We start from the raw sequence: 72,089 nt of genomic DNA, 5'->3' as shown, positions 1-72,089 counted from the left end.
GTAAAGACTAGTCCTAATCTAGTGTGGACAGAAATCGACAACTCCAAGTGCCAAGAGCTCACCAAATCTCCGAATCAGAAGCTGCTCTGCACCAATCCAAATTAACCGCACTAACCCGTACTATGATCTGTAGGGGACAGAAGTGTAGTGTGAGTAACAAATGAATGGTACTCAGTAGGTATAGGCCGAATGAGCTCCACAAATAAATCAATTATAAAAAACATCTAATCAAGTAAATACTGCACAAGTAACTAAACAGGAATTATCACAATAATGACAGAAATAAGACAAAAAGACTGGAGACATAGATAAAGGAGCAGAGTCAAAGAATGCACCTGAAATACAATCCAACCACCTACTAACACGAAAAATGTATCATAGGAGTCTACTTATAAAAATATAGTGCTAACTGGCAAATCTAACCACATAATCACCTAGGAACTATTCTGACTGAGCCTAGCAGGAAAGACCAACCACCATCCAACTTAAATTACACATATACCAACTACTAATACAAACGAAGGTATCAACTACAAGTACAACAAGAGATAAGAGTAAGCATAATCAGGCAATAATCGACCGCATGCCCATACCCCCCGAAAGGTGAAAACAATGACAAATATACCCCCGGTCCCTATAAAATCGAGGGACCACAGCATACAAGTATGCTGGTGATAGGAGATGCTAATGAATGCAAGTTTTTAGTAAAAACAAGTGACATCATCGATGGCTCTCAGAGATCAACAATAATAAATGTATAGACCCACCCTAGGCCCCGGTCTGCCAGGTGGCACCCACACATCTCCCTCATCTAGTTCTATGGTGCTCTGGCCAAAAGGTCCTATAGGGGATGCAGGAAGTCCACATACACTGCTTGGAATCGAACAAGGTCTTATATAGATATAAACAATCTCTACAGTGGTACCGGAGAATGAGCAACCAAGCCGATGTAGAAAGGGTGTCGCCGCGCCGGATAATCAAGTACAGGCTAAGGCATCTCGGATGCAGGAAAGGTATAAAAGGGCAACGACATGCTAGATAATCAACAAAACTGAGCGTATCCTCGATGCCTCTAAAACTGTCAGTATAAAGAAGCACGTCCTCGATGCCTCATAGATCTCAAAACTAGTATCCAATATTCCAGGTGGTACTACCCCCTTTAAAACCAGTTTAAAAGTAGTAAAATTGTGGGGAATCCTTCTTAAAAAAAAGTATTTAAAAACCAATGAAATGCTAGAATCGTATCACAAAACAAGTGAATATGCTCAACCAATGCAAGCATGCCATCTCACCAGTATTCAAACAAGAAACACACAATACAAATAGTAACATTGAGTAAACCACACTGTTAGGACAAAAAAGGGACTAACCTGGGATCTAGTCGCTCCTCGAGAACGGCCTCAGTCCCAATCAAAAGGGAATAGAAAATGAAGCATCCTAGCCCTACCGCTAAATAAAAAACAACAATTGAGACATGGCTCAAAATCAGCTAGGGGGAAATATCTCTAGGATCAGCATCTTACCCTAAAATATGCCAACTCAGCTCCAAGAGCACAGCTAAGCCAAACCAATGGCTACAACGAGACCCAAAGGTCTCAGGCACTAGCATAAAGGGTATCTTATTAATAATAAGCCCTACCAAAAGCTACATCTAGATAAAAGGGTAATAAACACCTGATAAAGCACCTAAGGCTCAAACCTAGCATAAGTCCATCAATATCAAACATAAATAGAATAGTAAGACTAAGTCATCACCACAACCAAGGCCCACAACCTAATCTAAGGATTTCACGAGACTATTCTAGCCTAAAGCTCACTCGGGAACAAGAAAACAAAATCGGATGAGGAAATTGCTAATCTCTGAAATTACTCACCTAAGTCACACATAAAATATAGTACATGATATCTAATAGAATTCAGTCAAAAATGGGGAGACCGTAGCCTACTTGTAGGCTGAACACGTGCGCTCCAAATTAGTGTATCAGAGCTTTTCCCTTCTGAATGGTCTGGAAAAGCTACCATACTGTCAAAAAAAATCACAACGTCATTATGGTCATTTAGACACTAATTTTATAATTTTTGAACACGAACCAATTTTAGGGTCTAAAACGGAAAATATGGGACCCAAGTCTGAAATTTTGGAATCGACCCCAAAAATAGGTTCTAAATAGCACCCAAAGATCAAGGATCAAATTAAACTAAAATTTGGGGTGGAAAAACAACGCAAGACAATCATGCAACAAATTTCCACATTTTTAAGCTAAGAGGACAATTAAGGCAGCATATTTAATCAGTGATTACTCAAAAATGAATCTCTCCCGCTCAAAATAAATTATACCATGATGTTCCTTGCATAAATCCCCACATATTAGCTTCAAAAATCATTAAAAAGGAAGCTCAAATGATCAAGATACAATTCTCCAAAGTTTACTAAAATTCTGATCCAAAAATACCAAAAATAGTAGCTAAATTTGTAAATTTATCTCACACAAAGCCTACCCTCAATATTTAAACCTCACCAATGGATTCCCCACCAAAATCCTCTTGAATTTAGACCCTTAAATATTCAAATTTAGTTGAGGAATGAAGGAGAAATTGAGGTTTAATGTCAAGACCTATGGCTGAGTTTCGTCCTTGGTCTTTTATTAAAAGATCATGGTCTTGGCCTTTGCGAACGCGTAGGTCACTAAGTTTGGCCTTCGCAAACGCATCTAGAGGCCCGCGAATGCCGCCAAGGTCCCGCGAATGCAGAGGCAAAACACACATACCTCCATGAATGCGGAGAAAAAGGATGTGGGTCTCCGCGAACGGGGCCAAAGGCCTGCAATCGTGGAGAACAAACTCTCCTGCACCAGATATCAGCTAAAAAGTTAATTTTTGTCAAGTTCAAATATTTTGACAGGGTACTCAAAATTCATTTGGAATCCCATGTGTGCAAATGAGATATGCTACCCTACCTAATTCGATATTACAGACTCAATGATGCAGTTGACATTTCCATATGAGATCATTACGACAGAAAGTGAGTCCCACATCCAAGGTCTATTTTAAGTCAAATTCCATAATGGACCTTGGATTAGACCGAAATCCTCGGGAAGTGAACGAAGGGTCGTTCTAAACCAAAATTGATATTTTGGAGCTAACCGCGCTGTCAGAATTTTCATCCAAGTGCGTTCTCCAAGAATGATTACCAAAGTTAACCATGGGCCAAATTTCAAAGGTAAAAGCGCCAACTAGCCTCAAACTTGTACCAGTTGCCTGGAGATTCATACTAACCATACTACTAGCCTACATTGTACATTTTAAAGTTGATGGAACCGTTAGAATTCCTTCCTGAGGTAGTTTACCTGAAGTAAAGAAAATGACCTGGAGGATCATTACAACATCCACTACTAAATGAACTTTTATCCACAAAAGTAAAAGGGTAATCGCATCCTGGAGGCACGAAAGGACGAGGGTACCGAGTCTGCATGCTCTGCCAGACCCTTGGATACCCTTTCAGACAGAGCAACGCCGACACAGAACTCGAGCTAAGAGGAAAATCCTCAAATTCACTTCCAACTCCAAAAACTCCTTCAATTCCTTCTTGGGATCCAACTCTCGCTCACTTAGCCCGAACTTGACCAAAAACACTAAGTTTAAACTGAGGTCGACCAGACTAAACCAAATCCACCGATATGAGCAATACAGGGCCATGGAAGATACATCTCACTCAAAATTCCAAATGCTTGTCTTATGCTTTCAAATCCATTCCTCCAAACCACCAAGGGTGTTCTGCCAGTCCCCAACTATCCTAAAAAACCTCCAACGCCATCTGACACTCACTTATCGAATACATCGTACAAAGCTCAAGGAAGCCACATATTTCTACTGAACCTCCAGGAATGACAACAACCAAAACAAGGAAACTGAACTGGGTAAAGCCCAAAATTCTAATCTCAACTTCAAAATCCAAAAACCCATTTAAGACTCACCTTCTGAAACTGAACACTCCACTCCAAAAGACCAGTTTATTCTGTGAAAGATAATACTGCACTGAGTCCAGCTCCTCCGGCTTATTCTTATCATAGGAACTTCCAAAACACCGGCAATAGGTGCCCACAACCCACTCTGCCACCCCAAGGGATACCAAAAGAACACACGTGAACCTCACACTCTGAACAAGAAACCAAGAGATGATTCCACAAATTACTTTGACTACATCCTGAAGTAGAGTCATTTGAGAAATTCCATTTGCCCATGGAAGCAAGGTTCAGAATTAGTCAAAGCACACCAGAACAGAAGACCCAATTCAATAATCTGACTCCTTGAACAATCGAGACACTCGCTATAGCTTACTGGTAGAACCAAGGCATGACACGAAATCACCAAAACTGAAGGTAGTCCTAGTTGTAAGGTAAAATAAGCCTATGACAGAGATTTTCAAAATGTATTGACTAATCACCTAAAAGTCCAATAATCACAAGAGTACAATAAGGCAATTCTGATATACCACATCTCATCAATATGAACACTTTCGCTCTACAATCATCCTTTCTCCCTAATTATTGGTCGGTCACAAGCATAAGAAAACCACCATTTCCATGAACCCAATAGAACCCTCGTTTAATGATGTTTCAATATAAAACATCACCATACTTGGAATAACCAGAGACAATTCATTCTAGTTTTCTCAACTCAAACATAGCCATCTAACATGTCATCACATAACCAACTAGCTGAACCGATGATTAAACCATCAACTTACCCTGAAGAGACAACCCAACCAATCCAAAGGGAACACCTTAGATTTACTACCTTAGAAACTAAAAATAGGAAATCAAACAAAGAAAGAATCAACGCACAAGATCTACAGTAGACCACAAAGGCCACAATTATAAACACACCCTCCTCTCGGCAGCAACCTCACACCAGCTAAGAACACTAGGGGGGAAGCTAAGAAGGGAAAGAACAAAGCCCACCAGAGAAATCATGTCACGACTCAACTCCGTCGGCTATGACTAGTGCCCGAGTTAGGCACCCATACGTACCCTTAGCCCCACTTAGCGTGTTAGCAGAATAGACAAAAGTAAGAGTGAAAAAGGGGTCGCTAGAGAGCGCATAAGAATAGATATAACACAAAATGGTCGTTAAGGCCATCACGAAACACAAAGCCCAAAATACATATACATAACCCACATCACAAGTCTACAGACCTCTACAGAATAATAGCCTAGTCATATAACGGGATAGGTCCTCGTCATACCCTTAACCAATATGTACAAATGTACAACAGAAAAGTTCATACCAAAATAGGGCTTCGGACAAAGGAGCACTACCAACCTATAAGCGACCGAGCATCTATACCTGCAGGCATGTAACACAGCCCCCAAAGAAAGGGGGTCAGTACGGATAATGTAGCGAGTATGTAAAGCATGGACTATAATAAGTAAAGCCATTACTAGAATAGAAGGTGAAAAAATAAGAAAAATATCCAAAATATCAAAATGCTTTCCATAACCAAAGATAATACATGCAGAAAAACATATGCCATATACGGCCCCATTATGAGACTCGATGAATAAATAGTGGTCGTCACCCCGTCACTGGCGCCACAGCACATCATAACTCTAGAGTAGGGAATATCTTTGTAACAGATCATATCATATCAGATAGTCATATCAGATCATATCATATAATATGTACACATGGCACATCATATCTCTACAAATCAAACCCATGTACAGGGCGTACCTGCCCCCTTACATCGGGGCATGGCGAACAATGCAAAGAAGTATGCACGATAACAAATCCTAGCTCGGGCTCAATGAAAGAAGCATTGAGGCATCCATGAGTGGAGTAGTGAAAAACTAAATCCAATATAAAATACAAAACATTTCCAAAGACTCGATAGCATAACTCCGATGACAAGTCATATAAGAGAAATTAAGTGATAATCATAGTGCATGTCTTTCAGATGTCATAATGGTCTATGTTAAAATAGTCTTTCTGAAATCGTTCCCATATTTCAAAATATATTATGGGGCTCAATGGAATAATTAAAATAAGCTATCATTCAAAATCAAGACAAGAGTCATATCAAGTACCTTTTGAAAGTCACTATGGATTACATCAAAATGGAACTTCTAGAATTATATACTCATTTCAAAGCATAATAAAATGTCCTTAGCAAATCAAGAAATTAGCCATCCTAGTGGCTCTAGGAATAGGAACTTCCTTGTAACCATAAAAAAAATTCATATATTTGTTTTCATAATGACCATGCCAAAAGAAAGATTAAGCTTTACATACTTATGCCAAAAACATGTCAAAAGAAGGAAACATTAGCTTTACATACCTGCTATGGGTTAATCACATCCAGACTCGCTTTGCTACTCCCTTAACCTATTTAACATGAAAGTAATTCTAAGGTTAGTGACCTTCGACTTTCCAGCTTGTAATTCTACCACCAATTACCCATAGGAACCAATCCCTTATCCATTTCCTTAGACTAGTTCATTACTAGTTCCGAAGTTAGCAAAAATCAGGCAGTATCTCCCCTATAACTTGCCTTATCCAAACTTCCATTTTAACCTCCAAACCTTAGAAACCACATTAACAATAACAACCCACATATATACAACATTGAATTACAACAATACGATGCAATACAAGTTCCCAACGACTCGCCCAAAATCATGATACCAAAATAGAGTTTTTAGTCTTTATTTCATAAAATCTTAACCACACCAAACGAAGGGTTACATGGCTGCAACCAGCAGCCTATACAGTCATTTTCAACCATGCTCTATTCATGCAACATTACAAAACAACGCCGAATACAACACCATAATAACAACGACTCTAGCAAAACTTTAACCTGTTAGAATAGCATCAAATCAGCCCCTACATGACCTGCAATGTTCTTTGGTCGCAACCTGTATATTGTTATGTTTCCAACTCATATTTATACACCCATAACATGCTTAAACACTTTCCCAAATATGGGAGGAGAGAATCAAACCTTATCTTGCTGAAAATTTCTCTTGAAAGCTCCTTAATGCTATTAAACACCATTATGTAATCGTAGGATACCTTAAATAATTAAATCACAGAACAAAATTAGAGGGCTTACCTTCTTTCTCCCTTGGCCACCACTACTTTCTCTAGTTCCTAGGATTTTCTTTTCTTTTCTCTTAAGTTTAAGATGCTGAAAAGTGATGTTGATCAGCAATACACATGAATATGTATGTGTCCTTAAGAGGGGACACATGGCATCCCCCTAGGGCGCCACCTCGTGTCCATGCTCCCACTCATATACTTCCATCTGGCAGTGTGGGGTCCACTCCAAGCAGGTGAGTCACCTACTTAACCTAAGTAGGTGGGTCACGTACTTGCCACCTGCTTGCTTCAGTTCCATGGGTTCGTAATCTCGTCTTACTTTAAGTGCCTATGTATTCCTTACTACTTAAGCTCGACGTGTACTTAAGTATCTTAATTACATAGGACATCCAAGTTGGTAGCTTACGCAAGTAAGTCGAGTTCCATGACTTGTTATTTGGCCTCCAAGTCCTTCTGGATTCTTACAACCCTACTTCCAATATTTTTTATTATGGGGTATCTCATTCTCCTTTCCTTAGAGTCATTTGGTAGCGTTGTAGCTAATCTGGGTCATGTGGCAACCTTTAAGAAGTTTAATAAGGCCTTTCGAAGTACAAAAGTATAGGGCATAACATTTTCCCCCCTTTAGAACATTTGTCCTCGAATGTTAACTAGTCTCATAAGGTCTTGTGAGGACTTTAGGAATTCTTCGTAATAGTTGTCCTCCATAATCTTTTTATTCATCAACTCAACTAATCTAGGAGTTTAGACTTCCTGTAGACACAGAGAATACATACGAATATCTCTTCTCTATCTCTTTTTTGGCTTTCCAGGTCATTTCTTCTTTATTCTTATTTTGTCATAAGACTTTGACGGAAGCCACGTCCCTAGTTCGCAACCTTCTAATTTGCCGATTCATGATAGAGATAGGTTGCTCCTCGTAAGGTAACTCCTAGTTACGTAGATCTCCTCCACAGAAACTATTCTGGAAGGGTCACTTATACCTTTGCGAACCCTTGACACATGAGGGACTGGGTGTACCGCTTCTAAATCCGATGGTAGGTCCAACTCATAGGCATCTCTACCTATCCTATAAATGATCTGATAGAGACCCACATATCCCGGGCCAAGTTTCCCTTTCTTATCAGATTTTGTTACACCTATCTACCATAACCCATATGAACTCATACTTCCATCGAATGCGAGTTCAGTCTGTACTATAGTTCATATTAACTGCTTTTTATTTCCCAGTCGGGATTTCCATCTCCTATAATAGGCTATCAAGCTTCTATCCGCCCATTGCTGGCTTTTAGATCTTGCTAACTCATTCTATGATGGGGTCTCACTTATCGTTTAAGTGTTGACATTAATACATTGTAGTGCCAGTAGATTTCACCTCACGCTTGTATTTCTCATATCCACTTTCCCCCTTTAGGGCGTACCTATGTCATTGTCTATTTAGTTTCAACCTTTCAAATGCCTATGATTCTTTTCCAACACATTTGGTACACTACATCATATCCCTATCTTTCTTTAGATCATACATACCTTAGATTACCCATGTAATCTTAACATAATCAGGAGGTGCCTAGAATCGTCGATATACAGTACCAAATCTAGTCTGAACACTGGTACTCGAGTAGTATCCTTAAGGTAGCAATGCATTCAAGCCACATCTCATTCATCCCAATCAGTAATTAGCCAGTGCTTATAATCGTCTCAAATTCCCCATTTCGGAGCATTTATACTTTGATGACCTGTGTTTCGAGCTTTGTCATAACACTAGCCTTATGCCAATGGATACCACTTGTCCCCTTAATAAATTCATAACACATCAGTTGTTTTGTAAATCTACATCCCCTATCCCCAAGGGATCTCACTATTTTCCAAGGTGGAATCACATGTACACAATACTTCTTCATGTCTCATGAGCTTTCATCCTTATCGTGTACCTGACGCCAACTTCTAATTTTACTCAGAATCATATCAACTTTGTTTTAATAGCATCCTTGTCCTATCCCCTTTCCATCACACCATACCTTCAGTTCATAGATATCTATTTCTCTTTTAGTCCGATACTCATACTTAATTAATCACGTCCATTTTGAGTGCCTCCTATAATAGTCCTTTTATTTCTTAGGAAAATTTAGGTAGGGTTTCCTCTGTATTTCTTACTATCTCAACACCTGCACGCAGAAAACGCCAACAATTCCTCATAGGGCCAACACATATATTCATATCATATCATATCTCAGCCACACAGGGCATTCAATAGAAATAGTATGAAAATGGATTTACCTCGTATGTCTATTTGAAATACACCTGTTACACTTTCCTGTTTACTTTTCCTTTCAATTTCAACTTTACATGTCAATCGTATTTCCACACCTTACCTAACATATGTCCTCCATACCTTCGCTCACCTGCGTGCTCTATAACTTCTAATATCATTAGTTACTTTCTTCTATCGTTGTTTTCCTTTTGCTGACAACACAGGTTAGTATGAGGAATTTTATTTCCTATGACTCATCTCTATCGTACGATCTTAGCTATGAAAGAAAGGTAACATCCTAAATGTCCGATAGCCACCTATTTATAGATGTGGTGCACAACGCATCGATAAATAAGACTCTACTAGACACGGTCTGTAGACACTCCAAGGACGAACTGCTCTAATACCATTTCTGTCACGACTCAACTATGTAGGTTGTGACTAGTGCCCGATTTGGGTACCCATACGTACCCTTAGCCCCACTTAGTATGTTAGCAGAACAGACAAAAGTAGGAGGAAAAAAGGGGTCGCTAGAGAGCGCATAAGAATAGATATAGCACAAGAGGGCCGTTAAGACCATTATGGAAAATAAAGCCCAAAACATATATACTTAACCCACATCACAAGTCTACAAACCTCTACAGAATGATAGCCTAGTCATATGACGGGACAAGGCCCCATCATACCCTTAACCAATATGTACAAATGTACAACAGAAAAGTTAGTACCAAAATAGGGCTTCGGACAAAGGAGCACTACCAACCAACATGGTGGATGTCTTAGGCGAGTAGATCAGCAAACCGAGCGTCTGTACCTGTGAGCATGTAATGTAGCCCCCAAAGAAAGGGGGTCAATACGGAAAATATACTGAGTATATAAAGTATAGACTATAATAAGTAAAGCCATTACCAGAACAGAAGGTGTAAAAATGAGCAAAATATTCAGAATATCAAAATGCTTTTCATAACCACAGATAATCCATGCAGAAAAACATATGCCATATACGGCCCCATTATGGGACTTGGTGAACAAATAGTGGTCGTCACCCCGTCACTGGCGCCACAGCATATCATAACTCTCAAGTAGGGAATATCTCCGTTACAGATCATATCATATCCTATGTGTACATGACATATTATATCTCCACAAATCAAACCTATGTATAGGGCGTACCTTCCCTCTCACGTCGGGGTACGACGAATAATGCAGAGAAGTATGCACAATAACAAACCCTGGCCTGGGCTTAGTGAAAGAAGCATTGATGCATCTATGAGTGGAGTAGTGAGAAACTAAATGCAATATAAAATACAAAACATTTCCAAAGACTCGATAGCATAACTCCGATGACAAGTCATATAAGAGAAATTGAGCGATAATCATAGTGCATGTCTTTCAGATGTCACAATGATGTATGTCAAAATAGTCTTTCTGAAATCGTTCCCATATTTCAAAATATATTATGGGCTCAATGGAATAATTAAAATAAGCTATCATTCAAAATCAAGACAAGATTCATATCAAGTATCTTTTGAAAGTCACTATGGATTACATCAAAATGGAACTTCTGGAATTATATACTCATTTCAAAGCATAATAAAATGTCCTTTGGAAATCAAGAAATTGTCCATCCTAGTGGCTCTAGGAATAGGAACTTCCTTGGAACCATAAAAAAAATCATATATTTGTCTTCATAATGACCATGCCAAAAGAAAGATTAAGCTTTACATACTTATGCCAAAAATATGTCAAAAGATGGAAACGTTAGCTTTACATACCTTCTATGGGTTAATCACATCCAGACTCGCTTCGCTACTCCCTTAACCTATTTAACATGAAAGTAATTCTAAGGTTAGTGACCTTCGACTTTCCGGCTTGTAATTCTACCACCAATTACCCATAGGAACCAATCCCTTATCCATTTCCTTAGACGAGTTCATTACTAGTTCCGAAGTTAGTGGAAATCGGACAGCATATCCCCTATAACTTGCCTTATCCAAACTTCCGTTTTAACCTCCAAACCTTATCATCCACATTAACAATAACAACCCCCAGCTATACAACATTGAATTACGACAATATGACTCAATACAAGTTCCCAACGACTCGCCCAAAATCATGATACCAAAATAGAGTTTTTAGTCTTTATTTTATAAAATCTTAACCACACCAAATGGAGGGTTACATGGCTGCAACCAGCAGCCTATAAATTCATTTTTAACCATGTTCCATCCCTGCAACAATACAAAACAATGCCCAAAACAACACCACAATAACAACAACTCTAGCCAAACTTTAACCCGTTAGAATAGCATCAAATCAGCCCCTACATGACCTGCAACGTTCTTTGGTCGCAACTTGTATATTTTCATGTTTCAAACTCATATTTATACACCCATAATATGCTTAAACACTTGCCCAAACGTGGAGGAGAGAATCAAACCTTACCTTGCTAAAATTTTCCCTTAAAAGCTCCTTAACACGCTGAAAACTGATGGGTTGTTCGTCGCCCTGTCTTGCTGCCCCAAAAATTCAATGTACGCTATTAAACACCATTATGTAACCATAGGATACCTTAAATAATTAAATCATGGAATGAAATCGAAGGGCTTACCTTCTTTCTCCCTTGGCCACCACTACTTTCTCTAGTTCCTAGGGTTTTCTTTTCTTTTCTCTTAAGTTTAAGATGCTGAAAAGTGATGTTGATCAGCAATACACATGTATATATATGTGTACTTAAGAGGGGACATATGGCATCCCCTAGGGGTGACATGTGGAAGCCCTCCTAGGGTGACACCTCATCCATTCGCCCACTCACATATTGCCATGTGGCAGCGTGAGGTCCACCCTAAGCAGGTGAGTCACCTACCTAGCCTAAGTAGGTGCGTCACCTACTTGTCACCTACTTGCCACCTGCTTGCTTCAGTTCCGTGGGTTCATAATCTTATCTTACTTTAAGTGCCTATGTATTCTTTGCTACTTAAGCTCGACGTGTACTCAAGTAGCTTAATTACGTAGGACATCCAAGTTGGTAGTTTACGCAAGTAAGTTGAGTTCCACGACTTGTTATTTGGCCTCCAACTCCTTCCGGATTATTATAACCCTACTTCCAATCTTCCTTATTATGGGGTATCTCATTCTCCTTTCCTTAGAGTCATTTGGTAGCATTGTAGCTAATTTGGGTCACATGGCAACCTTTAAGAAGTTTAAGAAGGCCTTCTGAAGTATTAAAGTACGGGGCATAACAAATCAACTAATCTCAACATCTACAAGGTATAACTCTACAACAACTACAGCATAACAGTAAAACCAAAATGATCCACTACTAAAACAAATCAACTACATAACTAAAACACACACACATAGGTCCAGATAGGGCAGCCACAACAGTCAGAAGGTAACTAACAATCCAAGTAGATACGTATGGGTATGAAAACCCAAAAACCACACCAAATAAGCAATATAAAGCAAAATAAGAAAATCAAGTGAATATCAATGATATCTGGATCCTCGGCCTCAGACTGACTCATGGAAATATGGAATGGATCGTGACTAACCTCGACTTAAAAAACTGTAGCATCACCAGCAACCCTCTAAGCTTTACCTCTAATGGGAGGTGGCATAAAAACCTGATACTAACATGGCTGAGAAAATTATGCATGGGTCCCACGTCACGGATAATTTCTAGTTTGATGGCCAAGCTCTCATAGGTACAACAAGATCCAACAACTTTGGCTGGTGAGTATAAGGAGTCAGAAATGTCAATTCTTGCCTGGGGCACTCTCGGGACCAGTGTTCAAGTGAACCGCAGTCAAAACACCTTGATGTTGAATGTCTTGTAATCACCCGACCGCAATAGAAAGAGAGCGAATTTAATCCTCTCGAGCACTGACCCACACTAGGACTACCTAAAGGGGTGGGCTGCCATAGGTTTCCCTTCCCCTAGTTGACTGCACTGGGGCCCTGAGACTCCCTAACTAAGTTTCCTTCCTCACCATCCTCATAACAACTGTCATCAATGACATCCCACTGAAAGGACCCAAATGGGATAAGATAAGCTCCAACAGCTGAAGGCCCAATATGCTCACCCCAAGAAGTCTAACCTGAATCCTGTCTGTTGTAAACCCTATATCCTATCTCAAAACCTCCTGAGACCTAAAGTACTACTGTCGTAGCCCTGATAGGTCAAGAAGGAAGATGAACCTCGCCAAACTAACACTCGCCCTGAAGTGGGATGCTATCACCACTATGATGATGGAGAGACCTATTTCCATTACCTTCATACGCCTCAAAGTGTGCTTGCTCCACTGCCCTCACGAGGCTGACAATCCAAGGAAAGGTAGACCCAGCTTCTATCAAATACTCCTACGCCAAATGGATTGGCAAATATAATCCCCTAATGAACTCCCATCTTATATCCACATCTATAGGGGAAGAGGTGGGATTATTCCCAGCCCACTCAAAAAATTCCATGACATAATCCGATATTGAGGAAGAACCTTGTTGAGGAACCACTAACCCTTCTCTATCCTGAGAACCACCTGCTGAAACTCTGGAAAAACCTGTTAATGCTCTGACCATGTTTACCGAGAAAGTCGTGTTATCTATCTAAGAAAGAATTTATTCCAAATGATCGGTTTAGATATTATTCAAAACAAGGACACACGACAAGGAGGCAAGAACAAAATTCCCTAAAAATGCCCCATAGCCTCCCAAAGATAGGATATGGAATCTCCGCACCGATCCGTAAGACTCTACTAGGCATTACCCTTATATAAACGATGTCTGTCAACCTAGAGCTTTGATACCATCTTGTCACGACCAAATTTCTCAGGCCGTGATGACACTTGCTAACACCCACTAATAAGTAAGCCTAACCCTTAACCCTTAGCCCCAAACCAGAGGCAACAAGCTATCAAGAGGAAGATGGATAAACAAAGTGTAAAGTAAGTGCTAATAAGAAGAGAAGGGACAACTGAAACAAACACAAGAAACCACCCCAAGACATGGCATCAGTCAGTAATCAAGCATCTAAACTAATATAGGAGTACAAGGCTTTTACAAATATAATATGAGTATAGACAGTCTTCGAAAGCAAGTAAGGACTAATCCTAATCTAGCATGGATAGAAATCAACAACTTCAAACGTTAGGAGCTCACCAAATCTCCAAATCAGAAGTTGCTCCGCAACTAGTCCAAATCAATTGTGATAACCTGTGCTATGATCTACAGGGGACAAAAGTGTATTATGAGTGCCAAATGAATGGTACTCACTAAGCATAGGCTGACTGAGCTTCAAAGATAAAGCAAGTATAATAAACATCTAATCAGGTAAATATTACACAAGTAACTAAACTGGAACTATCACAATAATAACAGAAAATAAGACAAAGAGACTAGAGACATAAATAAAGGAGCAGAGTCAAAGAATGCACCTAAAATGCAATACAACTATATACTAACATAAAAAATTCATCATAGGAGTCTACTAATAAAAATATAGTAATAACTCGCAACTCTAACCACAAAATCACCTAGGAATAATTTTGACTGAGCTTAGTAGAAAGGACTAACCACAATCCAACTCAAATACTATGTAGACCAACTACCAATATAATCAAAGGTATCAACTATAAGTACAACAAGAGAAACATAAGCAACAACAACAACAACCCAGTGAAATCCCACATCGTAGGGTCTGGAAGAGAAACATAAGCATAATCAAATAATAATCGATCAGACGCCCATACCCCTGGAAAGTGCAAACAATGACAAGCATACCCTAGGTCCATATTAAACCAGGGGACCATACCATATAAGTGTGGTGGTGATAGGTGATGCTAATGAATGCAAGTTTTAGTAAAAACTAGTGAAATAATTGATGGCTCTCAGAGATCAACACTAATAAGTGTATAGAACCGCCCCAACCCCCGGCCTGTCAGATGGGACCCATGTGGCTCCCTCATCCAGTTTTATAGTGCACTAGCCAGAAGGGCCCATAGGGGACGCGTGAAGTCCATATACACTGCCTGGCCCTAAACTAGGTCTTATATAGATATCAAGAATCTCTATAGTGGTATTGGAGAGCAAGCAGCCAAGCCGATATAGAAAGGGCGACGCCCTACCAAATAATGAAGTACATGCTAAGGCATCCCAAATGCAGCCAACGTATAAAAAAGCGATGTCATGTCGGATAATCAACAAAACTAAGCGCATTATCGATGACTCTAAAACTGTAAGTATAAAGGAGCATATCTTCGATGCCTCGTGGATCTCAAAACTAGTATCTAATATTCCAAGTGGTACAACCCCCTTTAAAACCAGTTTAAAAGTAGTAAAAGTGTGGAGAATCCTTCTCAAAAATAAAAGTTAAAAACCAATGAAATTCTAGGATCGTACCACAAAATTAGCGAATATGCTCAACTAATACAAGCATACTATCACCAGCATCCAAACAAGAAACACATAATACAAACAATAACATTGAGCTAAACGACACTGTCAGGGAAAAAAGGGACTAACCTAGGATCCAATTTCTCCTCGAGCACAACCTCAGGCCCAATCAAAAGGTAATAGAAAAAAAGGCATCCTAGGCCTATCGCTAAACAAAAGTGAACATCCAGACATCTCTCAAAATCAGTAGGGGGAGAAATGCCTCTACGATTGACGTCTTACCCCAAAATATGTCATTTCAACTCCCAACGAGAATAGCTAAGCCAAACCTATGGCTACAACGAGCCCCAGAGGTATCAGGCACAAGCATAAAGGGTATCCCATTCATAATAAGCCCTACCAGAAGCTATGCCTAGCTAAGTGGGCAATAAACACCTGATAAACCACCTAAGGTTCAAACCTAGCCTAAGGCCATCAATATCAAACCTAAAAGGAATAATAAGACTAAGTCAACACTATAACTAAGGCCCACAACCTAATCTAAGGATTTCACGACACTATTCTAGCCTAAAGCTCACTCGAGAACAAGAAAACAGAATCGGATGAGGAGAATGCTAATCTCGGAAATTACTCACCTAAGTTACATGTAAAATATAGTACATGATATCTAATAGAATTCAGTCAAAAATGGGGAGACCGTAGTTTACCTATAGGCTAAACACGTGTGCTCCAAATTATTGTATTGGAGCTTTTCCCTTCCAAATGGCCTAAGAATGCTGCCACGCTTTCAAAAATCAAATCACAACATTGTTTTGGTCGTTTAGACACTAATTTTATAATTTTTGGAGATAGACTAATTTTAAGGTCTAAAATGGGAAATATGGGACCCGCATCTGGATTTCTAGAATCAACCCCAAAATAGATTCTAAATAGTATCCTAAGCTCAAGGATCGAATGACAACATAATTCGAAGTGGAAAAATAATACAAGACGAACATGCAACAAATTCCCATATTTTCAACTAAGAGTACAATTAAGGCAGCATCTTTAATAAGTGATTACTCAAAAACAAAGCTCTCCCGCTCAAAAAAAAATTATACCACGGCACCCTTGTGAAAAACCCCACATCTTAGACTCAAAAATCACAAAAATCATAGCTCAAATGATCAAGATACAATTCTCCAAAGTTCACTAAAATTCCAATACAAAAATACCAAAAATAGTAGGTAAATTCATAAATTTACTTCACACAATGCATGCCCTGAAGATTCCAAGCTCACCAATGGATTCTGCACAAACTTCTCTTGAATTTTGACCCTTAAATCGCCAAATTTGGTTGAGGAATGAAGGATAAATTGAGGTTTAATGTGAAGAGCTATGGATGAGTATCGTCCTTGGTCTTTTATTAAAAGACCAAGGACTTGGCCTTCGCGAATGCAACCTAAGTGGCCCACGAATATAGAGGTCGGCAAGTTTGGTCTTTGAAAATACGGTCAGAGGCCTACGAACACCGAGGCAAATACACCACACCTCCGCAAACGTAGCTAACGCCTCGCGAATGTGACTATTACCCCACGAACGCAGAGAACAAAGACTTAGGTCTCCACAAATACAGCTAAGGGCCTAATATCATCGAGAACAAAATTTGTTGCACCAGATATCAACTAAAAAGCTGATTTTTCTCAAGTTCAAATATTTCGACAAGGTGCTCAAAATGGGTTTGAAATCTAGTGCGTTCAAATGAAATATGTTACCCCACCAAATTCGACATTCCAAATTCAATGATGTAGTCAAAATTTCCATACAAGATCGTTACAACTAAAAGTGGGTCCCACATCTAAGGTTTATTTCAAGTCAGATTCCACAACGAGCCTCAAGATTAGACTGAAAGCCTCAAAAAGAGAATGAAGGGTCGTTCTAGACCAAACTCAATATTTCGGAGCTAACCGCACTATCAGAATTTTCATCCTAGTGCGTTCTCCAAGAATGTTGACCAAAGTCAATAGTGTGCTAAATTTCAAACAATGGCCTCAAACTCATATCGATTACCTCGATATTCATGCTGACCAGCTACTAGCCTAATTTGGACATTTTGGAGCTGATGGAACTATTAGAATTCCATTATGAGGTTGTTTACCTAAAGTTATGACCAAAGTCAACTTTTTATAAAGCTCTATAAGGGGGAAACGGGCATAAAACCCAAACGAGTGATTAGACGACCAAGGTGTTAGTGCAAATAAGTCATAAATGACTTGGGGTCACGGCAGGAAAGCTCTAATGCTGAGATGATCGAAGAATGAAGAAAATTACCTAGAGGGTCATTACAGCTTAGTTATGCTCGTTGGGAGCTGAGATGGCATATTTTAAGGTAAGGCATCGATCCTAGAGATACTTATCCCCTTATTTGATTCTGAACTAGGTATCGATTGTTTTGATTTTGTTTAACAATAGGATTATGATGATTGTTTCTCTATTATTCATTATTGGGTCGAAGCCGTACTCGAGGAGCGATTGGACCCTAGGTTAGTTATTTGCCTTATTAGTATGGTATGACTTAATGTACTGTTCAGACTACATGTACCTTGTTTGAATATTGGTGATGGCATTCTTGCATTGATTAAGCATATTCACTCATTTTGTGGTCGATCCCGAATTATTTATGGGTTTTAACTATTGTTTTGAGAGGCTATTCTAACACTTTTACTACTTTTAAACTATTTTTTAACGAGAGTCTTACCACTTGGACTACTTTAATAAAATGGTTTGAGATATACGAAGAGTCAACGATGTGCTCTGTTTTATACAGACAGTTTAGAGGCATTGAGGATGCGTTTAGTTTCTATTGATATCTAGTACGGGGTTGCCCTTTGTATACCATGGTTGCATCTGGGATGCCTTTAGCCTACACTTGATTATCTGATGCGGCGTTGCCCTTTTATACATAGGCTTGGCCACTCACTCTCTAGTACCACTATGGGGATACTATATATCTATGTAAGACCTAGTTTGGGCCCAGGCAGTATATATAGACTTCCCACGTCCCCTATGGTCCCTTCTGGCTAGTGCACCATTAAATTGGATAAGGGAGCTATATGGGTACCACCTGGTAGGCTGAGGGTCGGGGTGGATTTATACACCAGTTGTTGATCATTGAGAGCCACCGATGATATTACTGATTTTTACTGCATCTTGCATTCATTAGCATCTCCATCACTAGTATATTTGTATAGTGTGGTCCCCCGATTTTATGGGTATCGAGGGTATGTTTTTCATTGTTTGTACCTTCCATGGGTATGGGCGTCCGGTCTGTTATTGTCTAATTATATATGTACTTATCTCTTGTCATATTTGTAGTTAGTTTGCAGGATGTCTTAGTCGGGGTTATTGTGGGTAGCTCCTGTTAGTTCAGTTGGTTTAGTCCTTAAATAGCTTTGTGTTTAGGAATAGCAGTCAGTGCTCCTATCCTTGATTTGATTTCTTCCTTTGTACCTCCTTATTGTAAATAGGTTATGGCTTGCACGTGCATATGCGTTCTTTGACTCTGTCTCCTTTATATATATATATGTTCTAGCTCTTACTATCATTTCTTGCATTATCTTGTATTAGATCTTATTTTTTTACTTGTGCTATATTTACCTTATTACCTGTGATTTATATTTGCTTTATCTATGGAGCTCATTTGGTACTCATACTACACTTCTACCCTCTACAGATCATAGTTTGGGTTATCGCCGTTGATTAGGATTGATGTGGATCAACTTTGATTCGGAGATTTAGTGAGCTCCTAGCATCCAAAGTTGCTGATTTCCATCTATGTTGGATTAGGGTTGGTCTTTACTTTCTTTTGAAGACTATTCGTACTTATATTGTATCTATAAATACCTTGTACTAGTATTTTGATTTAGATGCTCGATTACCGACTGATGTCGGGTCTTGGGGTGGTTCCTTATGTTTTATTTCAATTGTTCTTTTACTTCTCATTGCTATTACTTTTTGCTTTATTTTTTCATGCTTGGTAGCCCATTGCCTCTGGTTTCGGGCTAAGAGTTAAGTGTTAGGCTTACCTGCGAGTAGGTATTAGCAGGTGCCATCATGACCTGAGAAATTGGGTCATGATATTTTCATCACCTCGGTGAGATACTTTGGCAATTTTTTATGGGTCCAATATTCCTTTAAAAATACTTACTAAAAAAAGATCTCTTAACTAGGTTGGTACCAACATACTTAGTAGTGTGTATGAGAAAAATAAAAGTGTTAAACTATTTGGCTTTGTACAATGGATCGACTTTGTTGCAACCCATAAAGATTTTTCTGGTACCTCTTAATTATGTTTATGTAAAACTTGAGAAATTCGTTTGCTTAAAGTTGAGGCTAAAATAAATTCGACCTCATTATTTCATGTGCATTGTGTGGTGAGCTTTAGATATAAAATTCAATGTCATGTGTTTGTTGATCTAGAACTTGGCTCAAATGTTTGTTGAGGCAAAATTTTGAGCGACATTTAATTTGGGAAAGGATTGTAGGCTTTCCTTGATCCAATTTTTCCTTTTATGTCTATCGAATGACATGTGATCCCAAGTGTTTCCCTTTTTGAGCCTAAAACATTTTTATTTCAATAACCACAACTTAGCCTATATCATTTTGAGTGAACAAATACACTACCCATATTTTTTTCATCTCCCTCACTGGAAAAAAATTGACTTGGATGACAAAGTGGAAAGATGAAAAAGGTGAAAAAAAATTAGAAAAACAAAAAAAGGAGGAAAACTCAGAAAAACAAGAGGAGAAAGTAAAAAAAGAAAAAAGAAGCAACCTAGAAAACAAAGATCAAGTGTGAAAATGAAGAAAATAAATTAAGAGTATAGTGCAATGCTAAGGGAGAAATAGTCACTTTAGCCAAAAAGAATATCCTACCCATTCCAAACCTACATTATAAGCCGATACCAAGTCCTACTTGATCCTATTTTTGGTGTTCTCATATTAGTGGATACTTACATGAGGGCCAAGCATATGGTATCTCAATCTCATGTATTGAACATCTTTCTGAGTGTGAGTGACTTTCAAAATGTCCTACGATCTAAATTCTTCTATTTTGTCTAAATTAGACTTTATTTCGGTAAGGGCACTTGAATAATGAGGATATGAATAATTTTAACCCCTTACTTGGGGCAAGATAAACAAATCTTGTCAATATTTATGTCTGAGATACCATTTTAAATTATAGGGATTACTTTCAAGTTGACTTCATATTTGCTTGAAAGTAGTTGAAGGTGATTCATGTGCACAATACTAATTGTTGGTACCAACTACAGTCAAGACAAGATATTTTTTTAAAATATTTTTAAAAAAGTGAAAAAAAAATATTTAATATATATAAAGTACGTTTGATCCGATTCTTGCTATGTTAAGATACATAAGCAGTCCTACAATAGAATTCGATCTCATCAAATAAAATTTTTCATATCCCTAAAATATCAAAAATGGGGTCATTTCTGAAAATTTCACAAAAAAATGATAACTCAAAAAGAGTTTCAAATTCCTCAATTACAAAAACTGGGGCATATTTTTATTTAATTTTACATATATAGAAAATTTACTCTCATGTCCAGCACAAGGAACAAACACCCTAGTTGTATTTTGACCTTAGAAAACAAACACCCTAGTTGCATATATGCCTTGCATTCTTCTTTTGGTACAGGTATTTCTCTTTTTTTTTTAAATATTGGTACAAGTATTTCTCATTCATGCTATTAACTCATAAAAACTTTCTAGCTCAAACTGGGGAAAAAAATTTGTTCGTGTTGTTGGTCTATGAGATTTAGTCTAACAGGACCCTCCTGGATAATAGAATTTAGCATAGTAGGACTCTTTTAGATAATGGGATTTATCGTAGCAAGACCCTCCTGAACAATGGGATTTAGCATAGCAGAAACCTCCTGAACAATGGAATTAAGTATAGCAGGACCCTCTATGACAATGGGATTTAGTATAGCAGGACCCTCCTGAATAATGAGATTTAGCATAGCAGAACCCTCCTGGATAATGAAATTTAGTATAGCAGGACCCTCCTAGATAATCGAATTTAGTATAGCAGGACCCTCCTAGATAATGAGATTTAGTATAGCAAGACCCTCCTGGATAATGGAATTTAACATAGCAGGACCCTCTTTGATAATGGGATTTAGGATAGCAGGACCCTCCTGGATAATGGAATTTAACATAGCAGGACCCTCTTGGATAATGAAATTTAGCGTAGTAGGACCATCTAGGATAATGAGATTTAGTATTGCAGGACCCTCTTGAATAATAAGATTTAGGGTAGCAGGACCCTCCTGGATAATGGAATTTAGCATAGCAGGACCTTCCTAGATAATGGGATTTAGCATAGAAGGACCCAACTAGATAATGGAATTTATTATAGCAGGACCCTCCTGGATAATGGGATTTAGCATAGCAGGACCCTCCTGGACAATGAGATTTAGTGTAGCAGGACCCCCTTGGATAATGGAATTTAGTGTAATAGGACTATCCTGGACAATGGAATATAGCGTAGCAGGACCCTCTTGGATAAATGGGATTTAGCATAGAAGGACCCTCTTGGATAATGAAATTTAGCATAGCAGGACCCTCCTATATAATGATATTAGTAGGACCCTCTCGAACAATGGTGTCACGACCCAACTCCGTAGGCCATGACTGGTGCCCGAGTTGGGCACCCATACGTACCCTTAGCCCCACTTAGTACATTAATCGAATAAACATAGGTAATGATTAGAAGGGATCTCTAAACAGATATAATGCACGAGGGCCGATAGGCCATCACGGAACACAAAAAACCCAAAACATATATACAAAACCCACATCTCATGTCTACAGACCTCTACGGAATGATATCCTAGTCATATGACGGGACAGGGCCCCGCCGTACCCCTGAACAACGTATATATATATACAACAGAAAGTGTCAGTACCAAAATAGGACTCCGAACAAAGGAGCACTGTCGACCAATATGGTGGATGTCCTAAGCGAGCAGATCAGCAAACCAATCATCTGTACCTGCGGGCATGTAACGCAGCCCCCGAAGAAAGGGGGTCAGTACGGAAAATGTACCGAGTATGTAGAGCATAAACTATAATAAGTAAAGTTATTTCAAGAGCAGAAAGTGCAAAAATGAGCAAAATATCCAGAAATATCAAATGCTTATCAAACCACATATAATGGGTTGTAATAAGTAAAGTCATTACCGCAATAGAATGTACAAAACTGAGCAAAATATCCGGAGATATCAAATGCTGATCAAAACCTCAGATAATGTATGCAGAAAAACATATGCCATATCCGGCCCCATTATGGGACTCGGTGAACAAATGTGGTCGCCCTCCTATCATTAGCGCCACAGCACAGCATCACACCAGAATAGGGAATATCTCCGTAACAAATCATATCATATCATATCAGATGGCCATATCAAATCATATCATATCACATCATATCATATCATAAGCATATGTGTACATGGCACAGCATAACTCCATGGCATAACATACACCACCCCATGTACATGTCATACATGCCCCCTCACGTCGGGGCACAGCGAAAAATGCAGAGAAGTACGCACGATAACATATCCTGGCCCAGGCTCAGTGAAGGAAGCATTGAGCCATCCACGAGTGGAGTAGTGAGAAACTATATGCAATTTAAATCATATTTAAGACTCAATGGAATAATCAGAATGAGCTATCATTTAAAAATCGAGACGAGACTCATGTCAAGTACCTTTCGAAAGTTACCCTGGATTATATCAGAATAAATCTTCTGGAATCATATAGACGTATCGAAGCATAATAAAATACCTTTTGGATATCAAGGAATTGGCCATCCTAATGGCTCTAGGAATAGGAACCTCTTTGAAATTATATAAAAGTCATATTTTTGTTTCATAAATACCATACCAAAACAAAGATTAGCTTTACATACTTATGTCAAAAACATGCCAAAAGAAAGAAAGGTTTTACATACTTATAACAAATACATGCCAAAAGAAGAGAAAGTATAAGCTTTACGTACTTATGACAAAGACATGCCAAAAGAAGAGAAAGTATAAGCTTTACATACTTATGACAAAGACATGCCAAAAGAAAGAAAGGTTCGCTTTACGTACCTCTTACGGATTACTCTTAACTATGCTCTCCTCGTCGTCTCTTGAACCTATTTAACATGAAATTAATACTAAGGTTAATAAACTTTCACTTTCCAATTTCCAACTCTACACCCAAGTAACCATAGGAATCATTTCCTTATCTATGTCTCTCGACTAGTTTATTACTAGCTCCGAATCTACCGAAAATCGGGCAGCATCTCCCCTGTAACTTGAACATCCCCGAGTTTTCAACTCGGCCACCATGTCAACAACCATACCAAAATCAACAGCCAGCAGCATGTATACAAGTAAATCACTTCAACTTTACACAATACAAGCTCTATACAACTCATTCCAAACTACGGTACCAAAATTGAGTTTTTAACCTTTATTTCGTAAAATATGTAGTCATACCAAACGGAGGGTTGTGTGGCTGCAACCAGCAGCACCCACATCCATTTTTGAGTACTTTACAGCCCTGCAACACGCAATTAAACCACCACCAAACTGCAGCACCACAACAACAACACACTACGCGACTTCGATTTAACTACTACGACTTCCATTTAGTTTGTTTCCAACGTCAAACATCCTTATACATTTTTTCCACTTCCAGCATATTTTAAGACATGTAATATACTTCATAACATCATCATAAATTCCAGTTCAAAACAGAAAACTTTACCTTTCCCGAAATTCACCAAAACTCGCCAAAACTTGCCTCGGAATTTCCTTTAGCGCAGCTGAAACTTATGGGCTGTTTGGTAACGTTTTGGGCTTCTTCAAACCATAAAATTTCATTACTAATATCTTCATAACATCATGGAATAACTCATATAATTAATTCTTGGAACGGAATTGGAGAACTTACCTTTTTCTCCTCCCAAAACCGTAGCTCTTTCCTTCTTTCTACCTTAATTTCTCTTCTCTTCTCTTTTTTTTTTTCTTGTAATTTCGTTTTCCTTGCTCTTGAACACTCTAGATGAGTGTGGAAATTAATGAGTCATAAGACTCATATATATATATATATATATATATATATATATATACTACTTTAGGGGTGACACATGTCATCCCCCAAGTGGTGACACGTGTCAAGCCCTAAGTGGCGACACATGTCAAGACCTAAGTGGTGACACGTGTCAAGATCTCATTGGTCCAACACACCCCTTTCCTCCAATCACGGGCTGCCATGTGGCATGTGGGTCCCACATGAGTCTTCTTGAAGACTTTGTGAAATTCCCATTTTACCCCTAGCCTTCCACAATATTACCATAGGCCACTTTGCGAATTTTCCTTTTTGCCCCTTTGCCTTTTCCATTATTTCCACACTATTAATGATCATAAATAATATTCATATCCAACTTATATATTAAATAAATTTTGGAAGATGGTCATTCCCTTAACTTTACCACAGCTACCCTAAAACATCCAACCGTATAAAATATGGGATATAACATTCTCTATGAGGAATTCCAATTTTTGCCCCTCACCTTTTATAATATTTTCAAGTTGAAATTCTAATTTAGTCATAAGAATTTTGTATCCAACAAGATCAAACATAGCCTTGTCCTTGACTTGTTACCATTATCTCCAAAATATCCTAATGTGCAAAATACGGGTTATAACATTCTTCCCCCCTTTTGAACATTCGTCCTCGAATGTTAAACTAACCTCATGGGGTGTCTTCATACTTCGGGCGGTTCCTCTTATTGTTATCCTTTTAATCATGCTCATTCCTTATCCCTTTTTTTCATGCTTTTTAAGGTGCCGAAAAGCGTAAGTTATAACTTTACCATGCTGCATTAAGACACAACCTATTCTTACACCCGAAGCATCACAATAAATAACATACCTATCTGGTCCATCTGGAAGAGTTAGAACTGGAGCTGGAGCTATAGTCAACTTCTCTTTCAATAACTGAAAGGTTAGTTGACAGGCACGAGTCCACTGGAATTTGACTCCCTTCTGAGTTAATCTTGACAGTAGTGCTAAAATTGAAGCAAATTTCTCTACAGATATCCTATAATAACTTGTTAATCCCAAGAAGTTGTGTACCTCTGTAGGTGTCGTCGGCCTAGGACAGTTCTTTATGGCCTCGATCTTTAGTGTATCTACTCGAATACCATCATCCCCAACAATATATCTCAGAAGTGCCATAGAAGTCAACCAAAATTCACATTTGGAAAATTTAGCATACAGTTTCTGGTGTCAGAGTACTACAAGTACCGCTCTCAGATGATTTGCATTCTCTGCTTCTGACCGAGAATAAATCAGAATATCATCAATAAATATAATCATGAACATATCCAAGAATGGTCTAAATACCCGATTTATCAGGTCCATGAATACCGCTGGAGCATTTGTCAGGCCAAAAGACATCACTCTGAACTCGTAATGGCCATATTGGGTCCAGAATGTTGTCTTTGGTTTATCTGATTCTCTTACCCGCACCTGATGATAACCCGATCGCAAGTCTATTTTTGAAAACCACTTAGCACCCTCCAACTGATCAAATAAATCATCAATCCTGGGAAGGGGGTGTTTATTCTTAATGGTTACCTTATTCAGCTGCTTGTAATCAATACACATCTGCAGCGACCCATCTTTCTTTACACAAATAATACCGGGGCTCCCCAAGGTGAAGTTCTCGGTCTGATGAAACCTTTTTCCAGTAAGTCTTTTAACTGCTCCTTCAGCTCTTTTAATTCTGCAGATGCCATTCTGTATGGAGGAATATATATAATATGGGTATCTAGCAGCACATCTACGGTAAAGTCTATCTCCCGTTCGGGAGGAAGGCCTGGAAGCTCATCTGGGTATATATATGAGAATTCATTAACTACGGGAACTGACTGAAGGGTTGGCGCTTCCGCTTCCAAATACTGTATGCGAACCAGGTGATAAACACAACCTTTTCTGATCATTTTTCTCGCCTTAAGGTAGGAAATAAACTTCCCTCTCGGCAATGCTGTATTAACTGCCCATTCCATCACTGGTTCTCCTGAGAATTTAAAATATACTCGAACTACTAGGTCTTACACGAGTCCTCATTCCCCGTTATGGATTTCCTTTTTTGGTACTTGAGAATATTGTGATCCCTGTTTGGCCTAATATAATATGGTCTCGCGCCTTGCCGGTGATTTCTCTCGGGAGTTTCACTTACTGAGGTTTCCTTACTTTTCACCTCCTTCTAATAGTTTGATCTCTTTGTTTTCTATCTACTTACCCTCTTTATTTCCCAAATATCGCTCTACTAAAATCTCCAATTTAACCTACAGTCAAATAATAGTAGAGTACGTTGCAACAGTTGTACCTTTTATTCTTATTGTCGCTCGATCTTTGGTACCCTAGCGTGATTAATGCCTTTCTTACTGTGACACCAGTTGTTGGAACTCACATGTCCACTGATATAATCGTACGTGGGACATCCTACACATTCATATATATATATATATATATATATATATATATGTATATATATATATATGTATATATTCACTATCAACTAGACTACAAAATAGCTCCAAACGCTGTTCAAACATATCGTTGTTCTAGAGCTGTGATGTACTTTCTGTCTCTTCACTAGCCTAGTCTACATCGTCTTACGCGGCCTCTTACGGTTTATAGCCATTCCATAAACTCTAGTTTTCCCTTAAGTTACTCTAGCCTCTCATTTGTGTCTTACGTCTGAATATATAGAATTCTTGCATACTTCTCAGGGGGTCACCCATCCTAAAATTGCTCCCACCTGAGCACGCTTAACCTCATAACTTTGATCGAATTGGGTACGTTAATGTTGATATAATCGCGTCCATTTCCTCGTTTTACCTTTATTACATTATTTGGAGTGAGTCAAGATCTTACAGATTCTGAGACACTTTCGTAACACATCCCTCTTTTACAATTACTATTTTACCCTTTTTGATTCTCAATCTTTACTTTTTGCTTTCGTGCGTGACTATCTTTCGTCCTGGACTACCAGATTCCCGAAGGTAGAGATCGCACCATCCATCAAGGTCTCTACCAATGATTCTTCACACAGTCTCAGATACCGCAGCTTATATCTATTTATTATTAGCCTCGAGATCCATCCATCTGTTATAGGATCTCGTTTGGAGTGTAAGCGTTCCCATATATATATGATAGCATCAGTTGATTTTCTCTTACGCTTGTATTTCTCTTGTCCACTTCCCCCTTTAGGGTGTACCCATGTCATCCTCTATTCATTTTCAACTATTCATGCGCAAATGATTCTGTTTTAACATATTTAACATACCGCACCATGTCTACACCTTCTATTAGAACATCTATACTTTAGGTTGCCTCTATAAGAAACCTTAGTACAACCATGGGTTGCTTAGTATTCTCGATGAATAGTACACAATCTAGTCCAAGTAATGGTACTCGAGTCATATAACTAATATAGTAGTTTAGTCGAAGCTACATTCAATTCATCCCAATCAGTACGTCACTAGTGCTTATGGCTGTGTCCGATTCTCCATTCGGGGTACTTATACTCTGATGACACATGTTTCACATTTTGTTATCACAGTTTTTCCCAATGGATACTACTTGTTCCTTTAATAATTTCATAATGCCTCGGTTGTTTTGTAATTTCTGTTCTTTCTCCTCTAGGTATCCCACTATTTTCCAATATGGAGGTACATATACATAATACCCTTTTCTGCCTCATGAGCTTTCATCCTTATCGTGTACCCGATACTAACTCCTAATCTTACTCACGACCATATCTTGTAGTTGCTTCCTTACTAAGCTTTACTTATTTCCATAACGATTCTCGTATATTCACAGTATACCCTACTCGTATAACACTTCTTCACCTTCCTCACAATTCTTGCTACAGGTTAATTCTAGTTGGTGAGGCAAACGTATTCAACCTTTGTCTAAATCATCCCTCCGTATCGCAGGCCCTAATGAATCACCCCAGCATTTTTCCACCACATGAAACACGTGACCTTGAATCGCCTACAAATTTATGTTTTTCCATTCACAGGTTACACCTCCAATTAGTCGACTAGGAACTGATAAGATGTCCCCATACAACATTTTCCCAACCTCCACCAGAGAGGAACTAATATCCACTAAGCATTAGAGTACTTCCTAGTACTTGACTCACATGGTCTTGAGTCGTGAACAATTTTTTTCTAGTCCTCAAATAACAGTTGAGGGTTTTGTACTTTCCAGCAAGAATGAAACTCAATCGCTGGACACTTTTCCTTCCAACCGAAATTCTCTTTCGAATTATGACTCTCCAAGTAAAAATGGTACTCCTTTTACCGAAAACATAGAGGGAACCTCTTTCAATTTTAGTCCAACGTTATAAATTTTACCCTATCGGTATCAACTTCCAAGACATCTTCTAAACGTATGTCTCAGTCTCTTCCTTGCTTTTGTTCCATTCTCAATAAAACAATTGGGAATAGTTTCCTCTGTATTTTGTACTATCTCAAAATGTGCACGCAGAAGATAGCAGCAATGCCTCACAGGGTCAACATATACATTTTTTTTTATATCACCTTATATCACAGTCACACAGATCTTTCAATATCAATAACCGTATGAAAATAATGGACTTACCTCATGTGTCTACCTCAAACTGCATTTATTGCACTTTCCTATCTACTTTCCTTCAAATTTTCAACTTTACATTTCAAGCTCAACACCTTACTCAACATATCGCTCTCATACCTTTACTTACCCGTATACTATGTAGCTCCCAATATCATCCATCGCATTCCTCTATCGATATCGTTCCTTAGCTGAAATCAAATGTTAGAAAAAGGAATTTCATGTCCTATGGATGGGCTCTATCGCAAGATCTTAGATATGAAGAAAGGTAACATCCTAAATGCCCTGTAGCCTCCTGTTTATAGATGTGGCGCGCAACACACCGATAAACAAGACTCTACTAGACACGGTCTGTAGACATTCCGAGGAAGTACCGCTCTGATACCACTTCTGTCACGACCCAACTCCATAAGCCATGACTGGTGCCCGAGTTGGGCACCCATATGTACCCTTAGCCCCACTTAGTACATTAATCGAATAAACATAGGTAATGATTAGAAGGGATCTCTAAACAGATATAATGCACGAGGGCCGATAGGCCATCACGGAACACAAAAAACCCAAAACATATATATACAAAACCCACATCTCATGTCTACAGACCTCTACGGAATGATATCCTAGTCATATGACGGGACAGGGCCCCGCCGTAACCCTGAACAACGTATATATATATACAACAGAAAGTGTCATTACCAAAATAGGACTCCGAACAAAGGAGCACTGTCGACCAACATGGTGGATGTCCTAAGCGAGCGGATCAGCAAACCAATCATCTGTACCTGCGGGCATGTAACGCAGCCCCGAAGAAAGGAGGTCAGTACGAAAAATGTATCGAGTATGTAGAGCATAAACTGTAATAAGTAAAGTTATTTCCAGGGCAGAAAGTGCAAAAATGAGCAAAATATCCAGAAATATCAAATGCTTATCAAACCACATATAATGGGTTGTAATAAGTAAAGTCATTACCGCAATAGAATGTACAAAACTGAGCAAAATATCCGGAGATATCAAATGCTGATCAAAACCTCAGATAATGTATGCAGAAAAACATATGTCATATCCGGCCCCATTATGGGACTCGGTGAACAAATGTGGTCCCCCTCCTGTCATTGGCGCCACAGCACAGCATAACACCAGAATAGGGAATATCTCCATAACAAATCATATTATATCATATCAGATGGCCATATCAAATCATATCATATCACATCATATCATATCATAAGCATATGTGTACATGGCACAGCATAACTCCGTGGCATAACATACACCACCCCATGTACATGTCATACCTGCCCCCTCACGTCGGGGCACGGCAAAAAATGCAGAGAAGTACGCACGATAACATATCCTGGCCCAGGCTCAGTGAAGGAAGCATTGAGGCATCCACGAGTGGAGTAGTGAGAAACTATATGCAATTTAAATCACTTCAACTTTACACAATACAAGCTCTATACAACTCATTCCAAACTACGGTACCAAAATAGAGTTTTTAACCTTTATTTCATAAAATATGTAGTCATACCAAACGGAGGGTTGTGTGGCTGCAACCAGCAGCACCCACATCCATTTTTGAGTACTTTACATCCCTGCAACACGCAATAAACCACCACCAAACTGCAGCACCACAACAACAACACACTACGCGACTTCGATTTAACTACTACGACTTCCATTTAGTTTGTTTCCAACGTCAAACATCCTTATACATTTTTTTCCACTTCCAGCATATTTTAAGAAATGTAATATACTTCATAACATCATCATAAAGTCCAGTTCAAAACAGAAAACTTTACCTTTCCCGAAATTCACCAAAACTCGCCAAAACTTGCTTCAGAATTTCCTTTAGCGCAGCTGAAACTTATGGGCTGTTTGGTAAAGTTTTGGGCTGCTTCAAACCATAAAATTTCATTACTAATATCTTCATAACATCATGGTATAACTCATATAATTAATTGTTGGAACGGAATTGGAGAACTTACCTTTTTCTCCTCCCAAAACCGTAGCTCTTTCCTTCTTTCTACCTTAATTTCTCTTCTCTTCTCTTTTTTTTTTCTTGTAATTTCGTTTTCCTTGCTCTTGAACACTCTAGATGAGTGTGGAAATTAATGAGTCATAAGACTCATATATATATATATATATATATATATATATATATATACTACTTTAGGGGTGACACATGTCATCCCCCAAGTGGTGACACGTGTCAAGCCCTAAGTGGCGACACATGTCAAGACCTAAGTGGTGACACGTGTCAAGATCTCATTGGTCCAACACACCCCTTTCCTCCAATCACGGGCTGCCATGTGGCATGTGGGTCCCACATGAGTCTTCTTGAAGACTTTGTGAAATTCCCATTTTACCCCTAGCCTTCCACAATATTACCATAGGCCACTTTGCGAATTTTCCTTTTTGCCCCTTTGCCTTTTCCATTATTTCCACACTATTAATGATCATAAATAATATTCATATCCAACTTATATATTAAATAAATTTTGGAAGATGGTCATTCCCTTAACTTTACCACAGCTACCCTAAAACATCCAACCGTATAAAATATGGGATATAACATTCTCTATGAGGAATTCCAATTTTTGCCCCTCACCTTTTATAATATTTTCAAGTTGAAATTCTAATTTAGTCATAAGAATTTTGTATCCAACAAGATCAAACATAGCCTTGTCCTTGACTTGTTACCATTATCTCCAAAATATCCTAATGTGCAAAATACGGGTTATAACAAATGGGACTAGCATGATTCAATTTAAGTGGATCTTCACGATCAATGGAGCTACTTTATATATACAAGTCGAAAGTTATTTGAAGAATGCATTGCAACAAACTCAAGTCATTTAGAGTCTTAATTCAAAGCTAAGAAATATCTTTTATTTATACTCACAAAATTTTCTTTAGTATAAACTGGGGCAAAATATTTTGTGTTATTGCTTTTGTTTGTTTTGATTTTAGGGATCTGCTTGTGGAATGAAGTCAATCCACATTTCAATCTTAGCAGGAGTTCGCCTTAAAAACAAGGTCAATTATCAAGCTCGATCAGCAAAAATCTACCTGGAGAACAAGTTCACATCTTCAAGCCCACTCGAGATGAAAACGAATATCTCACTAGTTGAAAGGCTTGAAGACCCAAGTCAAGATTCAAGAGAAGCTACATAGATAGGATCTTGTGCTTGTATTTTCTTTTAATTTTTTTGACTTTCATTTTCACGTAAAAATAGGAGCCATGAACTGGAGCCTCAATGAGACCTCACATGACTTCCAACCCACCCTTTCATCTTCTTAAATAACACGTGACCTGATTTCCTTATAACTCGGGATATGTAAGCTTTCCAAAACCAAGACTCGGTCGCATGATTTTCCTTTCAAGTGAGAGTTCGATCAAAACTTGTCACGTTGTCTACTTCTTTGTCTGCAAACTTCTGTGTTTCAAGTCAAAGAGTGGCAAACTATAAACGCGTAATTTTTGACCGAACCCAAGATTTTACACCATTTAGTACTTAAATAGTTCTTTTATATCTAAATTTAATATTTTGATTTTATCTTATTTTTAGTAAGTTTATTTTAAAAGATTTGAAAACTAAAAAAAATAGAGCCATATTTTAGTGTAAATTTTGTTCTAAAGAAAAGAAAATTTACAAAAAAAATATATGTTTTCTTTTAATTTTGATTTTTATTAATAAGTTATTGTTTTCTTAATTATATTTTTAGTTCTATTTATTTAAATTTTCTATAGTTTATTCGTATGGAAAGAATTAATTAATATTTTTATTATTAGATTTTTTATCTTTCAAAATAAATAAATAAACTAAAACCTTCCCACTCAAATTTTCTTTCCCTCAACTTATCTAGTCTACCACTTTATCCCCACAACACTCCACTCATCTTTCGCAACTCTCACACATTTACACATATATACTACAACACTCCCTCACAAAAAAAAATTGGCAAAAAGAAAAACTATTCATCTGCACACACAAAAAAAAGATTCACCATCTGTAAAAGAAGAGAAAAAAAGAGAGCACAACACACAAAAAGATAAAAGGAAAAGAAATGAGAAAGAAAAAGAAAGGAACTACATATTCATATCTTTTCTTCTTCTCATTATTTCCAAACAAACACAATACAGATATGACCACATACAACCTACAAAAATATTCGTGGGTGTTTTAATCGAGCTTCGGTTAGAATTTTGTGGTACTTAATTTCTTCATTTGAGGTTCAACTCTAACTTATATCTTTAATTTATTTATGGAATTTGATGTAATATGTGATAAGTTTTCTTATTGTTGTGTTTTCTTTGATATGAATATTGGGCTAATTGTTATATTTCTATTTAATGAATGAAGATTGCTTTAATGGTGATTATTTTTGTTTATTTATTTTTACTCATTAGTTCTAATCTCTTAAAAATGAAAGGATCATGGAGGTATTTTTGTCTTGATTTAAATGCCAATAATGATAAAGTAGGGATTATTAGGCTCAAAGAAATTATTGTTGTTTTTATTTTATCAAACAAGAATGAGACTTATTTTAGCAATTCGTCAATGTTTTGTTCGGTTAGAAAAAGATTATAATATGTGTATGCTTAATTTTGACGTTAACTTTAAGAGTAATAAAAAAATTAAAAGATATGGAAATGATCCAAAATTTTATATTGTATCCTAGAAATTTTGATTTATTTTACTTTATTCTATTTTTTTTATGAGGAACCGATTTTTCTTTTAATGTTAGACGAAGTGTTAAGCACAAAAAATATTTGTTTCACTTAAGATTGTGGTTACACATCTTTTTTGAGACATCAAAATAAACTCAAGGATGCGGTGACGCACCTTGTACAAAAATATTTTTAACTCTCATTAATTTAAATTAAGATTTTTAGACAGAGAGTATTAGTTGCAATGCACTTGAGAGAATAAAGCAGTTTTGCTTCTAAACCGTTATATGTCAAAACCAAAAATGCAATTATGCATCCGAGTTAAGACCAATAAATTTCAACAATAATAAATGTGAGCAAATTGTAGCTTGTAATAATATATCCAAAATAGTATAAAATAAGTATAAGTTAATAAAAGTGACTGTGCTAGAACCAGGGGACTCGAGAGGTGCCTAATACCTTCCCCTCGGTCAACAGAATTCCTTACCCAAATTTCTAATTTGTAGACCAATAAAATAGAGAGTCAACTTCCTTTGGATTAAAGGTTTAAATAAGGTGACTTGGAACACCAAAACTCAATTTCAAGTAGCGACTCTGAACAAATAAAAAATAATACCTTTTCAATACCGTCACTTAAATTGAAAAAATTCGAATGAAAAAGGGGTGTGATATCTATAGTAGCAGATATAGAAAAGACACCAAGAGAGGGATAGGTACAATTTGGATTCCAACTATGACCTCCTATTGCAGTAGAACCTTCAAAGAGTTTCGTACACAAACCTAAAAAGGGTAGAGGTGAAGTAATCTTTAAAAACATCAACACACCTCAAACATATTGTTAATATAAAAAATACATGTAAATATTATGAAAACTTACAAGTTCAAAGAGGAAACAATTGGTGTTTTATTGAGAAAAGAGAGGAAGAAAGTTTATAGTGAGATAGAACAAAGTCGTGCAAAGAGAAAGAAAAGTGATGAATGATTATTTTAAAGCATATTAAATAAATTTAAATGGTGTTAAGACTCTTCTATAGATCTCATTCATTCACATCTTTTCAGATTCATTAAGAGGCTTTTTTTTTAAAAAAAATGATTTAATGGGCTGAATCTGAATGATTGATATTCAGACATCTATTAAGTGCAAACAAATGAGCCCTAAATCATTTGACTATGGAAGTTTGAATAATTCTATGGTTTAATACATAGCTAGACTCTTTAATTTGCCAAGATATTTAATTTTAAAACTTGAACTAACCCTTATTTCAATTGAACACAACAAATCATACAAAAATGTTTTGGTTAGGTATTTTTTATTCAAATTTTGAAAAAAGCATCTCTGTTTGTATTCATTTGTCAATTAGATAGTTAAGTTAACAACATAAATTATTTCTGTAATGAACCTAAAGGTCATTTTTGAAATTTTTCATAAAATAACTATTTTACCACTCCCTGAGTTACCTCGAGTCGTTTCTAATTCATACCGGGTGTTGGTTTTTAGAAAATCTTATGAAAAGTTGAATCTTTGGAATTTTTGAGTTTTCATAAGCTTTAAGTGTTCAAAAGAGGTATTTGGGGTCAACAGAAGCTACAGGTCTCAGAATGGAATTCCATCGATTCCAACTGTTTCGTATTATGGAAGTTGGTCTAGGAGGGTTTATGGAATCAGTTTTGAAGTTGTAACAAAGATTTGAGGTCTTGAGTTGGGAATTTGAGGAATTTAGGCCAAGGTTTGACTTTGGTCAACTTTTGGAGTTTCAATGCTTGGAATAGAATTCCGAAGACTCTGTTAGATGCGGAGGATGGTTTTTGGTCCACTGTTGGGATTTGTACCCGTATTTTACATTGTAGTAGCTCTGTACTTGTGACTTCTAGGTTCTGAGAGGGATCTTTAGTGTATATATCATGTTTTAGTTTTGCTTCTGCTTATTTATTCCTCAAACGACTACGAAGCTTATGCTTCACTCTCTTACTCATTTTATTTTTTTTATTTATTTATCTCACGGAATTTCTTTTCAAATTACTTTGGAATTCTCTTTTCTTCCTCTACTTTTTCAGCTTCTTCGCACTTTCACTGTGCTTGCTTGTTTCTTCCTGTTGTTGGACTAATTCCAGTAATTTTTGTGGGAGATTGGTGGTTGCTTCCACTGATTATTACTCTACAATTGGGGTCCCAAAATCTTCTAACAATAAAGACATCAAGGCTGCTTATCGAAGCACCGTGGACAGTGCCTTGAAGGTGTTCGATGTGAACAACACCTTGGCAAAGGTCATTGTGAACAGCACCTTGGCAAGTCGATGTGGATAATAACTCTGACGTGTACAGTAACTCTAAAGTGGACAGTGTTTTCTGGCGGCAACCAGGTTCATTTCAACTGGAGTTGGTACCTCTGGTTTCCATATCTTTCCCTATCTATTTCTTGCTCATACAATTTTAGTTACATTTTGCTGACTTTAAACCTTTGAATAATTTATAGTTCATACGCATTTTCGTGGCTTTGGATAGTGATGGTAGACTAGGGTCATATTCTCGCTCAGGAATGGGGATGGGGACGAGGGTTAGGAGGGGTAAATGGGTTAAAAGAGCGTCTAGACTGAGAGTAGGTTCTTGAAACATTGGGACATTGATGGGAAAATCCATAGATCTAGTTAAGATTCTATACAAGAGGAAGATTAATATAGCTTGTGTACAAGAGACCAAATGGGTAGGTTCTAAAGCTAAGGAGGTAGACGGATATAAGCTTTGATTCTCTGGTAGATCGAAGTATAGGAATGGGATAGGCATTTTAGTAGACAGTAATTTAAGGGATCAGGTGGTGGAGGTTAGGAGAGTCACTGATAGGATGATGTCGATTAAGGTGGTCGTTGAAGGGATCACGTTGAACATTATTAGTACTTATGCACCGCAAGCGGGCTTAAACGAGAAGGATAAGAGGCATTTTTGGGAGGATTTAGACAAGTTAGTGGGAGGCATACCGCCTATTGAGTAGCTTTTCATGGGAGAGGATTTCAATGGGCATATCAGGTCTATTTTGGGAGGGTATGATGATGTGCATGGAGGTTTTGTCTTCGGGGACAGAAATGGGGGATGAGTATCACTTTTGGATTTTGAAAGAGCTTTTGGGTTGGTGATAGCCAATTTGAGTTTTCCAAAAAAGGAGGACCACTTAGTAACCTTCCAGAGTGTGGTGGCTAAGACTTAAATAGATTTTTTACTCCTTAGGAAGGAGGATAAAGGTCTGTGCAAAGACTGTAAGGTCATTCCGATCGACAAACTTATGACCCGACATAAGCTCTTAGTGATGGATTTAGGGATCAAAATGACAAGGAAAAAGAGGGTCGGGGATGACCGACCTAGGATCAGATGGGGCAGTTTGACCACGGCTAGCGCCCTAGAGATGGAAGAGAAATTAAAGGATATGGGGTCCTGAGATAGTAGTGGGGATGCGAACACTATGTGGTATAGGACGGTTAGTTGTATTAGAATTATAGCAAGGAAAGTATTGGAAGTCTCAATAGATAGCCGTGGCCGGCATCGAAGGGACTAGTGGTGGAATGGATAAGTGTAAGGGAAGGTAGAAGCAAAGAAGATAGTGTATGAGAAGATGATAGAAAGAAAGGATGAGGTGGAGAAGTGGATAATAGGAAACTTTATAAGATAATGAGGAAGGAGGCAAAATCGGCGGTTTCAACAGCAAAAACGACAACTTTTGAATGCCTTTATGCTGAACTAGAAGAGAAAGGCAGGGATAGGAAATTTTTCAAGCTATCCAGGGTGCGGGAGAGAAGGACACACAATGTGGATCAAGTGAAGTGCATTAAGAATGAGCATGGAAAAGTATTGGTAGAGGAGACTCTTATTAAACAAAAATGGCAATCGTACTTCCACAAACTCTTAAACGAAGAAGAAGACAGAGAGATTGTATTGTGAGATTTGTAGCATACAGGGAGGCTTCACGATGTTAGGTTTTGTATGAGTATTTCGATCAAAGAGGTTAAGGGTGTTGTGCGTAGGATGCGCTGGGGAAGAGCGATCAGACCTGATGAGATTCCTAGAGAGTTTTGGAAGAGCGCAAACCCGATAGGTTTGGAGTGGCTAACTAGGTTATTTAATGTCATCTTTAGGACATCAACGATACCCGAAGAATGGAGTTCGAGCGTAATGATCCCTCTATACAAAAACAAAGGGGATATCCAAAGCTGCAACAACTATAGAGGTATCAAACTTCTAAGCCATACTATGAAAGTATGGTAAAGAGTGGTGGAGATGAGGGTTAGGAGAGGCGTGTCTATTTCAGAGAATCAGTTCGAATTTATGCTAGGACACTCAACTACAGAAGCCATCTATCTTATGAGGAGACTGGTGGAGCAGTATAGGGAGAGAAAGAGGGACTTGCATATGGTATTCATCGATCTAGAAAAGGCTTACGATAAAGTTTCACGAGAGATACTATGTAGATATTTGGAGGCTAAAGGTGTACCTGTGGCGTACATTAGAGTAATTAAGGATATGTAGTAGGGTGCCAAAAATAGGGTAAGTTTATTTATTTTGGTGATGGATGGATTGACGTGAAAAATTCAAGTTGAGGTATCATGGTGTATGCTTTTTGCAAACGATATAGTCCTGATCGATGAGACTCATATCGGAGTTAATGCTAAGTTGGAGGATTGGAGACATTCCTTGGAGTCTAAAGGGTTTAAGCTAAGTAGGACAAAGATAGAGTACTTAGTCTGCAAGTTCAGTGAGACACCTCAGGAGGTTGATGCGGAAGTTAGGCTTGGTGACCAAGCCATCCAAAAGAAAAGTAGTTTCAAGTACCTTGGGTCTATCATGCAAGGCAGCGGGGATATTGAAGACGATTTCACACATCGTATAGGGGCAAGGTGAATGAAATGGAGGATCGCTTCCAGTGTGCTATGTGACAAGAAGGTGCCATCACAACTTAAGGGCAAGTTCTACAAAGTGATGGTTAGACCGACTATGTTATATGGGGTGAAGTGTTGGCCAGTTAATGTCTATCACGTTCAAAAGATAAAAGTAGCCGATATGAGAATGTTGAGATGGATGTGTGGGTATACCAGGAGTGACAGGATTAGAAATGAGGCCAAAGAATGTGAGAGGTTGTCTAGGATGGTTTCAGAAGAGGTAGGGGTAGGCCGAAGAAATATTAGGAAGAGGTGATTAGACAGGACATGGCGCAGTTATAGCTTACCGAGGACATGACCTTAGATAAGAGGGTGTGGAGGACCCACATTAGGGTAGAAGTCTAGTACATAGTCTCATTATTCTTCCCTATTAGTAAGCGCATTAGCGCACTATAATTTCTTTTGTGAAGGACTCAAATTAAGATAAAAGGCTAGGTGACTTATCCTTACACCATAGTAGTTGTAGTTCTGCTCATTATTTATTGCCATTTGATTTTTGCATTGTATTATTTTTTATAGGTGTGGGACCGTTGTACTTTGATTATCTTATTTATTTATAGTAGTTAATGTCTCTTTCTTTCCGTACTATTCTACCATGACTTTCTCACTTTTGTTATTCCTTATTTTCATCTTGTTTTCGATATGCTTGTCCCTATCTGACCTTTTATCTTATTTTCCTCTCTTGAGCTGAGGGTCTTTCGGAAATAGCCGCCCTACCTTTCAAGGTGGAAATTAGGTCTGCGTACACTCTACCCTCCCCTGACCCCACATGGTGGGATTATACTGAGTTTGTTTTTGTTGTTTTTGTTATTTATTCTGTGTAGGTTAGAATTTTCCATTCATGGTTAGTTTCTGCCCTCAAATCCATTATTTTTCATTCCGGATTGGCTTATCTACTGGTGAGTTATAGTAGGTGTCATCATGACTTGGGAAATAAGATCATGACAATTTCATTATATTTAATTACACACATCAACATTAAATAAAAAATATATGAAGTTTTATGGGTTATTGAGACTAATTTTTTTAACTGAATGAAATAATATATTTTATGTGATTAACTTAGTTATTTAGTAAACAAATGATAATGCATGCAAAAAAATTCAAATATTTTATTTAAAATTGAGGTATTCAATTGTCACGATCCTATTCCAACGTGAGTAGTACCCATACTAATCCTCCAGTGCGATAACCAATACTATCACCAACTAACCCAACATCATCATTCTAATAACACAAAACATGCATTTAACTAAGCGGAAACATTTTAAATATAAAAAATCTGAGTTCCCATAAACTCAACAAACAAAACAATGCGGAAATAACTCCTTAGAACCTGAAAGTCATTTTACAAAAACTCTATCTAAAGTCTAGAACATGAGATTGCGACCCCAAAAATAATAACCACAAATGTAAAGTGTCTTAGTTCGAAAGAAAATGACAAAGAATCAAAAAGAATTCATGGTAGCCTGAAAGAACTGGGTCACCCTTGAATTTGAATGATCAGGACACCTCAACTGAGGTCTCTCAATAGCTGCTTGAAGATGTCTTGTACTCAACAAAGAAAGAGAAAATGCAGTATCAATACACAACCGCGGTGTACTAATAGGATCACGTGGCTATTTTCAGTAAATAAAATATGAACAAGAGATTAGAACTTAGTAAAGTAAATAATATACAATTACAACACAGTTATAGAAACACCAGTCTTTCATTCCATACATTCGAATTATTATACACAATAAACGTAATCAATCCCAGTACAACAATCAATCTGGTTCTCTCATGGAACCTACCCAAACTGTTAGGGTACCAACGTGGTACCCTTTCCATAGTTAGTGTACCGGCGTGGTACCATTTCCATGGTTAGTGTATCGGCATGGTATCCGTTTCAAATATATCGGAGTGGTACCCGATCCCATTTTACTGGCGTTCCACCCGATCCACAATAAATCACATATCACAATCACAATCACAACCACAATGAATAACAACACACTTGCACAACCAAGTAAACATTCGTTGCATGCAATTCAATTATAATTATCATTTGAATTCAGGTTCTCCCTTTTCCCCTAATCATACATCATGCATGCAATACTACAAAGTAGTTAACAAGCACATATAACATAAACGGGAATCACAACCATCATCTACCGAAACAAGCTTTGGAACTCTAAAGAACTAGAGATTTCCCTTATTTCAATATCTTGGCTTGTTCTTGATCTAAAGCAAACAAAGAATACAAAGAATCAATGATCAATGGCCCAAAATACCCAGATTATATAAAAATCTTAATCCTTGACCAATTTCATGATCATACCCCAATTAGGGCTTTTTCCACCATTAATTTCAGCTCAAAATATTCTCCTAAAAGAATTTTCGTAGATTCTAAGGTCTAAGAACCGAATTACAAATTAGAGGAATGATTAGCTAACCTTTATCAAAGAAATTGGTGGAAAACTGAAAAGAAATTGCCTTAGGTCACCTCTATCTCTCCAAGAGCGATGTTGCAGAAATAAAAATAGTTTTGAGACTATTCTGACTTAAACTCGCGATTATCGCACTGTAGCGGCCCCCAGTCCGCTATAGCGGCCTCACCATGGCATGATTAGTACTTCCATAGAAGTTTGCACGAAGACAGAAACTCGAAATTCATCCCTCAAACCCCCATTTTGCAATACAACCTTGAACCTTAACATTCTAAAATAACCCTTTCAAGCCAAATCCGATTTCGGGAATTCTATTTACCCAAATTCATACTTTCATAAAATCAAATCCAAATTTAGACATCAATTCAAATCCTTACCCGGATTGCCCTAGACCTCTCATCACTTAGATTTTATTCCTGAAATTTTCTAAGTTACTACTCGGAGATATTTCTGGCCCAAATGTTTCACTAAAGACTTCCCCATAACGATCGGGACAGGGACAAAATTTTGAAGTTATAAATGAAATATCCTAGAAAAAATAGTTTAAAGGTGTCGACAAATATCCTAAAAAAATTAGTTCAAAGATATAAATGAAATATCTTGAAAAAATTAAAGGGTTTGTATATTAAGCCTAATTGCATCTACCCATAAATCAGGTTCAAACAGTGAATGAATTAAATTAGAGATACTTGTCTCATGTTGTTTACCTTCATATCTCCCATCCCAAGGTGAAAACATGTGAATAGTAAAACAAAACCAACATTATTACCAGAATCCCTATTTAATACCTAATTTTCTACTTTACTCTCTATGAGCCTACGCTACGCCTACGCCTACCTACGTTAGTCAAAATAAATTCAAATCAAGTAAACGTGCAGTGTAGCAGTAATACCTCAAAAACCATATCTCATAGAACCAAAAACAAAACTGTGCTGTTGTTCATTGTTAAATGATGAATGTTGTTGTAGTTGTGATTCTTGGTTTTCTCACATTTTCAATTTCTGTTATTTCTTCACTGAATTCAGATGGTGTTTCTTTGTTAGCTTTGAAATCTGCAATTTCTTGTGACCCATCTGAGTTTCTTTCTTCTTGGTCGGAGTTCGACTCATCAGCATGCCATTGGAATGGAATCACATGCGATGAAAACCAGAAGGTGACTTCCATTTCCCTATCGGCAAAGAATCTGAGTGGCTACATTCCTTCTGAAATCGGAGCACTTTCTTCTCTATCAATTCTCTCTCTTTCCTACAACGACTTTTCAAAACCAATCCCTATTCATCTCTTCAATGCTACTTCCCTTCACTCCCTTGACCTCTCAAACAATGCTTTCACCGGATTCTTACCTCAGCAAATCACATCCCTTATAAACCTTCAACACCTTGATCTTTCTGCTAATTTTCTCAACGGCTCACTTCCCCAGGACCTAACTCATCTTACACATCTCACTGGGACTTTAAATCTTTCATACAACAGATTTTCTGGCCAAGTTCCGGCGAATTATGGTAAGTTTCCTGTAACATTGAATTTGGACCTCCGGCATAACAATCTGACCGGAAAGATACCTTCAGTCGGGTCGTTGTTGAATCAAGGGCCTACTGCATTTTCCGGCAACCCTTTTCTTTGTGGATTTCCATTGGAGACTCCGTGTGCAGAACCAGAAGTTCAAAAGCCACAACTGACCCCTAATCAGGAGGTGGAGGTGGGGTTTGTAGGAAAAGGGAAATCCGGAAATGGGTCGGTGGCGGTTTCTTTAATCTCCGGCGTATCGGTGGTGATAGGGGTGATGTTTGTTTCAGTGTGGGTGTTGAGGAGAAAATGGAAGTTGGATGAGGGTAAAATGGGAAAAGAAAAGTTGGAGAAGCTGCCAGAGGAGGGGCAAAAGGGTAAATATGTAGTGTTAGACGAGGGGTTTGGAATGGAACTAGAGGATTTGTTAAGGGCATCAGCTTATGTAGTGGGGAAGAGTAGGAGCGGGATAGTTTACAAGGTGGTGGCTGGCGGCGGCGCTAAAGTGGTTGCTGTTCGGCGATTAAGCGAGGGGGATGCCACGTGGAGGTTAAAGGAGTTTGAGACGGAGGTGGAAGCCATTGGGAGAGTACAACATCCAAATGTGGTGAGGCTTAGGGCTTATTACTATGCAAGTGATGAGAAATTGCTGGTTACTGATTTCATCCGCAATGGCACCTTGCACAATGCTTTACATGGTAATATCACTTCATTCTTACTTGGAATTGTTTATCTTCACTTTCCCTACTTGTCCTTTCCTTTGTTGAAGCAAGGGAGAATCGATTCACTCCAAAAATACCACTTACTATTATTCTAAATCACTAGAAGGATAAACTTTTAGTATTATAAAATCGGGGATAACTTGATAAGTAGTACTGGAGTAAGTTATCCTGCCTATGTGAGTGAGGAAGGGGGTATTTTTTGGGGAGAAAATTAGGCCAATCCCTCATAAGCAGTATTATCCATATCTGGGTCCATGGTACTTCAGGGGTTTTATTGATAGACCAGACAACCTTCAAGGGGCATTGTATTTGATATTTATGAGAAAAAGAAGATTAGTGTCTACTCCATTGAAGTAATTGTTTACAACCTTCCACCAAAACAAATTGTTTACAACCTAATTTTATGCTCTAAAAGTGGTAAGAACAAGGAAGCATAAGATATTCTTAAAGATGCTCATGATTATTCGTTGAAATATCCTATACGCACATTTAACAATTTCTGTCAAGATTTCAAGAATCAACTATCTTTGGGAAATATTAATGATCCCAAATTATATGCTTTTAAGCCATTAGGTGCTTACCGGTCTTATCTTTCTTTTGATCAAGAATAGGCAACCAAATGTAAATTATCATGAAAAAGAACTAGTTTGGGGTAGTGAGGTGGGGAGGGGAATAATACATGCATGGTTCATTTTTTTTTATATGAGCAGTTGACATTTGTGTTTTCTGCTTCCTGGAAAACAGCTATGCAAGTGTTAAGGTATTGAGACCTTTTGGGCTTCACATTTCAACGTCTGTTGGTTTATTGTAATTCACTAGTTTATGGTCCCCATTATGGCATTTCCCCCTTGTTTTCTGCTTCCTGGGGAGCACATTTAATGTGGCCTAAGATATTGAGAGAGGCTTTAAAGATGAAGTAAACATTCAGAAGTTACAGTAAGGAAAAAAAATTAGATCTATCAATTGCATGTTAAGCTATTTGTTAGATTCACGTTCATTAGGAATTGAACTAAGCATGGTTCCACATAAAACATGAATCCAAAGTCTGAAATTTGTGCAGAACAAACTATCGACTAATCATAAAATGTTGTAATTTCTCCTTGTAACATCTATTATTGTCAAATTCACTTTAGGATGTTGGACTTTATGTGAAAGAGGCATTCAGCTGACATCGAGAAGAAAACTATTACACCGTTATTTTTTTCTTCAAAATTTTTAACCAAGTGGTGAAGTCCACGATGTTAAGCTTTCGGCTAGGCAAATGTAAAACAAAAAAGACAATAAGACAAAATTCATCGTAGATTCCGAGACTTGGTAAGTCATTTCCTGTTTCCTTTAGTCTGTTGTGTCTTGTTATTCAGAGGTGTTGTTTAATGTACCTATAATTTGTATTGTGTAATAAAAGGCCTGAAAAAGTCCTGAATAGGCAGATACTGGACTTGTGTTAGCCTTGTATTCTGCGCTCTGTTCTTTTTCTGAACCTTGCACTTCACAAAAACATCAATGTTCATTTGAACTCCAGTCCATTTTTCTTAACTTCAATCTTTGAGTACAAGTCTTTTCCACATGAATCTCCCTTTTTTGCTCTTACTTCGGTATTTCACAACTTTTGAACCAATGTATCCATTTTGGGTTGGAAAGGAAGATTGCACCTACTTTGGGGTGGCTTCTTGAGAATCTGGTTACTCTAGTTCATATTGGTATTTTGTCTCACAAGATACAACTGACCTATTTCTTGTTTTCACTCGGACTTCCATTGTTTCAAGCACATATTTTTGTACCAATTTTAGGATTTGAAGTGAAAATAGGCATATTCATTATTAGTGATCATTGTCTGAAAAGCTGCTGACATAATTTAAATATAATGGACCCTACCAATACCATATTCAGCTTGTCGTCAATATGTGCATGAATCACTTTTTAATTTATCACTGAGGTTCCACAAGTCAAAAATATTTTTGGATTTCAAAACTTGCACTTTGCCATTAAAAATTCTGAAGGAAAAAAACACACACAGCTAATTTCTCTAGAGAACTTGGTAATGGAACATTATCCTTGTTAAACAATCCTTTTATGTTTATTTTTTGCAATTGCAGGAAGACTTGGTAATAATTTTCCACCTCTCTCATGGGCAGCTAGACTGAAGATCGCTCAAGGCATAGCCCGGGGTCTAATGCACATTCATGAATGTAATCCCATGAAGTATGTTCACGGGAACATAAATTCAACAAAAATCCTTCTTGATGATGATTTGCAAGCCTACATTTCTGGTTTTGGGTTGACTCGCCTTGTTTCAGGCTCCTCCAAGCCCATTAACAGTAGTACCAAAAAGCTAAGCACAAGTCAAATCATAGTAAGTCCTCAAAACTCAACTTCGTCTTGTACTATGTACGTGGCACCTGAGGTTCGAGTGCCTGGCTCCAAGTTCACCCAGAAAAGCGACATATACTCATTTGGTATGGTGCTTTTGGAGATTCTGACTGGTCGGTTGGCAGATGGAGGATCGGAGCTGGAGGATGATCGGAAGGGGCTTGAGAGTCTTGTTAGAAAGATTTTTACAGAACAACGACCCTTGTCTGAGATCATAGACCCTGCTCTTTTGAATGAGGTTCATGCTAAAAAGCAAGTCATTGCAGCATTTCATATCGCTCTCAACTGCACAGAACTGGATCCTGAGCTTCGGCCAAGGATAAGAACAGTTTCTGATAACCTTGATCACATCAAACTGCAGTAAAAGAAACTCGATCAAGTTTTGCTGACTGCCTAATGTAGAAGCTGTTTAGTGTTTGTGAATCAGAATTTTCAGTTTGTCTTGTACCAAATCCTAGATTATGTGTTTCTGTTGTAACTCTACTAATTCAATGTTCTATTTGTTGAATCATCAATTGAAATTTGCTTGTGCCAGCAAACCTTACAAGACTATTGTGTTTGATAGTAGGGTAAGCGTAAAAAATTGGCCCAAACATATCTATCTGTATACAATTAAAAAACGCCAAACCCATCGGTGGCTCCTTAAAGTTGGCATCAATTTTCACTTAGACACCTAAACCAAGAGATGTTCATTTTTAGACACCTAATGTAAGGGTCTGATGTGTCATTTTGACACTTTTTAAATAATCCGAAGTTGGAGTGTAGAGCGTGTATTACACTTTCCTCCACATAGATTAGTTGACCAATTAAATTCCGCCAACACTACCATCTTTACACGTCATAACTTTAAGATCAAATGCCCAAAACTTGATCTTCTGTCCTTTGTCTCTTCAGTTTAAAGGAAACCCTCTTCCTTCTTCACCGATCAAACCTAGCTAAGTGTATGGAAGTTCAATCTTCCTAGACTTTCATTTAGTGCCCAAAACTTGATCTTCAACACACTTGTCCATTGTCTCTTCAGTTCAAACGAAACCCTCTTCCTTCTTCACCGATCAAAACCTAGGTAAGTGTATGAAAGTTCAATATGTCTTGATTTTCATTCAATTCTTAGTTAGTACTAACTGTTATGTTTGTTTATGTTGCCAATTTTCAGGTTTAAAGGTTGAAATCAAGTGTTGAAGATTGCAATTTTGTTGGGCGTTTTGACATTTCTATCATCTGCTTCTTGAAGTGACATTAGTTTGTGTTTGCATGTTTCATCCTTGAAGAAGAAGGTGTATGTTCTGGTTGTGTCTACTCTCTGTTGGAATTTTGTAACTAGGTTTTTTTTTTGAAAATTGCACTGAAAAAGTAAGAGGCTTTTTGGGTATTTCCTTGTTGAGATATGGACGACTATATATTGACATGTTTTCATCATGGGGGTCATGTTATCGCAGACCCTAATCCTACTTACAGAGGAGAAGTAGATGTGTTTCCCGTTCCCATTGATAAAGATCATTTTAGCCTTGTCGAGTTTCTTTCATACACTGAAGACCTTGGGTACACAAATGTGAAGGGTTTTTACTGTCAAAATGAAATTAACAATGAATTTGTCCAAGTTACTTCTGATATTCAGTTGTTAGACTATGTGAAAGACTTAATAGATGGTGATGACTTTCATGTTTATGTGGTCCATGAAATTGATGAGTTAGAGGAATTGCCAACTCCAGCTGGTCTTTTGCCATGACCAGGCTCTATTGATGTTGGAAATGTGTAGAATGAGTTTGTTTCAGATGTGAATGAAATTGAGGATATTTCAAATGTGAATGAGTCAGATCTGCATAGTAGTGACTCAGATATAAATGTCATTTCTGATGAAGATGGTTCAGATGTTGATGAAGAATTGAGATCTTTTAGATCTGAAAGGAGGAACAAAAGAAATTCTAATCCTAAGAGAAAAAAGAAAGTCCCTGAAGAAATACCAGTAGGTGAAGCTGGTATTGATAGAGGCTTTGAAGATATTGGAAGAAATAAGAAGGATAGATATGTTGGCAGATTAGGAGGAGATGAAGATTATATTGATAGCTCAGACTGTGATAGTGATAATAGCACATATGTGGTAGATGTAGAAGCTGTTAGGGGTGTTGATCAACCAGGAAGAAGGAAGAGTAAAAATGTCAGGTATGATGCTGAATGTGAAGTCTCTATTTTTGAACTTGGAATGATTTTTGAAAATGCTAAACAATTTAGAAAGGCTTTGGCAAATTATGCAATAGAAAATAATTATCAGATTAAGTTAAGGCCTAATGAAACTCATAGAGTGAGAGCTAAATGTAAATTCAAAGAAAAATGCAAATGGTTATGTTATGGTGCAACTGATAGAGATTCTGGTAACTTTTTGATCAAGAACTATCATCCTATACATAAGTGTTCTCCATTAAATAAGAATAAAATGTGTACAAGTAAATTCCTAGCAAACAAATTCAGGGATGAAATAACTAAACAATCATCCATAAAGATTTGGGAAATACAAAAATTATGCAGGGAGAAGTTAGGATTGTATATGGGTATGACCATCTGTTACAAGGCAAAGCTAATGATTCTTAGAGAATCCATAGGTGACTGGAATATGGAATTTGCAAGATTATGTGATTATGCTGAGGTTATAAAACAGACCAATCCTGATAGTTCCGTTTTTTTAAGAATGGATAGAGAAACTGCACCAGGAAAGAATTTGTTTGTGTACTTCTATGTGTGCTTGGAGGCATTGAAAAGGGGGTGGAAGGAAGGATGTAGAAGAATAATAGGATTTGATGAATGTTTCTTAAAGGGTGCTTGCAAGGGTGAACTTCTAGTAGCAGTTGGCAAGAATGGAAACAATCAGATGTTTCCTATAGCCTGGACAGTTGTAGATAAGAAAACTAAGCATAGTTGGAGTTTCTTCATCAATTACTTGAAAGAGGACATGCAGTTGGGTACTGAACATGGTCTTACTGTGATGGCAGATATGCAAAAGGTAATTATATATTACATTTGCTTAATCTATCAAATTATCTATTAAGTATTGAATTGCATTTTATTTTCTTTGCAGGGTTTTCATGTAGCAGTTACTGAACTGCTACCAAATGCTGAAGTTAGAATGTGTGCTAGACACATTTGGTCTAATAGGAATCAAACCTGAAAAGAAGAGGAAAGGAGAAAATAATTTTGGAGATGTTCAAAGTCAAGTTTTGAAGTGAAGTTCAAGGATGAGATTCATAAAATGAGCAAACTTGGTAAGGATATTTGTGCTGACTTATTGCATTATCCAAAGGTGTCATGGGTTAGGGCATTCTTTCAAGAGCATTCCAAATGTGATGTAGTTGAAAATAACATGTGTGAGACCTTTAACTCATGGATCATATCATGTAGACACAAATCTATAATAACCATGTTGGAGGAAATTAGGAGAAAGATAATGACAAGATCTGTGGACATGATCAAGTTTGCCAACACTTGGATATCTGATATTGCACCTATGGCTAGACTTATCTTAGAGGAGAATAAGGACAAGTCTAGGAAATGCAAGGTGCTTTGGAATGCTGATGTAGGGTTTGAGATTGGAGAAGGGGAGTACAGACATACAGTTAACTTGGCTGATAGAGTTTGTAGTTGTCGAACTTGGCAACTGAGAGGCATTCCATGCCAACATGCTATTGCTGCTTTGTGACACATAGAACAGGAGCCTGAACCTCTTGTGGAGCATTGGTATAAGAAGGATACCTTCTTAAAGGCGTATAGTCATTTCATCTAACCAATTCCAAATAGAAAGATGTGGCCTGAAACTAACAATCCAAGGATTGAACCTCCTGAACAAAAACCAATGTCTGGTAGACCTGCAAGAAATAGAAGAAAGGGCAAAGATGAACCAAGAAATAAGTATGAAAAAATTTCTAAACAAGGGGTGAAACAGACTTGTTCCATGTGTAAACAACAAGGTCATAACAAGAGATATTGCAAGGTAACATAATTTATACTTGCTTGTGTCTTTTTTATTCACTTGTTGAATTTTTAATGAACATATATTTTGTGGTTAAATATTCAGGTTGCTGCTCAAAACTCACAATTTACTGGTCAAAGCTCACAAGGAAGTAGCCAACCTCAACCAAAAATCTTCAGTCAACCTGAACCAACAACATTCAGCCAACCTGCATCAACTACATCAAGCAAGCATGCTTCTTCAACAACAGTTTGTATTGATACAAGTAGAGTTAAGAGGGTGAATGATACAAGCTCAAGCCAACCACCATCATATGTGGATACAAGTATTCCTTTTACAAGAGGAATAACAAGTCAAATACCTCAGAGGAGAAAAGAAACTATTGGACAAAAGAGAGGAGTTGCAGCAACTGGAGAAGACTATGCAGGAGGGAGGCCAAAGAAGCCATCATATGGTGGATCAAGTAATGTCGGATTTGGCATATTCACAAGTGCAAGTGGAACCCAAATACTCAATGTATGTTGGTTTTTCCTTTGGTTACATACTAATCTTCAGTAGTGCAGCATACTTACTAATTTTGGTTTCTCTTTTTCTGTAAAAACAACCAGGGACTTCAAGTCAAAGGATTCTGCCAACAAGTTCAAAGCTAGAGGATGCAAGTTCAACAGGCATAAATCTTGGTTTTAAGCCTAGTCTTGAGATGGAAAAATAAAGATGTTGTCACTACCAACCAGTTGCAGAAAATGGCAAACAAAAAGAAGTAACAACAGCTTGAAGTTTTGAACACTAACTGCGGATTGCTTAACAGCTTAACATAAATTTGTGAATTGTGTAATGTATTCAGTTTTGAGGATTGTGTAACCTTGTTAAACCTGGCCACTGATCTTCGTATTTAGCATAATGCTAACTTTGAGTTCATTGTTGATTATGTTTTTGTAGTTGCACTGTGATATTGTTAAATATTTTTGATATTAAATTTGTGAAGTCTCTATTTTTGTTGTTGGTATTAACCAATCCACTCAATTTGAGTTACATTGTGCAGAAAATTTTAAACTTTTAATAAGTGAAATATGTATTCACATCAACAAGATGTGAATTGTATACAACAATAACATCAAAATACATACAAATGTGGCCTAGCTAGAAATTAACAGCAACAACAACATGAGGATTATTTCTTCACAGCAACAACATCACCCTTACATTAACTTTACAGCAACTTTACAGCAACAACAACATCAAAATAATACTGCAAAACATAAGCAATTTTACAGCAGATTTTTGAACAAAACATAATGTTACTTTAAGGCAAAAAACACAACACATTTTAACAATTAGGCTTCAATCTTCATATTCCAAACACTACCAACTCAGCAGCGATCACACCAACAATAAATATATTTCTTGCTCAATTTATTTTTTTATCAAAAGCCTTGACTTTCTTCAACAAACTCCAGATCACCTTATTTGCTTGAGGAGGGTGTCGATCTTCATACCAATAAAAAAATTACAACCACCCATCTTCTACAAAATCAATCAGAAAAAAATTAGAAGCCCACAATTAACAGAAAATACTTATTCCTCTTTTGTTGTACTTACAGAAAATAAATGAAGCTTTAAGATTCACATTGAATAAAAGTTGCAATATATGAGTAAAAATATCAACATAAAGAATTACTTTACCTTTGAAAGTTTACAAGTAAAAAATCTACGACCTGGATTTAGTTGAGTCGAAGAAGTCTTTAATAGTGCTTCATTACTACATTTACAATATCGACATTCATCCAAAGAGGCCATGGAAGAGTTGAAGAAGCTCGACATGGAAGCGTAGGAGAAGAGTGAGAGAAAAACAAAGAAGAAGAGAGTAAAACAAAGAAGAAGAGAGAAAAATAAAGAACAAGAGAGAAGTGATTTTTGCCCTAAATCAGAGAAACAATCTAAGAAATTAGGGCAAAATGAAGAAGAAGATGCATAAATATATAGATAAGAGGGATATGACCGTTATAGGCCAAGACTGATGCCACATCAGCTGAAAAAATAGGTTCTACGCGCCTCTAGTAAGTGCAAAACACGCGAGTGTCCAGCTGATTAAAAAGTGTCAAAATGACACATCAGACCCTTACATTAGGTGTCTAAAATGAACATCTCTTGGTTTAGGTGTCTAAGTGAAAATTGGTGCCAACTTTAAGGGGCCAGCGATGGTTTTGGCCATTAAAAAAAGAAAGGCTAGTCTAGGATCATGTCAAATGGCATCATAGAATCAAGACATGTGCTATATTTAGGACAAGTTAGTTAAGTTAGTTAATAATTAACTAACTTTTAAACTTTTATAAAAAAAAATTAAAATTTTAAATTTTGAAATTTATTTTATTTTTTGAAAAACGTTTTTAAATTATTATAATTTTTACGGTTTCTATAAATACAAATTGTGATAGTTTTGTGATCATAATAATGGGTTTTTTAATTTGATAGTTACCATTTATTTTATAGTTTTATAAATATTTTAATTTCTTACAATTTTTTGTAAATTCATATTCTGGTAGTTTTCAACATATATTAATGGGTATCTATTGAAAATATAATGTTTAAATACATTTTAAATCGTTTATTAAAGACAAACGCATAAAAAATAGCTATTTAATTTAATTAATAAAAGAAACACACTTATCTCATGTATTTGTGAATTAGTGGTTAATGGGAGTTAGTTGGGGATAATGGGATAAGGACCGTGTAGTTAGTTTTTTTTTTGTCTTTTTTTTTAATTAAAAATATAAAAAATTTAAAGATAAAGTATGAAACTGTTTAGGCTAGAAGTTGTTTTCTAATTCATAATATTGTAGCTACGTATTATGTGAAATTTTAACTATAATGTATAAATTTCTTTTTTAATTTTATTTTTTCAAATCAAACAGATTAACATAAACATGAGGAACACGGACATGAATTCTGATCCACTTTGTTACGATAAAGTTTTGTAAATAAACAATGTTTTTCAAAACTGATAAAATAATAGATAAAAGTAACACTTTGATTAAATTATTAAAAATTAAAAATTAAATTAGAATAATAATAATCTCTATATATAATTGAAGAGGCAGAAACTATCATATATCAGTACAAAAAAATAGTATTTATCATTAAAAAAAAATTGTACAGTTATAACATTCAATTTTTTTTCTCAAAATTTCATATTTAAACCAATCAACCCCAAACCCTCACCCACTTTTCTCATTTCCTCACAAAAGTGAGATATAGATAAAGTAAAATAAATACGTATATAATTTAAAAATAGTTTGTATAAAGTCAAAAAATTAGGAAAAGGTTATTTGAAAACCGTTTTCTAACACATGATTTTCATTCTCAACTTTATCTTAAAACTTCTACTGAAAATTTGTATTTTTCGAAATAGCATTGCTTTCCTTTCTTCAACTTCAATTCATGCTCTCTTTCTTCATCTTCTTATGAACAACAACCCCAATGTACTAATTACTCTTTTTTCTCAAAATATCAAATATTGTTGTTAAAATTGTAAACTTCAGAAAATCATTTTTCTTTATATTTGTTTCGTGATTACAGTTATTAATTTCCGTACACGAAATTCTTCCTCGGTTTTTACCCCACGGAGCGGTAGCTTGCCTATCCCTTACGGGAATCGAACTCGTGTCTTCGACATCACGCTCGACCTCATTGACATCGGAAGATTCATTCGAGATGCAGGTCCTGTCGGAGCCTTGGTAGCCACTGCTCCTTCAGTCTGAGAATCTGCCTCTTTGTCGCTTGTGGCCTGGACGGCTCGGTTCGGCTGAGTCGCTTTCCTTTTAGACTGAAAAACGAAAACGGAAAGATTGGACTCACACTCGGTGATTCAGGAAGAGTAAAGAGCAGTTCAGATAATTTTATTATCTTGACTGCGTTTGTTTTCTTCTTTTATTTTGGTACTCAAGTTTCAATCGTTGAACTATAGATGTGATGAAGATCGATAATTTTACCATCTGGGTTCATTTTATTTAATTTACACTTCAATTATTTTTATATGTGATGAAGATTAGATTTTTATCATCTGGAGTTTGTTTTATGTTTACCCTTTTTTTTTCGTTTTATGTTTGCCTTATATTTTTGGCTCTTATTTGCTTTTTTTTTTAAGATTTCACAAATGGGTATCGCGCAACATATGTATAGAACTCAAATTTCATTGTACTGAGAAAAGTGTGTTACTAACATTTTGATAAGGAATCTGATATTCTCATTTTGTGTTCTCTCTCTTTACACAGTTAAATAAAAATATCAAGTTTACAACTTGATAATTTCCATCACATACTCTCACTCAAGACAGATAATAACTCAACAGAGAGAATAAGAATTTTGATGAGAAAGACCCAAAGTAAAATAATTCATTTTTTATTGTTCTTTGGCTTTTCATGTATCTCCAAAATATTGTATTGTATTTAATATGTGGGCGTAGTTATTTACTTTTTTATGCATAGATAATGAGATATTTAAGTTGTCTCATTGTTTGTCATATCTGTTTGTTCAATCGACACAACAACAAATTTGGCCTACAGCCACACCCATTTTAGACCACGCTTAAAAAGTATTGCCAAAAGTATCTAAGGAATCACTTTCAAGACGTGACTTTTGTACAGAACTTTTGGCCACAAAAATTTTGACAACACTTTTAAAGCGGTGCTCTTTATAATTATAGGCTACACGTTATAAGTATTGCCAAATCATAAAATAATTAGCAATGCTTATTTAAACATATGACCACACTTTTAAGTGTCCTATATTTGTAACTCTAAAAACAACACTTTACAAGTGTGCCTTATTAATTCTCATAAAATTATAGCAAAAATAATAACCCCCCCATATATCTATTCCCCCGCCCCCCTAATTTCTAAAAAACAAGAGTATTGCCTTTTTTCCCTTTCATTCTTAAGGATTTCTCATTGTACCTCTCAACTCTTTAGCAAATTTCATCGCGCATCTGAAGGGTCCCTCCAATGAAATCACTACTTTTGGTTTCTGTTTTGTCCCTGATAAAGCACGGATTTTGATTTGTCGATTTTCAAAATTGTTGTTGGCGCTCTCTTTGAAAGCATAGTGCGTATCACTCTGGTTTTTCATGAACCGTGGTGTTTATATCCTTGTGTCGGTTTCTTCTTATGCATATGTTACTGAGCCATTGTTGATGCATATATTACTGACCCATTGTTGATTGAAGTTGACCAAATTTATCACCTCGCTTGCGCTGCTTTCTTTATTATTTACAGTATAATATTGTTAAGGTTAAGTAATTACAAAGTTTTCTTCTACTCAGTTTTACATTTTTATGAAGTTAGATTTCCTGAAAAGCACATATATGAATTTTGTTGGTTCATTTTGTAGACAATTAAGACAAACATAATTGGAATGCAACTTGCCAAGGGAACTAGAGCAAGGTCGGAATCAGCTTCTCTCTGTACTTTGTTTTTGGTAATGTAGATCCTCACCTCACCATTTATGTATTTTGAGAAAATAGAATTTTACTCTCATTAACTTCTATGCCCCTCAAGATGAGACCTATTGAGGTAATATTAAACTGATTATTTCCCTTTTTAACTTTATATGATAGCATCTGATATTTTAATCTTACACTGAACCTCTTTAATCAGAAGGCCTGAATTCCTTAAAGGTCAAGTTGCAATTGTCTGAAATTATATATAAAAATAGAGTAGTTTCTTCTCTGAGTTGTAATTGAAATAATGTAACTGGTTCAAATGAGAGGTAATTCTTGAGACGTTTTAATTTGAAAATGCCTAAGGACTTCTATTCTCCGGCCAAAATCTTGAGTAAAGTCTCAACTTTTTGTTTTTCTATGCACTTATTTTATCACCACTCCTAATCGACATAGAGAAATATCCACCCTTTACCGATGAATTGTACAGTCCTCTATGCTCCATTTGGCTCCAACAAGGATGTTTGAGTTCTGATCCCAATTTAGCAAGTTTTGCCTTGGCTAGTTTCTACTATACCATGCGGCTTCTACTTGATCTATAGTTTCAAAATGGTAAACTGTTTGTTTAAATGGTAAAAGTAAGCTACTTTAACACTTAAACTTTGAAAAACTAACTGTTTTTACAAGTGTATACCTATTTTGTCATCTTCAATGCTAGGATAATGGTGGCTGCTGCATTATTATTTGTTCGTCTCTTGCAGGGTTGAAAGCAGTGGTGGCTATTCTAAAGGTTTAGCCTCAACTTGACATTTCCAAATGGAAGAAGTATCCCACAATAAAATCTCGTTTGCATGTTTACATGGATCCAAGTAAATTGGTAGTCAATAAAATTTCCTCCATTTTTTCCTTACAAATAAGTATCTCATTTATTGATATCATGGTGCGACTTTTGGTTCACTATTTTACTTTCATGGCTTTGCATTTATGAAAATATTAAGAACAATAGTTTCTTTCAATGTGACAGCAAAAACATGCTACAATCTGCAAGTCTAAGTTATAGTCAGTAGAATTCTAGCTATTAACAGTGACAAAAGGAGAAAAAAGATAGTGATGTAGTGCTCTTGTTACACTACCGTCCATCTTCTTTCAATTAGTCAATTCAAATTAAGTTGTTGGATAGTATGAAGACCTTAAAGAGGGTGAAAACTTTTCAATATTTCATTATATTAGCATATATATTCAGTTCATCCGATTGGAGTGTATGCTTAAGAAATGTCATTTGCTAGTGGGCATATTACTTTATGGCGCAGTTATCATCTAGTAAATGTAGTTCTTGTTCAATGAGGGATTATGTTATGGCTAGGTGCCATTTAGATGATTCAGTTTAAACACGAGCTTTGAGAATACTTAAATTGAAATGTTATGGTAACATGTCCAGTTGCTTCGTCGTACTTATTTAGTCTATTAAGCAAATAACAGTGAATGAAGGTTGGATGTTGATAAATTCTGTGCCGTAATTCTTTTGAGCCTCTAGGGATTAAATTAGTTCCTAACACATTTTCAGGTGCTTGATAAAGAATTTGTGCCGAAAGATTTGAAAGTGCAAGGGATGTTGGCAGATGATAGAAGATTGGGAGAGATTGTTCAAAGAGAGTTTACAGAAAATTGATGGCTCAATCTGGAAGCAGCAAGATTTATGACACCGAGTGTGGAGCTGATTTCTTCCATCAACATTTTGCTGAATGATCTATAAGCTTATGCATGACTAATTTGCGCACACTTCAACTAAATCATTGGACAGCTTGTCCGGCCCACTTGCCTGTTATATCCTGTACTTTCGCACCTTGGGACATTGTCTTAAGTCTCTTGAAAGGTGCCATGTGATCTAGATTATCTACCACGCTATCAAATAACTCTAAGGAAAGAAGAATGAGATACCCCATAATAGGGAAGATTGAAAATAGAATTATAAGAATCCGGAAGGAGTTGGAGGCCAAGTAATGAGTCGTAGGACTCGACTTACTCGCATAAGCTACCAACTTGGATGTATTACCTATTTAAGCTACTTGAGTACACGCCGAGCTTATGTAGGAAGGATTACACGGGTTCTTAGACTAAGATGAGATTACGAACCTACGAAAGGGGAGAAGAGGACACGTGGCAGCAAGAAGGAGTGCCACGTGGAAGCAAGAGGAAGTGACACTTGGAAGCAGGTGATGCACCTACTTGGGGTCGAGTAGGTGACCCACTTGCTTGGAGTGGACCCCACCTGCCATGGGGTAGCCCAAGAGAGAACGCATGGATGCGCTGGCCCAATGAGGGCTGGATACGTGTCACCCTAAGGGGATGACACGTGTCATATTTTAAGGGAGTGTATGTATAGGTCTTTTGATGACTAACAAGTCATTTCTTCAAGTTTAGACTTAGCCATAATTGGAGAAACTAAGAGATTAAAAGAGAGGAGCTACGACAGCCAAGGATCAAAGGCAAGCCCTCCAATTTCATTCCGTAAATTAATTATCTATGGTGTACTATGATGAAAGGAAGGTGTTAATAACGTAAATTTACTGTTTGGAGCAGAACCAAAAGGGTAATGAACAACCACTACATTTTCAGCCACGTCAAGGAACTTTCGAGGCGAGTTTTGGCGGGTTTTGGCAAGGTAAGGTTCTCCCTTTCGAGTTGGAGTTAATGATATTGTTATGGAGTATATTAAATATGTTAAATGAAGCTTGAAGTAGGAAAATTGCATAAGTATACTTGACGTGAGAAAGAAACTAAATTGAAGTCATTTTAGCTAAATCGAAGTTGAGTAGTGTGTTATGGTTGTGGTGCTGCGGTTGGAGATGATTTGGTTACGTGTTGCAGGGCTGGAAAGTATTTCAAAAGGGGTGTGGGTGCTTCTGGTTTCAGCCACACAACCCTCCATTACGTGTGGTCAAAGGTTTTATGAAATAAAGACTAAAAACCTTATTTTGGTATCGTGATTTTGGGCGAATCGTTGGAAACTTGTATTGGGTAATATTGTAGTGATTTGGTTGTACATAGATGCTGGTTATTGTTGGTAATATGGATGCTAAGGTTAGAGGTTAAATCGGAAATTTGGATAGGGCAAGTTATAGAGGAGACGCTGTCCGATTTCTGTTAACTTCGGAACTAGTCAATAGACTAGTCAAGAAGGACGAGCAAGGAAATAGTTCCTATAAATACATGAATATTAATGTAGTAACTGGAAAGTGAAGGTCATTAATATTAGTATTACTTTCATGATTAATAAGTTAAGGAGGTAATGAGGCGAGCTGGATTACAGTTAATCCATAAGAGGTATGTCAAGCTACCCCTTTTTCTCTTTTGGCATGTCTTAGATGTAAGTATTATGTATGTGAAATTGGGAGTTATTCCATTCTTAAAGCTCTGAGTATGAGTGAAGACTCTTGTTCACTTCCTACTGATTAGAACTCCTGTAATAAGTTGAGTCATTACCTTTCAAGTCTTCCATGTGATAAAAAGTAGTATAGGTAAAGCTTGTCCTTTCCTACTTCTAGAAAGACTAGACTATAAGTAATATAGGACATGGATTTGGAGGTGAATCCATTTATAAGTTTTGGGTATAAATCGTGACTTGTAGTCACTTCTGAATATTAAAGGTCTGAAAGTAGTTAGGCTACTATTCTTGAGCCTTCTATATAATGAATAGTAAGTGAAGATACCGGCTCCTCTTTCTAAAGGCTCTACAGTGATAAATGTTTCCGATTGTATAAGTTGTGTCTCTGATTACATGAGTTATGTTTCTCATTGCATAAGTTGTGTCTTTGGTTAATGAGCTATGCGGCATTATCTTGATATATGTCTGTGATTCCTGAGGCCCCAATTGATGTAATTCCTAATGACATCTAAAGGGTACTTTGGATAATTACTTTCCTGGTCTTCAGGTGACGGTTCACTTGACTGTTTCATTGAGTCTCAGAGGGTGACTTAGTTGCATATGGTTTCTCACTACTATACTCGTGCATGCTGTAACCCTTCTTTCTTCGCATCCCACGATGGGCTGGATATTATATCGGGCGCAACTTTACTACTTCTTTCATCGAGTCCCAGGCCGGATATGTATGATTCCATATACGAGAAGACGATTCCGTATGTGAGGTGTGGTATATGTTATGACGATACAATTATTCACCGAGTCCCAGGCCAGTTGTACTATGATGGTATGTGTTGTAATATGATAGTTTGTGTGGTAAAATAAGGAAGGAATACCGAGTCCCTTACTAGAGGGTCGGGATACGTATGTATATGATGTTGGTACGCTATAGATGTACCCCACTCCCTTCACCAAGTCCCTTTAGTCTAAAGGGCCGGATACTTTATGTAGGCATGCATATGAAGATATAGTGATACATTTGTGACCCCGATCCCCATAATGGACCGGATATAATATGATGACATATATGATAAGATTATATCGTATACGATGATATGATGCCGTATACGACGACATGATGAAGTAATATATATAATGAAAAGAGATGACGACATGATGATATGATGATATGTTGATATGATAAAATAATTATGACATCGAGTTCACTAGAGGTCTAGGTACAGTGTATGATAATATGTATGACTACATATCCTAAGATGCAGGCATAGTGATTGCTAACTGTCATATTTGTTCCCTGCATCCCTATTTCAACTGTAACTTCTTTATAAGGTTTTATGCTTACATACTTAGTACATATATCGTACTGACCTTCTTTCTTTGGGGGGCTACATTTCATGCCCGCAGGTACAGACATGCGACTCGAGGATCTGCAAGCATAGGGTTCCACCCAGTGAGTTTGAGAAGAGATCCATTGTATCGGAGCCCAACTTTTGGTACTGAACCTTGATGTATATATTTGTTTGTTCAGGGGTATGGAGGGGGCCTGTCCTTCCATATGTCATTGTTACTATCCTTAGAGGTCTGTAGACATACATGTGGGTTGTATATACATGTGTGTGAGTTATGTATCTATGTATTCTATTCAGTTGTGCCAATATGTAAGCATACAATAGGTCTAGGGTATACGCGAGTGTCCGACTTGGGCACCCATCATGGCCTATGGGGTTGGGTTGTGACATTGCCCATGTATCAAAGATAATGCTCTCTACCAAGACAAGTGCAGATTGACTCATACCAATTTTTGTAGTTCAGATTTGGACCCGGGACCTTGGATATCTAGTGTTTGACTAGTATGCTATACTATATTATTTTCTCTAAGTTGGTAGTACAAAAATCATGTTTGATCATACTATTGAAATCATATTTACCCCTAAAATACTAAATGTCTAGATGATCGCTTGTGGAACTGGATGCACATTTTACAGTAGTTCGTAGTTCTAGATCCTGTGAAGTTGATCTAGAATGCATATTTGGAAACTTCTAAAGGTTTTCACTTGCCATATGTTGTAGTAGTGTTGCTTTCTTAAGGATTTTCTCTCTTGTAAAACCTCTCATTTGTATTTACTTTTATTTTTGAAGTTTGGTGTACAAAGTAGGTTTCATTTGCTTACTTATATAAGTTGAAATTACTCATTCTTTTCCACTTCTAGCTAAATGGCTGACCAATGCTTTCTTGTTTGTAGTATACCCAAAGAACTTGTACAGTGAAAGAGCCATAGAGATATCTGATGTGTATAGGTTTGGAGTTCTCCTTTTAGAGTTTGAGAGGTCAGAACATTCAAAGCTAAGATAAAAATAACTATGATGTAAGTCTTACTTGTATCCTTAGTTATTACCATAGGTGAAAATAAAATATACTTCATGTAAACATTTTTCTAACTCGAAAGAAGTGAATTCTGTTTAAACTCACTGCAGATGACTTTAGGCCATGAACCAAACCAAGATACTTTTTATCACTAAGATATATAGCAAAGCTATTACCTTTTCTGTAATGACCCTCCAGGTCATTTTTGTCTTTCTCCGATATTTTCAATATTTATAGCTTTCTTGTAGAGACCCTAATCCATTTATGTTTGCTGGCACTGACAATTCGGTCACCTGGTCATTCATTTGAGTTTTATGCCCGATTTCCTATTTTAGAGCTCTTGGAGTTTAAACAATTGACTTAGGTTTAAAAATATAGAAAGACAACCTTAGAACGGAATTCTAATAGTTCCATCAACTCCAGAATGACCAAATTAGGTTAGTAGCATGGTTGGTATGGGTATCGAGGCAATCAGTGCGAGTTTGAGGCCATTTGACGCTTTAGCCTTTGAAATTTGGACAAAAGTTGACCTTGGTCGACATTTTTGGTAACCATGCTCGAATTAAAATTTGGTCAGCGTGGTTAGCTCTAAAATGTCAAGTTTAGTCTAAAATGACCTTTTATTCGTGTCCGAGGCTTCTGGTCTCATTTCGAGCTCTCTCATGGAAATGAAAAAAATTATGCTTGGGTGTAGGGCCCATATTTTGTCGAAAAAACCTTGGATGGAAATTTCGACTATGCTATTGCGTCCGAAACGTCCAATTTTATGGGGTAGCATAGTCCATTTGCATGCACGGGATTCCGAATGAATCCCGAACAGCTCATCGGAGCTTGTTTAAAGCTCAAGTTTGAGCTGGTGCCAGCATTATTGCTCATTGCATTCGCGATCCATAGGCATCGCGTTCACGAAGAACTATTTCCTAGATCTTCATGTTCGCGAGGATGGGGGTCGCGATTGCGATGTATTGTCTCACCAGGTCTTTTAATTTAAGACCAGACGTGAATAACCTTGACCCCTATTCTCTTTATGGCAATTTTGGGAGCTAGAAAGCTCCAAATTAGGTGATTCCAAGTCCGGTGGGTTCGTATTGATCGTGGGTACGTGTTGGTAGGTTCAGGGAAGCATTCAATGCATCATTTTGAGGTAATTTTCACCATAAAAGGGTTGCCCTAGCTTAACTTTAAGCTTCGATGGTGATTTTAATTGTTGGACTGATTTAGGTTATTTTGAGCATCGATTTGTGCCCCATTTTGGGGTACAATCTCAATAATGCATTTAGAACATTATTTTTGGGATTCCCATTGTGGGTCCCATAATCCCGTTTTAGACCCAATTTTGGGTCCGTCTTCAAAAATTATAATTTTAGAGATAAAACATCCATGTTGACGAGGTTTCACCTTTTGATAACGTAGAGGCATTTGGAGTCATTTTTGGAGCGAAAAGCTATCAGAAAGTGGACTCAGAGCGCGCGTGTTCGGCTTCGAGGTAGGCTACAGTCTCCATTCTTTTGATTGAGTTTCATAAGGTATTATTTAGTATAAATTTCTTGTGGTTTGGATTGTATATGACGGGTTAGGCTTGACTCCTAAATTATGGTATCGTTGTCCTGGTATAAACATTAGGCTAGTTTACCTTTATGAGATTTCCCTTGTAGTTGGTAAGATTGTGGACTATGCTTTAGTTTGCCTTTGGTTAACCTATTTTAGGTGATTTGTGCCTTAGACTTGAGTTGTGGTTGGTTTGAACCTTAGTGTCACGACCCAATTCCTTAGGTTATGATGGCACCTACTATAATTCACCAGTAGGTAAGCCAACCCATAAATCCAGAACGATAAGTAAAGGGTTTGAGGACAGGAACTAAACAAGAGTGGAAAATTATAAAATAAGTAGAATAAATAAGCGGAAGCAAATCCAAACATGATATATCAACTAAAGATCCCTCCCAGAACCTGAAAGTCATAAGTACAGAGCTGCTACAAAATAAAAGACGAGTACAAGTCTCGAAAGTGGACCAAAATATATACAATAACTAGCTAGTCTCAAAAGGCAAAAGACGGGCCATCCATACTGAAGGAGACAAAAATGATCCAAAACCAAGTGCTCACCCTAGTCTCTAAAGCTGACTGCAATAGGCTCGGTCTATCCACGGCGGTAGATAGTGCTCGATCCTGTATCACAAAAGTAGATGCACAATGTAGTATGAGTACCAAGATAACAGGTACTAGTAGACATCATAGGCCAACTGAGTAGAAAAGGTAAAAAAATAATATGAAAAAGAGGAATAAGCCTAAATAGGAATCATCATAAGCATCTAAAGTGAACAGGATACTACTTATGAGAACTACAACTACTATACCCAATTGGGACCCTATAACCCTAGCCGGTACACTCGAGCGCAAGTTAAATAAAATTCCGGACGAACCCCCATAAGCCCACTGGGTACACAGAATAGCTACAACTACCGAGGTAGGAACCAAGAATTTGCGATGTCAGGAACCAAAGAATAGTATCATTTCCAAACCCAGAATCTCCAAAAGTCAATGAACTAGGGGTGCCTTAGGGGTTGAGGCCGAGACTGGGACCAAGATACTCGCCCGAATATTCAACGTGGCCAAGGTTGGGAATTGGTACCCGGATGCTTTTCATAATACATCAATGCGGTCGAGGACAGGATTGGGTACCCGGATGCTCGGCGGAACATATCAATATAATCGAGGCCAAGGATGGATACACAAATACTCGTCATACTACCAAGTCGGTAGAGGCTGGAGTTGGCTCCCCAGATGCTCCCCGATAATTCAGAATAGAAGTCGGGACTAGGTACTCAGATGTTCAAAGATAATTCATCCCATAGTGCTAAATATTCTCCTTTCCGACTAGACAACAATAGAACTGAGAATCTCCTTCTCAATGTGCCACTGATATGCCGCCAAAACTTGAACTGGAGCCAAAGACAAACGATCACGAAATCTAGTATTACTGATGCATCTCGAGCTAACTGCAATCTTTTTCTGTCCGTGAAGATCCATCATCATTATATTGAGTTATGGATGAGGGTGTTCTTAAGATCAAGGGTATTGCCTAGCTAAGCCAAACTACAAGGCACTAGCCCGCTATACTAATCTACAAGGATCTAAGTCCGTCGGAGCGACGTCGGGGTAACTAAAGTAGGTTTACAACCTATACTAAGGCCAAAATACTCCACAATATCAAAAACATGCTCATTCAACTCTCCATACAATACTAACAAATAAAGACAAGATAGACATGCTTCCAAATACCCGAAAACCCAAAAAAGCTTAAAGCATGATTTCTAACATCTGAGATATACTATTAAGTTACCTAACCCAAATTCCAACTATTTCAACATTCTTTTACATATTCCATCTCAATCTAAATAAAGGAAAGCCGTAGCCTACCTGTAGGCTGAACACGCAAGCTCCAAATCATAGTACCAGAGCTTTTCCCTTATGAAAAACCTCGGAACCCTGCCACACTGTGGGTTTATTTGCATAGAACGTCATGATATGAATAGTGTTGGCTATGGATATTTTGTTTTGGTAAATTTGTTGTTCCAAGCTATCCCTTAATGTTCTTAGTTTAAAATTCGAAATTCTTGTTGCATGATCGTTTCTTGACTTTTTTTGACCCCATCTTATATTTTAAATGGTAAGATGAACTTGGAGTACTATTTAGGGACCAACTTTTGGGGTCTATTCCAAATTTTGAATGCTAGTCCCATAATTCCCAATTTTGACTCCGAAATTGGCCTGTCTCTGAATTCGATAATTTTAATGTCATAACGATTGTATTGAAATTTTGATTCCATTCTTGGTAGCATGGCAGTGTTCGGAGACCGTTTGGAAGGAAAAAGCTTCAGTTCCTTGAGTGGGATCACGCGCGATCGACCTACAGGTAGGCTACAGTTTTTCCCTCTTTTGATCGAGCATGTTTAGGCATTTGTGTACTGAATTATATGATCTTGGAGGGGTTTGGGAATTGATCATGCTAAATTCCTAGAATTCATGTCCTAGGTGCTATTTTCGTGGAAATTTCGGACTGTTAAAGAATGTCTCCTGTTATTTTTCATCACCATACCTTGTGGTATGTGTTGTGCTTTTCATTTAGGTCTTTGGAAGAGTGTTTGGCCTTAGTCTAGGCTTAGACAATTTTACCTTAGACTTTCTTGATTTTGGTGTCATTGGGCCTTAGAACTTTTTTGATATCGATTCGGATAGCTTAGCTTCCTGTAGACTGATATAATAGACTTGAGTTTGATAGTCTGAGCTTTAGCTAGACAGTAACATAACTTTGGAACCTTATCTCCATAATGTCCTATCTTTCTATCGGTTCTGCATTGCTGGATTTTTTGTTCGGGAAGTCTATTCGTCGATTTTTGTTGGATGTGGTTCAGGCTGGAGTGATTTGTTAATGGAACTCGGATTGGGAGTACTCCCCGTGAAACTCGGTTGGCCTCTGATCCTGATTCTAACCAAATAGCCTCTGTTCATAGTTCAAGTCCTTAATTCACTCCACCAAGCGGGGTTCAAGTCCTTGACTTGGTATCATTGCCTCGGTTTGAGTCCCTAGCCTTACTTAGCAGTAGTTCAAGTCCTCCTCTATTATCAACGTTGGTTCAAGTCTATCTCTCCTTACTAGATTTGGTTCGAGTCCTTAACTACTATTACCTTTGTTCAAGTCCTTGGTCTCCCTTGCACGTGGTTCAAGTCCATGATTATCTATTACTTTGGTTCAAGTGCTTAGTCTCTTTTGCACGTGGTTTGAATCCACAATTATCTATACCTTGGTTCAAGTCCTTGGTTATTATCAAATCTCGGTTCAAGTCCCTGATACTTTTATGATTGTTCGGTTCAAGTTCTTAACTTTTTTCAACTTTGGGTTAAAGCTTCAGGCTTATGAAATAGTTCTGTTCAAGTTCGCGGAAAATTATGGCATTGTTGGAACTTTATCAGATTCACTCATTTTACTTCAAATATCCTTTCTCCCGTCGGGCTTATGGGAGTCCATTCAGGTGGTTACTTTTGTACTTGTGCATGAGCGTACCTATCGCATTTATGGGAGCTCGACAGATTTAGCTAGTTTCTCTTTATTTGTGTGTTGAATACGCTCGTGTACATAACTACCTTGATTTCTTGCTCAGTCTTTAGTTGTGATTAGTTTCTCGTATTTCTGTTTATTTTTTCTTATCTTGCTCAATCGGTCTATGATGCCTACTGGGTACCTATTGTTTTAGTACTCATACTATACTTTGCATCTATTTTCTTGATGCAGGTTAGAGTACTAGCTATCGATGTTGATTCGAGCCAGCTGCAGTCTTGATCGGAGGTGAAAGTGAGCACACAACGTCCTGGGTTTACCCATCTCTTTCTATATATATATATATATATTGTTTGTCTTTTACTTTTTGAGATAGTCTTATTTCTGTGGTCTACTTTTGGGACTTCTACTCTTTTTATAGTAGCTCTGTACATGTGACTTCTAGGTTTTGGGAAGAATCTTTTGATTTGTATACATTTTGTTGTACTTTCGCCGTTAATTTATGTTTCTGTTATTTCTTTATTGTTTTAGTTGTATTGTTGGTGTTTTACCCTGACATCCTATTACTCACAGTTCTAGGATATGGGTCAACTTGCCTACTGGTAAGTCATTGTAGGCGCCATTATGACATGATAAATTAGATCATGACACTACCCTAGTGGGCGACTCTCTTATCGGCAAAAGTTTTTATTGAGGTTGTATGATAGGGATTATTGGCTGTTAGATCTCTGCAGACCTGATAGAGCTAGAGATGCTGGACTTTAACATAATTATGGGCATGGATTGGCTGAGATTGTGTTATGTCAATATTGACTGTCAAGCAAATATTGTTAGATTTCACTTTCCATGAGAGGTAGTTTGATAGTAAAAGTGTAGTACAATAACGCCTAATGGTACATTTATTTCATATATTCAGGCAAGAAAATTGATTTGCTAAAGCTTGTATCTATCATATTGTTGGGGTTCAGGACATTGGCCTTCAACTATCGACCTTATAGGTTATTCTGGTGGTTAATGAATTTTCAGATGTCTTTCCAGATGAGCTCCCTGCTATTCCCAAGAACAAGAGATTGATTTTGTTGTTAATACATTAGTAGATGTACAACCAATATCAATTCCCCTAAATAGAATGACACCAATAGAATCGAAGGAATCGAAGGAGCAACTAAAAGACTTGTTAGATAAGGGCTTCATTAGACCAAGTGCATCACAGTGTAGTTCCCCAGTAATGTTTGTGTGGAAGAAAGATGGTTCATTGCGCATGTGTATAGATTATCGAATGTTGAATAAAGTGACTATAAAGAATAAATACCCGCTGCCAAAAATTAATGACTAGTTTAACCAGCTACAAGGTGCCCGATGTTTCTCAAAGATTGATTTATGTTTAGGGTACCATCAGGTGTGGGTTCAGGAGAGTGATATTCCAAAGATAGACTTCAGGACCAGATATGATCATTTTGAGTTTCTTGTGATATTTTTTTGGGATTGACAAATGCCTTACAATATTTATGGACTTGATGAAAAACATACTTAGGCCATTCTTAAACATGGTTGCAATTTTTTTTATTGATGATATTATCGTATATTCACGATCAGAGTCAGAGCATAGATACCATCTCCATGCGATGCTTATGGTACTCCGAATTCATAAATTGTATGCTAATCCCTCAAAATGTGAGTTCTTATTGCATTCCATGGCCTTCTTGGGCGATGTTGTATAAGCTATTGGTATATAGATTGACTTACAAAAGACGGAGGCCGTGATGACTATTGACACTTAATTTTGATCCTCCACAATGTAAATTAGTTATCAAGCTTGTTCACTTTTAAATAATTTGAAGTAATTATTTTTTAAAAAACAATCCAAAAATATTTTTGAGTTATTTTAAAGAAATTTTTGTCATTTTTATAGTTTTTAATAATTTACATATTTCTATATAATTATACCCTTAATTATTACTTTTATGATTATTCAAAAATCATCTCAAAAAGATTTTAATCTTATTAATTATTTTATAAATTAGTAGCTTATAATTTTTAATAAATTAATTCTTAATTAATTTAATTACTTTATCTTGTTAGAATTAAGAAGCTTGTTAATTAATTGGTGTTAATTCATCTTGTTTTAATTTTAGCTAAATTTCCTAAGTAAACCCCATTCGACTAATTTCTTAATTCTTTTGGCTATAATTGAAACCATATACCTCTTTTTATAATTTACAATTCTACCCATCCCACCCAATTCTCGCAATAAACAACCAACCCTTCCCAATCTCCCACTAATATACTAACACCTATACATTTTCCTATTACTACACTACAGTAAACCAACTACGTTACCTATGTTAATCTTTTCAAATTGCCATGTGGCACAAAATACACCACCCCACCACCCAACCCTTTAATTAATATATTCCTTCAACCTTCAACATATACATATGTAATGTCCATTTTTTTCTTTATTACCTTACAACAACAGCTAACCAAATATACTCCCACTACCGGCCCATTTTTCCAATGCCTACATATATATTAGTAAAAATATCTAAGAATCACATACTGTATAAGCCTAATTTTATCTTATCCCAATCCTTTTTAATTTTATAAAAATACCTTAAAAAACTCCATCTGGATACATCCAGTGAGTGCGGATACATAACAGTTGACACATAAGTCTAATAAGTTTGTTGAGACTTAAAAGGAAACAAAACGTAAAAATTAAATTTTAGTTGAGCAAATAACGCACACGAATCGATATCAATATCTTCCAATTCGTACCTGTTTCAAATCATTCAAAATTCAAATTTCCTTCTACCTCCAACACAATCCAATACGTAACAGAGTTTTATTTTTCAAAAATAGAGGCTGATACATGATGAACTTAACAATTTTATTGAGGCATTCTGAAATTTGGAGAGTGATGTGAGTTATGCACGATACAAGAGCGAAGGAATAGTTGTTAGTCAAATGATTTTGTTTGTGAATCTCAAATCTTCCATTGCAACAAAATTAGATATCGATAAGATGAGGAAAAACATAAAAATCCAATACATAATTGAAGAAAATTCTTCTCCAATGATAATTAAAAATGATATGGGAGTAAGATTGTATATGGAGGTAAAAAGACGAGCCTGGAATTTAAATGTATCTATTATGCATTGATACAAGTGATAAAAATGGACAAGAGATACATTGCTTTGATCTTTCATCAGGTGAAATTATTTGTCTCGAAGATTCAGGAAAAGATGCACAAGCTCTTGTTGTGGTTGAATAAAAAATTGACGATTCATGTTACATTCCTGAATTATAAATAACGAATTACATAAGTGATACAGATAGTACATATGTTAAGGAGAAGCAACTGTATAAGGATAAATCAACACAAATCTCTATTATGGCGAAATACAAAATAGAGCACAACTTCAATTTCAAGGTAAAAAGATCTGATGTGAAAAGGTACGTAAGGAATAAGTGTGTTGTGAATTTGATACAAAGATATATTTATTGTCTACGGAGTTTTGTGATACTTTCTTTTTGTTTATTGTTAATGATACATTATTGTTCAAAACTACGCATGAAATTGTAGATAACATTTTTTGGTGATATTAATAGGTGTTAGATACATAAGAATTTTTATGTGTCTGATATGTATTAAAATGTCAAGTTAAATTTGAATTATAAGTGAATGTATATCATAAGTGAATGTTTAAGATCTATATTTTTAGTTTGATAAGTAGAAGACAGATGAATATACCTTTAACTGATATATAAAAATAATACATCGGTGGTATGTATCTGATACAATAGTTGATGTTATGTATTAATTTGAATAAGTACCATTTTATAACTGATACATGGATGGTAAAAATTTATTTTGGAAATGTATCAGATACATTGAATACTGATACATTAAATGCAGATAGATAACCTTTAAAATTGAGAGGAGTAAAGAAAGAGACCAACACAAAGATATATTAAACAACAACTGATAAGTAGTTGCACAGTAAAAGATTAACATAATAGTTGGTCAAAAATATTTTACAAATATTGCATAACCAAAAAATGTTTACTATTTCTATCAAAAATAAATGTCTACATTTTACTACTATAAAGTTCAAAAAATTACTCGACATCTATAATTTCTCCTTGACCAGGAAAGATAAAATATGTCATAGGCTTTGGTGGAGCATCAGTTTTGCTAATTTAACCATCCTTGTCCTTTCAACAACCATAATTCCACAATAGAGATGTGTATCTTGAATGGAAGTATTCAATATTTAGTTTAGTAGATGGAGTAGAAATTCCATCACTTAGATATTCAGCAAAAACAGCCATGAAAACACCACAATCTCTGCAAATCAGAATTAATCCACTTTAAGAAAATTAAAAGAAATTTAATCAATGAAATATGCATAATGTTTTATAACTCACAAGCTGTCGCTCCCTTGTTGCGCAATGCCTTCAACATATTCAACTCGATATGGGTGATGTGGTTCAATGTCATGACCCGACCTAGGACCAAGTTGTAACAAGGCGATCGGGATGTGAGGGACCCCAACCATAAGCCATATTAATATACATCACATACATAAGGTAAAGAATAACATAAACATGAGTGGAAGTAATCATTAAGGGGGGAATGGGACTAAGGGAGATCAACTCTATAAATATCCAACCGGACTACATCATAAAGCGTCTAAACATGCCTCTTGTCTAGTCTTTGACGGGGGTTAGGACAAGCTCCTAGCTCACCCTAACAATAGAAGAAAGTGTAAACAATAGTAACATGAATAAAAGTTTTGTCCTCGGTAGAATGAGGACTCACCAATTTCTTTGAAATCTAAAGAAAATCTCTAGCCACGAGTGGGGTGATTGTGAGTGTCGTCTGCCCTTACATTATGAGATAATGTAGGCAAAATATGAGTTAGTACGTTTGAATGTACTAAGTATATGAGATATGCATGAACAAGTAAAGAACATAATCAATATGTCATAGGATGCATGACCAATCATAAAGAACACGAGTATAGTTTAAAAGCAACTTAAATCATAAGAAACTCTTGGTCAATGCATATCATAAAATTTTATTGTAAACTCATAACTTGACATCTCATAATTTCAACTTCAACTTGTGTGGGCTATGACCTTTAACTAACAACTAAGACCATATGAGGTACCTTGCCAGAGCATATTCTAAAAATAACTTAACTCAACTCAACTGTGCTATATGTGGATCCACTAGCTAGGCCATGAAGGCAACCTATGTGGGCAACGTAGTTTGGGACTTTAGGTTGCTACTAGGATTCTCTTAGGTAACTAACTGCATTATCAGACCGAACCCTACCTAGAAGTCCGCTCGATTCTTAGTCAATATACCAACGGAAACTCATAAACATGATCATAACATAGTAGGGAAAGATAGTAACTGCCTATCAATCCATATTTAAAACATATTAGGAATATTTCATCTATTGAGTGATTCATAGGAATCCATATCTTCGGTGAGAATTGTCCTTATAAACATCTTTAAATATATTTTGATCTTAACTCTGATCATCATCATAACTTTAACTTTAGAATCATAAATCTCAACTTCAACTCATATAAAACTTTCATTGGAAATCATTTAACTCATGATCAACTAATAATTCATCTTAAAATCTTAATTCATACTTGAAAATTAGGGTAAAATGTGAATACATGATCAATTAACTTGAAAATTATGAAATTGACTTGAAAATATGCATGATCATATACTTTCTATCACTCCATACATAATTCATAAAAATAA

The 72,089-nt window shown here is 36.9% G+C and overlaps 1 protein-coding gene and 2 long non-coding RNA genes across 6 annotated transcripts; all 3 read left to right on the top strand.

Moving 5' to 3' along the window:
• The first annotated feature begins 42,209 nt into the window (after positions 1-42,209).
• Positions 42,210-46,621, top strand: LOC129870954 (receptor protein kinase-like protein ZAR1). Its single transcript, XM_055945823.1, has 2 exons — positions 42,210-43,706; positions 45,827-46,621. Exons 1-2 carry the CDS (start codon positions 42,452-42,454, stop codon positions 46,462-46,464), a joined length of 1,893 nt encoding a protein of 630 aa, XP_055801798.1. The 5' UTR covers positions 42,210-42,451; the 3' UTR covers positions 46,465-46,621.
• An 8,144-nt stretch (positions 46,622-54,765) lies between these two features.
• On the top strand, positions 54,766-60,826 carry LOC129871648 (uncharacterized). 4 transcript variants are annotated; one of them, XR_008762286.1, is made up of 5 exons: positions 54,766-55,343; positions 55,444-55,496; positions 56,254-56,369; positions 57,057-58,816; positions 60,279-60,826. It is a non-coding gene; the product is annotated as an uncharacterized LOC129871648 (long non-coding RNA). The 4 variants fall into 4 exon arrangements; XR_008762288.1 differs by lacking the exon at positions 54,766-55,343 and having other exon boundaries at positions 55,354-55,496; positions 57,057-57,365; XR_008762287.1 differs by lacking the exon at positions 54,766-55,343 and having other exon boundaries at positions 55,354-55,496; positions 57,057-58,154.
• A 331-nt stretch (positions 60,827-61,157) lies between these two features.
• Positions 61,158-66,681, top strand: LOC129904979 (uncharacterized). The gene is made up of 3 exons (XR_008770542.1): positions 61,158-61,240; positions 65,079-65,155; positions 66,533-66,681. It is a non-coding gene; the product is annotated as an uncharacterized LOC129904979 (long non-coding RNA).
• Positions 66,682-72,089: the final 5,408 nt, after the last annotated feature.

Source organism: Solanum dulcamara, chromosome 10 (genome assembly GCF_947179165.1).
Source record: "Solanum dulcamara chromosome 10, daSolDulc1.2, whole genome shotgun sequence".
NCBI classification, from domain to species: domain Eukaryota; kingdom Viridiplantae; phylum Streptophyta; class Magnoliopsida; order Solanales; family Solanaceae; genus Solanum; species Solanum dulcamara.
Note: the sequence above shows the minus strand (reverse complement) of the source record. Positions and strands in the feature narration are given on the sequence as shown.

Bases quoted from the DNA above. Each gene is read 5' to 3' on its own strand.
- LOC129870954 (XM_055945823.1), top strand. From the start codon at position 42,452: ATGATGAATGTTGTTGTAGTTGTGATTCTTGGTTTTCTCACATTTTCA. The intron at 43,707-45,826 runs GTAATATCACTT...TTGCAATTGCAG, and splicing joins CTTGCACAATGCTTTACATG to GAAGACTTGGTAATAATTTT.